This window comes from Cryptomeria japonica, chromosome 7, assembly GCF_030272615.1.
Source record: "Cryptomeria japonica chromosome 7, Sugi_1.0, whole genome shotgun sequence".
In the NCBI taxonomy this organism is placed as follows: Eukaryota; Viridiplantae; Streptophyta; class Pinopsida; order Cupressales; family Cupressaceae; genus Cryptomeria; species Cryptomeria japonica.
Window position 1 is genome coordinate 426,275,297 of NC_081411.1, and position 72,089 is coordinate 426,347,385.

The window sequence follows — 72,089 nt, forward strand, 5'->3', positions numbered from 1 at the left end:
TTGGGGATCCTCACTCTCTGTTTTATTTTATCTTAAAACATTTTAAAGAGAGCCCATAATGCAACATTTTTATTGTCTTGGTTCCCAAGACTATCAAGTCTTTGCTTTATCTGTTGCGCAACTGGTCTGTCATAAGCCCATTGTATCCTGCCAGTTCCGGGGATTTGGAAGTAGAGAGCCAAATAGATAATCAAGATCCAAATTTAAAAACATGCTTCTTATCATGTTTAATCTTTTTCAAATTTATCAGTAATTCCTCCAACAACACACTGCATAGGTCATAGTGACCGTCTTCCTTGACCATTTTATAAGCATCACAAATTGCAGTGTCGAATACCGAATTTAGTTTGTTGGATTGATACACCTTGTAACCAATCACCATTGCAACAAATTTAACATCATCTTCTTTAATTGTGTTGATCTTCATCGATCGCCCATCAAATTTTGCATCGGTTAGCTTGTTTATGGTAGGGTTTGTGACCTTCCACAACCCTGGCTTCTCACTGGTTTGATTCAAACAAGTAACTGCTTTAATAGCATCAACGGTGATCTTGTAAGGTTGTTCTAGCCACATAAATTCAGGGTGGATCCTGCTCAGCACATATCTTACCCACTCCTTCTCATCAAAAGTCAGAAAGTTCACAAAATGGTTGAAACCCTTTTTCTTCAGTTGTGCAAATTCTAGCTTAGGATTGCCAATATCATCCATGATTCTATCTATGTATAGGTCCAAGATGTCTTCTGAGCTGGTTTCTTCGATTTCACAGTGAATATAAGCTCGAACATCATCGAAATGCAAGACTCTGTGTGGAACAAAGGAAAATGCTCCAACCGGGTCGTCTTCCATGGATTTGTAAGGGTGTTTCTTGAATACAGGATGGGTTGGTGCAGGAGCACCTGAGCACCTGAATGCTCAAATCCTAGCAGGTATAACATTTTATTGCAAATTAAGCATGTCTATTTATTTTATGCTTCTGGTAGGTTTAATAGGTTTGTTTTGTGGTGTAATAAGGCTTGGAACTCATCTGTGTTTAAGAGTTTCCAAGATTTTTGTTTTTTTCTCAGTGGGCCAAAAATTGTCAATTTTGGGTCCAAATGAGCATTTTTGAATTTTTGATGTTGTAAAGCCTTGAAAGGCATTGGAGCATGTTTATTTAGTGTTTCTAAATGATGTTGAGTCATTGGTTTGAGTGCCAAGTCACTGGAAGTCAAAATGCAATTTTTGAGCAACAAAAAGTTGTCAAAAAAGTGGTTTTTGGTGGTTTTGGTTAGTTCCAGCCTGTACCTGTCCATACAAGGGCTTCAATAAGTTGGCACATGTATAAAAACTATGTTCCAATCATTGTATGGGTTGTTCGTATTGGAAAATTAAGAAAAATACTTGTTTTGCTCTTGTTTTTTGTGAGTTTTAACTAGTTTTCTGCACTTTTGAGAGTACAGTCCGTACCATGGCTTCATGAGTCCATACTTCTCCTGTTTTTAATTAGTGTGATCTCTGTTGATGTTTGTGTAGTGATTGGGAACAAGTTTTGTTTGAAGTGCTCTTGGGAAAGGCACTGTTTTGTGGTTCCAATGGAAAGACTTTCATGGTCCAACTAGTTTCTTCAAGGTCTTTTCATCCACGGCTTTGAAGAAATTTGTTGGACCCTCTGTACATACTGTATCATACCTCTATTTTCCTTTTCTAACAATGCACAAGTGTTTGTAAACCCATGGCAAGTATGTGGAGTGAGCAACTTGGCTTGGGTATCCTTAAAGTTGTTTGAATGGTACTTTGCTGTTCATAGCACTGTACTTTGATATGTTGAAGAAGAATTAAGTTGGCAAGAGTCTTAATTGTATTTTACCATCCTTGTCTCTCTCATGACTTGGTTGGTTGCAAGAAGCAAAGGTGTAATCAGATTGTAAAAACAGTGTGTCACTATTTCATGGATAAAACCTCATTGCCAACCTCCCTAGTGGATAGTGTGGAATGATGGATTCCTCTTTTATGCATCATGGAAATGTATTTGCAAGTGGTTTCAATGTTAAGATGACAAGTTACACAATTTGATTGTAAAGGACCTAAATAAGGATCCTAGAACAGTGTACTCTTTGTCACAGTCATATAATATTGTCATACTTTGTGGGATCCTTTTGAGTGTTCAAACTTACAAGCTCTTTGGAGAGGTTATATGCATTATTCTATCATGCCATTAACACCTGTTTGCAGGCCATGGTCAGAGTGAGGAAGTAAATCAAACAAAGAAAGAAAGTTGTAATTGTTTTGATACTGTCAAAGTGCAGTAAGGCGGGTAAATGACCAACAGTCATGAAAAGAATCCTTTCCTACTTGTTTGCAGGTTGCTCCAACTATTGTCAAGACATTGTTGCATCCATATGTGGTATACTTCCATTGTATTTGCTTTATTAATGTTAACAAAGTATGCAAAACCTTGAAAACATTGCTATCCTAGTCATCTAGACTGTTATTTCTGAGTAGATGCAGCAGTATGACATTTGTTTGACATAATGACAATATTAGTAGATGAGGTTTGAATCCTTGAAAGTGTTTGGTATATGTTAAAGCAAGGTTTGAACATTTAACTTGGGTCTAGCATCATGGAGGAGACCTTTAATTTGCAAACCCTCACCAAAACTCTAAAAAACCCTTGAAAAGTGCCTATTTTGTGGGACAGTCCTCAAACAGTCCGTACAGTACTTGCCATAGCAAAAATCTTTGATTTTACATCATCAATTGACCACATCTCCAAGGGTTTGTCATGAAGTTTAGCAGGTTGAGCAGGGTGAACAATTTTCATTAAAAACTAGGGCTAATTCTAGTAGCCTTTTTGGAGCAAATTTGACCATTTCATGAAATCGGTAAGGAAGGAGAAACAATTGATTGTTTCAAATCATCAAAATTGATGAGTAAAGACCTAAGACATCCTACTACAAGATCCACAACATTGCATTAAGTCATTTGATCAAAATGACCATTTGAACCTAGAAAGTTGCCTTGAGTATTTCAACGCTCCTTGCATCCAACTTGGAAATTTTCATTCTTGAAAGGTGAAGGAGAGTCATCACACTTTGCAGGCCTATCTAGATGCTCAGTCAACACATTAATATGATTGAAATCCTTAAAGGTGCAAACAAGGTTAGGTAAACCATGGTTCTCCAACAGTTGCCCATTCCTGTAAGAGAGGAGATTCAGCCAGTTGGACAACCAAACTTGTTCATTTTTGGTGACACTCAAGAGGACCTCATTTCAGACTTGAATGCCTTAGCATGGAAGGTAAGGATGAGTTATGTCCAATACAATAAGGTGCAAGCAGTGTTGAATAGAGAGGAGGAGATAGGAGAAAGGTTTAGAAGAATCCCATTTGTGCCTAGGGATTGATTTGGGAAGCACATTGAGAACAAAGCCCACCAACCTCAAAAGAAGACTAACTTCTATTCTACCTCCTCATCATGGGTCTTGTCCTTAAATTCAACCGCCATTTGAGTAGCAATGGAAGATGCAGATGCCATTGTAAAAATATCAGAAAATCAGACTCAGAAAGATGCCCTTCGAAAAATACCTTAACCAACTGTTGGATGCCCTAGATCGATTCGCCAGATTGATTTTAGCTCTTTAATTGTCTAGAAACTCTGATCACCTTGTTCTTTAGCTCAAAATCACTATTCGCAAAGTGAAGAATGATTCTCGTATTTTCCCTTTTAACTTTGCAAACCCCAATTTCACATTGAAATAAATGCACCTGAAATATTCAACCGGATGCCTTGTTTCGCTACTAGATGCCAAAATTAGCCATCTGAGTTCTGGATATCAACTGCCATATGTAATCCATTCACTACAGATCTCATCAAGGGGTACAACAAGATTTTTGCATTTATTTGCCTCCCCCTAAGGCCAAAAGCCCTAGTTACCGGATGAAGATTCTACACTGGATTCAAGTACATATCCATTATCTGTCTTAGATTCATCCTTCTTTACCCACATCTTCTTATGCTAGTCTCTAATCTCATCTAATTTTGCCTTTCCTTTTTCATTTGATTTGTTCTTGTCGACCGGAGCACTGTTTTTGCTTCTAAAGAATTTTACAATGTGACAGGTTTTGTTGCATGCTCTGTAAACAACATTATTCTTCATAGGTCTAAAGTTCATCTGGTTCTGTCTTGTCCTACACCGATTAGAGATATGTCCAAACATTCCACATGCATAGCATCTTTTGTTCTGAAAGTTATTTATTACTGCTCTACACACATTTGACTTGTGTCCAAAATTATTGCATATGAAACACTGATCGGTAAAGGTAGAAACATTATTCATATTGTTCATCATATTGTTATTGTTCATCATTCCATTATTCATCCTATTTCTGCACTAACTTGCCATATGACCAAGTTTGTTGCAAGTAAAACATCTACCATTAAATTTATGAGCATTAGGTTGCCATACTGGAGGATTCTTGCTCTTCTTCTGATTAGGTTTAGCATTGCCTTGTCCAGATCCAGAGGATTCACCTTTCTCAAATCCTATGCCTCGCATATCCTTTCCATGTCTTTAACTTTCCAGCATCTCATCAAGTCTTGTTGAACTAGCTTTAAATTTTTCTTTGTATTCATTGGTAGTAGCAAGTTCATCCCTCAAGGTAACAACCTGTCTTTCAAGTTCTTGACCATTATTCCTTGATTGTGTCAATTCAAGCTTCAATTGATCATTCTCATAAGTAAGCTTGAAGCATTCATTAGCTCTTTCCTTCAATGATTGTGCCAGATTTTCTTCATTCTTCTTCCGGTCCTCAATCTCCTTAGTCAATCTCATCACAATGGATTGCATCTCATTCTTCAAAGCAACATTATCTCTCTCAAGCTTGTTAACCTCATCAGCTTTGTCCTGGTATTCCATGATCTGATCTTCTTTCTCCTTCAACTTGTCCATTAATTCCTTCCTCTTTTCTCTGCAGATACTTGCCTAGTCCTTCAGTTCACTGATGAATTCATCAACAACATTAATATTCTTCTTCAAGGTACAAAACCCACTCCTAGCTGCATCAAGATCCTCAAGTGCCACACTGAGTTGTCTCTGGAAACTGGAATCCATTGAATCAATCTCCCATATCTTCCTCAAGCGGTTAAGCTTCCTTAGAGGAACTAGGATTTGATACCAATTGTTAAAATCAAAGATCACTGAGAGGGGGGGGGAGTGGTGAATCAGTGATCTACACAAAATTGAAACAACAAACTTATTCTTTATCCACTGGTTAATAATGCATAACAAATAAGAACATAAACATGCAATAATAAAAATACAAATCCACAACACCAAAAATTTTACATGGAAACCCGGAAAGGGAAAAACCACGATGGGATTGGAACCCACAATATTCATATACTATGGCCAGGAGTACATAAATATTACATAGATGGGAATGCACTTGCATTCAGGCTCACTACTTAGAGCTCATTGCTCAATAAAGTTGCCCGAAGGGCTACAACCCTCAAGGAAGTCTCATTGACTTACAATTTGTTTATAATGTGTAAATACAATGAAATGAACTCTTAATCAACATCTAACTATGCAAATATGAGTTTCGGTTAGGCTCTGAATCTCTGACTGTCTCTATTCTGCTAAATACTCTATCTCTGTCTCAGTAGCTACCAGTTGGTCTGAGAGAAAATGTGCATGTTAAACTGTGCTCAAACGCACCAAAACAAATCACCACACATATAACACACCTAAAATCAATCGCCAAAGCAATCTTATATATCCAGTCTTACCACAAAAACAATCTCCTTCAAGTCGGCTTCAATCATGAACAAAACATAGCATCATTGATCATGTACTAATTATTCCTCTAATTGATTAAATAATTTTTTAATTATTTAATTAAGTTAATTAATCTTATTCTTCTAATTTCATATTTCCTCATCATCTTACTAATTACTCTATTTTCTATTCTATCATCATTTAATCATTTTTATCATTTTCTAATGTTAACTAAATATTTTATTATTTAATTAATTTTGATTAATTCCACAATTTAAATAATCTTTATTATTTAAATAATTTTGTTCTCAATTTCTATCTCTAATCATCTAATCATTAACCCTTTTCTAAATATTAATTAAATATTTATTATTTAATTAATTGTGATTTAATCCTTTAAATTAAATAATCTTTATTATTTAATTAGGTTCCATTTCTAAAATAATTAAATAGTTTCTTTAAATTATTTAATTAACTAATTAATTCTTCCATTTTAGGTTGCCAGTGCAATATCTGAGAGCCGTCATACCACAGAGAGAAGAAGAACAATGGAAGCCATGATGCACAATAGGGAGTTTCATATTGTTTAATTTAATTCCATTTTGCATCTATTTCATTGGTTTTATGTGTTAATTGCTTAGATAGTTAAGGAATTCATGATCGTCCTTATTTCCTATTTAGCAATGGTGTATTTGAGCATAGCACACAAAACATAGCACCAGACAAAAATATTATAACCACATGCTTCCTAAAGCTCTTCCATATCATCGAGATCACAAAAATAATCACCAAAAACACCGTAATCACCGAAGATCATTCTGGATCAAAGCATTACTAAAATACCCTATTATAACCTGTTTCACCGGTTAACTGTCTACCGGTTACCTCCATCTTCCAGATAAGTTGGATCAAGACTATCGGATCGAATCACCACGAAGAGTTTCCATCAATGACAACCCTAAACAAATAATCAACCACCAGAAGTGTTCTGAAATCAATGGATGAGTGTCAATTGCCAACAAGCTTTATGTACAGGGGATAAGCGTAACAACTCAAGTATAGAAATATGTGTGGAAATTTTCCCTAAATTCTCTATAAGGTTGTATTGCAAAGTTGGTTCACCGGGCCTAGAATTAGGGCCTCTAAGGATAAATGTGCCTCTGCGGGTGGTAGCATTACAATTAGTTTTTTTACCCTTTATGATGAAAGTGTTCACATGATTGTCAGCCTCATTGATGTTATTTATGGTATAATCATATTTAGCATTAGTATAGTTCGTGCCATCACCAGATTTGGGGGCCTTTCCTTTATCTTTGTCATGCTTGGGAAAGGATTCTTGAATATCTCACGATCGGAGTTACTGGAAGGAGTATGTCCATCAATTGAAATCTTTCCCTCATCAAAAAGATCTTGTATCACATGTTGAAGTTTATTACAACTATTAGTCTTGTGACCCTTGTGTCTATGATAGTCACAAAAGTGATCGTCATTCCACCATGGTGATTTGACTTGTGGATTGTATTCTCTAATCTCTAATAATATTATAAGATTGTTTTCAAGGAGTTCTTTCAATGCCAACTCGAGCGATTGTCCCAATGGTGTAAAATTTCGTTTAGGGAAGCTTCTTTGTTTTTCTTTTCCTTAGTCTAAGGATGAACCCTTAAGGTTGTAAATAGGTGATGATGTTTTATCATTTTTTACATCAACTAATCCATCATTAACCATATTCTTGTTCTTAACCCAGAAGGGTGTTTTGTTGTTCGAACTCGATCCTTTGTGATTATTATTATTGTGTATCTTTATAGTACCATCATCAATAAGGGTTTGTTCAATTCAAAATCCCATGTCTATGACCTCATCAAAGGTGTCCAAACACATGAAACAAATTTCTCTTCCAATTTCTTTGTTTAAATTGTGACAAAAGAGGTCAACAAGTTGCTTATCGTTTATGTCATAAGGTGCTCTTTTTGTCAAATGTCTCCATCTTTGCAAAAATGATATGAAGGATTCTCCTTGTTTTTGTTTTGTGTTGAAGAGGTCCATCATGGTCACCTCATGTTTGTAGTTGTAATCATAGTGTGAGATAAACTTATCAGCCAATTCTTGGAAAGAAATGATAGTAAGAGGTAATAAGGAGAACCATTCCATAGTGCTTCCTCCAAGACTGTAAGAAAATAGTCCCATAAGGTATGTTTCATCCACTGCAAATTCTAAGGTGGCAGCGCAAAATTCTCACAAGTGATCTTTAAGGTCCCCTTTTCCTCTATACTTATCCAGTTTTGGTATCTCCCAATGACCAGGAAAAGGTGGCATCAAAATGCTCAGATCAAAAGGATAGGGACACATGTCCTCAATGGAAAACTTGTGTGACAATGCCTTTTTATTCTTGAGAGTGTCGAGTTCTTCTCAATGCTCTTAATTGATTCAAAACATGATCATTGGTAGATATAGGTTTTGATGTTTTCATAGATCTCTTATATCTTGGTTGTAGGTAGAAAGGTCTGTGATATTTTATTATCTCCTCATTATTTGTCCTTCTAGGTTTAGATTCACTATTTCTTGGTTTGTCCTTAACTGTGAGCAATGATATGTCAAAATCAGGTGGTATTTTAATTCCCTCATTAGTAAGGGCTTTGAAGTATGCTCATGGATCACATTTAACCACCTCTTTAAGAAGTTTAATAAATCGGTCATCGTGAAATGCTTCGTCAATGGTAGATTGAGTTATTTCTTCATCGCTTGTTTCACTGGTTTCACTAGTCGCAACACTAATGTGTTCTTCTGAATCAAAATCGATAAGTTTGTCTCCATCTTGAAATAGATGATTTTGAAAATTTTGATTTTTGAGTTAGGAGACATAAGCGATCATTCTGATCTTTGACCTAAGATAATGTATGAGACTCAAGATGGAATACAAACTCTAAAAATGCAGACTTAACTATATGGTAGGATACTAATGATATGAGATTCTAAATGAGGTACTAGCGACCAATGGTGAACCTAGTATGAGAAAATGCAAGGTTTCAAGGCAACTCTAGGTCTGACGAAAATTATGATGCAAGGCAACACTTGTGCTATGATGGATAGACACAAGGACAAGTAAACAAGAGAGGGCATGCTAAGTATGAGTTGATGAACTCCAAGCTGACTACCCAACTCAAAGATGCTAAAATATTCCCTCACTCAAGCATGATGTGCCTCAAGTGATATGGGAGGATTGGTAACCAGAGTTTGTTTCAAGACCTTTAAGAGTGACCTAAATGCAAGGCTAATGTTTTTTTGATCAATGAATGAATGCAAGGACTGAATATGCAATGAGATGCAATGATCTAAAGGATGACAAGACTAAAAATGTGATGCAAGGGCTGAATGTATGATTGAATGGGATGATCAAAATATGCAAGGAATAGGTATGACTAAGTTAGATATGCAAGGATGAAAGGTGCCACTAGATGGAGACTATGCAAGGACCTAAAAGGTGTGGCAAGCTAGAATGATGTGACTATGCAAGGACCTAAAAAGATCAGAACTACCAAATGATGTCTCTATAAGCTTATTGGAGTTAGGAGATAAGATGGTCTAATGTATTGTCCTTTGTTATGCACTTGTGATAAGTCTCTTCTAAAAAAGAAATTTTGTGATCTCAAGGGTTCAAGTTCAAATTATGTTGTAAGACCGTTTTAGAAATATCGATAACGATGTAGAAATGTGCAATGTTTCAACAAAAGTTTATGGTTTTTGTATAAGAAGTGTCTCCTCTTCTGAATGACCTTTGGGTTGGTCTTCTTTTTCCTAGAGTGATGATATATGGACTTCTTCATGAACTCATGGGGCATAGGTGTGCTACTAGATAGACCGTTGAAAGTGTTGATTTAATGTTTCAGTTTCAAGTGTGGTTTTGGTTGTGAAATGTTCTTGTTTGTTTTGCACACACTCAGAAAACATGACAAACAGAATGTTTATTTGATTTTACAATAAAATAAAAAGAACATTAAAGCACAATCCTAAGGTTGGCAAGGACAGTTTACTTGTTGAATCCCCTTTCCCAAAATACCATATTCAGTTGGATAGATAAAAGCTTGGTAGCATTGGCTCCCCTCCACGACACTCACTTCTCGAACATACCAAGCTTCAAATTTCTAATGACCTGAAGATCTCGAGAAATTTTATATCTCAAGTTGAAGGGTACATGAGGGGTATCTTTGACATGTACGTATCACAACTCTTGAGTCAACAAATAGAAGGTTTTTGGCTACTATACCAATGAGTTTCTAGTAAGGGACTCTCTTTTGGGTGTCCATATACGCTCTCTCCCTCGGGAGGTTTCCTTCCTATAGAACACATGTACTGAAAAGTTGGTGTAGGTAGGCAATTAGCACCCATTGTGAAGACTTTCGTCCCACATATTTTATATAGCGTATGAGAGGTGACTTGGCTTTAGCCCATTACCACTTGGGTCGTTCCCTCTCACAAATCGGGAGGCGTGCCCTCTAAGGCTGACAATAGGTTTTCTTGCACCCAAAATCCTTTAGAAGGTGAGGGGAGAGGATACTTCTGTCATCACCTTGGGTTAACACAAAGCATGTACGAAGAAAAACACAGGATGAACATACATAGTTCTTTTTAAGCACCAAAATGAAGTGTTCGCTATACCAAAAAGATAATCGGTTTCAAAATCAAGTCTTCGTCAAACGTCCTACACCAAAGGGCATTAGTAGTTTCAAGATATTGTCTTCAACACATGAGAATAGATGCCCTGCATAAGACAAATTCAAAAGATTGGCCTCCCAAGATTTGAAAGAAACTCAACAAGCAAAACAAACCCTATAGCTAACAAAAAAAGTCTAAACTAATAACAGAAAGATTTAGGCTAAAACAAACTTTCTAAACTAAATAACAAAAAAATATACACAAAAACAAATCTATCTAATCCATTAGCTAGTTATTCTAAGTCAAAATTAGTCTAATTAAAGAAAAATTTAAACTAAAAGTCTAACTAACAAAAAATAAAAAATTAATTGATCTAATTAGAAAATTTAAAATCTAATTTTAATCTAGAATTAAAATCTAATCAAAATTAAAAAATTAAAAATCTAATCTAAAATCAAAATTAATCTAATTAGCAAAATTAAAATCTAAATTAAATCTAATGTAACAAAACTAATTTAAATCTAATCTAAAACTAAATTAAAAAATCAATTTAAAACCAAATTAAAACTAATTTAAAAAAACTAATTTAAAGTTAAATTACAAATCTAGTTAACAAGAACTAATTTAAGGCTTAAAAAATCTAATTAACAAAAATTGAAAAATCTAATTTAAAATCTAAATTAAAATCTAATTAAAAAACAATAATAAAGAACTAATTCTAAAAAAGCTAAATTAAAACTAACTTAAAAAGTCCTAAAATAAAACCAATCCTACAGAAATTAACGTAAAAAGAAAACTAACTTAAAAAAAGCTTAAAACTTAGAAAACCAACTTAAAACTAAAAAATTAAAAGAAGTCTCATAGTGCACACAAAACAAACAAATAAAAAACCCAAGCATTGCACTATTTCAATCTTTTTATTTTTTTAATTTTTTTTTCCTCTTCAGATTTTGAATTTTTTTTTTTTTTAGATTTCTTAAAACATATTTTGCAAATCCTTTTGCAAGCTGTGAGATTTTTTGGCAGACTGCAATAGAAAAAAATAAAATCATGTAATGCGATGATTGCAACATACAAAACATATTTGTTAAAGCGTGAGAAATAATGCAAAGAAAAAAACCATTTAATGTAAAAGACTAGATACGTTGAATTGTTTTAAAATGCCATCAAATATATATTATCACATTATGTAATGATTGAAGGATGTGTGCAAAAAGGAGCTGGAGAAAACGGTTTTGGAAACCTTCAAGCAACATGTAATAGGGATGTTACAAAACCATAACAAAATGATTGCTTTTAGATGAACATGCAAAATGAGGAGCAGGGGTTAGAATTGTTTCAGAAAAAAAAATGCTTTAGACTCCTCTCAAATGCTAAATGCCATGGGACTCGTTTCTAGCAAAATGTGAAACCATAGACAAGGCGTGGTAAACTGTTTGTAGACAAGGCGTATGAAGAAACGTTTTCATTTTGCAAGCATAGATAAGGCTCTTGTCACAAGTGGCTTAGATTGCAAATGTACTGATAATGTATATGCATAACAATGCAACCTATCAAAATTCGAAGATCAACTTGTAGCCTGCAAACAAATTGTCAGAAATCTACACACAAAGATAACAAAATCTCAAAGAAACCTATAAGAAATATATCCAAACTTCTAGCCAATCTGCAATAGAAATCAGTTAACAATCTGGAACTTCTATTAGGTGAAATAAAAAATAATAAAAGGACAAATGCATGTCCCACCGAGCATGCCAAATATGGATGGAGAAATTTTTTTTTGAAATCTTATGAGACAAGATCCAAATTTATTTTAACATCCTCAATAGAGTACCTGCAAAACACACACAATGCAAACCAAAATCTAAACTAGAAACACACATGCATGCTCTAAAAACTACTCTATTGCACTCCCATTCCTCAAGATTTGTGTTTTGTGATAATATTGCTCTCATAAGCATGCACAAGGGCTATGAGAAAATGGAGATTTGAGATATGATGGATGCAAGATAATAATGCTAGAATGCAAAAAGTAAGCTCCAATACTAGATTGTTAGATTGCTAGATAGCTTATTAGAATTGATAAGAATGAGGGAATCCTCTTATATAGATAACACCTTAGAAAATGGAGAGATATGATTAAGAGCTGAAAAAAAAATTACAAAAAAATTAATAATATCTTCCATTTTTCTTGTTGCTTGGGTGTTCAAATGCCCTTATTTTGTTGGTTCAAAGTTATAACATTAAAAGAGTGTAAAGAGAATCCTATGATATTGTACTTGTGATTTTCATCATACACCACTTGTACAAATAACAACCAATGAGATGAATTACAACTATATAAACTATTTTAGTCTAACATTCTTATTGAACATATATTGAAATTCATACATTTTTTCAATATTTTTTTTCTTTCTAAACTATGAAAATATATATAATTTTTTCTATTTGTTAAAGATAAATTAATTAAAAAATAGAAAACATTAGTATCCATGCCTTCAAAGGGGACCAATGCAGCCAAGATTAGGGGGTCTAATCAAACTGCTCAATATTGCAACCTTAATATCCCATCCAAAACACTACATGGAAATAGAATCTAAAACTTATCTTTATTTCAACATCCATATATACATTCATTCAAAAAGAGATAAAATTTAGACATTTTACAATGATTATAGGCACTTCATGCCTACAAGTCTTTAAGGTTTTAAGCCTTCACACCATGTTGGCTTCAATCCTCATTTAAAGTCCAATATTTTTCTTCATCCTACAACTCTCATGGTTGCCTTGAACACCTCCAACACACTTGCAAAACTCTCTTTTTTTCTCCTTCTATTTTTCTCCTCTTTATAAGCTAATTGCCCACACTCTTCCCTATCTAATTCTTTGGAGCAACCTGCAAGTTCTCTCTCCAACCTTACTGCTATCTTTTTAACATGAACAAATGTTGCATTTTATAGACATTTTAACGCTTGTAAGTGTTAGGGATCCCACAGATACTGAGAAAGGGGGGGGGGGGGGGGTGAATCAGTATCTGACCGGTAAATAGAATTTCTTAACTTAAAACATGCTGAACATATTATAATAGTGTACCGGTATGCAAGAAATAATGCAATAAACAGAATCAAGAACATCCACATGAAAAGTACACCATAACACAAGATTTTAACGAGGAAACCCAGTGTGGGAAAAACCTCGGTGGGATTTGTGACCCACAATATTCACTTACTGGCCAATAAGAGAATATTACTTACAATAGGGGCCTGCACATGCAGGAAGGCCAACTGCCTAGAGCTCACTGCTCATTGGGAAGTCTCACTGACTTACAATAAGGATTATACAAATCCAATATCTTGTACTGCTTTACAATAGCATCTTCAATGCCAGATTTAGTATCGGTTCCTACTCTATTCTTTACATATACCCCTTAACCTATATTTCGCACAATAGGTCTGCCTAGTATTTTTCTTTATGCTTACATCTCCTATATCAAATGTATACAATGATCTCTTTTATATATAAGAGTCATTTTACAAATTGCCAAGTCGGCTTATAAAGTTTTACAATAATAAACAAAATATAACATAACAAAAATCCTGTTGGCCTTTGTGCCGGTATACTTCATTTCTTCTGTGCCGGTGCCGGTGTCCTGAGTGCCGGTGTAGAGTGTGATCTGCTGATGCCAGTGCACTAACTTGCCGGTGTAATGCTTTGCCGGTATAATGCCTTGCCGGTGCCATAGGATTGTAAGGTTGCCATCAATGACAAAACCTTCAATCACATACAATGTCTCATTGGAGTGTGCATATGCCAACACTCTCCCCCTTTGGCATTGATGGCAACACTCATGAGAAATTTCAAAAAATGTATCAAAAAATGTGAAGTCCAAAAATGTGTGTGCTCCCCTTGAGCATATGATTCCTGTGATTTGAATTTTCTCATCCTACTACTCCCCCTTTGGCATAAATGACAAAGGTTGTCAAGATGTCAGTAGAGTTTGTAGTTTCAACCTTGTAACTGGGTGGTTACAATTTGAAAAAGATCTCCCAAAATCAAGTTTATACTATCCATAAACTTCTTGCTATCCTTTATTGTTGTCTTTGTTGTCTTCATTGTACCGGTGAGATGCTGCAAATGCTCTGTCGGTGTTTTCTTTCCCTGTATTAGTGCCTTAGATATTTCCTTCCGTAGAGATGCTAGATAGTCCAATCTTGGACTTAGTTTTGATCTCAAATGCTTTGCCTTATTTACTATTCTTTCTTTCTCTCTTTCCAATTTAAGTAGTTCTTCCTCAAAATTTGTTATCTTCTCCTCAAAAACTGATAGTGTATTAGGTGAGTTGACAAAACTATCTGAAAGTTTATTGATCTCATCCTGTACCTTGCTCATCTTCTTGTCTATATCTACAGTCAAAAAGTTTGTTTTACAGGTATCTTTGTACATATTTTTGTACTCTTTTAATAAATTACATAATTCCGGTAGAAGTGTGTCAAAATCTTTGTTACACTTCTTTATTTGCTCATCAAAGAATTTCTATTTTTCAACTTCTACTTTATCTTTTAATGACTCTTCTTTTATTTTCTCAATGTTTTCTGAGATATATTTACACAGTGTATCAAGTTGTCCTAAAGAATCTTTATTGTCTATATTACAGCTGGGAGCAATTACCTTCAAAATTGGTACGGTATCATTAATTGCTTTGTAAGCTTGTGAGCTGCAGTCGGTTATTTTCTTGATAGAATCTAATAGTACCTCAGTCACATTAGTTGATTTGAAGCTTGATGATGAATCAACAATCTGAGTACCGGTGGAAGTAACCAAGCTTGTATTGACCTCTGGTAGGTCTGTTTGTGTCTGCATTTCTTTAAGCAATGGTTTTTCTACTTCACTGGTTGCCGATGGTACCGTTTCCTTATGTACCTGTTGTTGTTGTTGTTCCGGAGCCTTTTTCTCTGTTTGTTCCTCTGTTTGTTGCATTGCCTCAGTCTGAGTCTGAGTCTCTACCTTTTGCTCTTTATCTTCTGTCGGTTTCTCCTATGAGATATCAGTTTCCTCAGCTACCAGAGGCTCACTAGCCATATCAGTCTTATCTGTTGTATCTTTGTCTACCACTATGGTGATCTTCTGAGTATCAACATCCACAGTATATAAGACTTTAGGATTAGGATTATTATCCTCTACATCCATACTCTCAGCTGCCGGTTGATCTTCTGTAGCTTTTGATTTTACTGGTGGAGTAATCAAAGGAGGTGGGGGTAAGTTGTCTCTAACCTTGATGCTAGGTGGTCCACCAACTTTACCTTTCCCCTTGTCTCTATCTTTTTGATAAACTTTTATGGGTTTAGGGTTCCTGTACTCTTCTTGTTTTTCTTTCTCAACTAGGAATATATCCCATCCATTTTTTGTCTCCTCAGTTACCTCATTAACTCTTCCGACCATTAAAGCAATGTGCCGGTGTGCAGTAGAAAATACTGACCAGTTGGCTTGAGCAATTAAATAGTCAATTTCCATGGGTGAGTTTACCAGATATACAACAAGTAGCTTTTCAATCTTTATTTTCTTGTCCAATTCTACTACTGCTTGTCTTCTTGCTTCCAGTCTGTTAAATAGTTCATCAGGAATTTCATTGACTACTTCCATCAAAAACTTCTTGTACATATCCATATGTAATATAACACTATTTTCAACTTGCTCTTTTTCATCAGCTGTTAAGGTGTCATATATTTTCTCTATGTTCTTCAATTTACCTTCCTCTGTGATTTCATTCAGCAGTATATCAAGAGGGGCCAAGTCTTTGTTTGTCCTCTTCTTCTTCTTGGGTGTTAGTTTCTTCTTTGGTGTGGCCTTTCTTACCGGAGATCTCATTGCTTGTTGTTTTTGCCTTGGCCTTCTGGGTGAGGGTGTGGTTGCCAGTGAGGGATCTCTTTTTCTTACAACTCTTTTGAAAGTTGTAGGCATGTCACTTCCTGAAGAAGTACCTACCGGTGATAGGTGAGTTTCAGGTTGTGGAGCTGCCAACTCATCCTCTGTTATACAGGTTTTCTTCAATACATCTTCTTTGATGGCTTTTGCTTGTCTGGAACCTTTCCTTACAACTGCCTCAACCTTTTTCACTCTTTTCTTTGATTGTATTTGGCTTTCTATAGTCTCAGCACTACCAAATACTTCTTCCTTAGGTTCATTGGGGGCTTCCAGAAGTGCTTTGGCATATGTTTCAACTATGTGATCATCTGTTTCATAGCCCATCTTGGTTACCCAAACTGTCCTTGGGATGACTGCTTCCATCCAAATTTCATCTTTCTTGATGACAAAGCATATTTCATCTTTGCATTTGTCAACAATCTTTTGTGATAGCTTGATTCTTTTCTTCATTTTGGCCTTTAATGCTTGAAAAAAGTCATGAATATTGTTTTCCTTGTTTTCACCCATGTTATTGAATAGATCTGTTAGTTGTTTGCCTACCGGTATATCATATCCAAGTTCTTTGCAGCCTATACCGGGAACCTATTTTGTTATGTGTAGCATCAGACATACTAACAGATTTCCAAATCTGAAAGTTCCTTTCTTGTCCTTCTTAATCTTTCCAAGGTTGTCAATTAATTCATCTTTTAACCACTCACATACATCAATTTTTGCATTGTCTGTGACCATGTCATAAGCACTCTCAATGCATAAACTTGAAACTGAATTAAGTCTATTTGCATGAGTAGCTTTATACCCTAATATCATGCTGATGAATCTCACATTGATATCTGTTACATCATTAACTCTTAGGGACCTCTTATCAGATGTTGCACCAGTTAGGTTTGTAACTAGGTCATTTGATACTTTCTTGGTTTTATCTGGTCTTTTACCAGTGGTCGGTAACCCTGTGACAACTTTCACAGCTTCCTTAGTTATCTTGTGGACTGCATCTAGCCAGAAAAACTCACCATGTACCCTACTTAAGACTATCCTAATCACATCCTTGAGGAATTCGGGGATGCTAAGGATCTCTTTAAATCCTAGGGTTTCAATGATCTTGTGTTCATCTTTTACATTGCCGGTTTTATCACATATCACAGTTTTAAACATAGTCTTAATTTCTTCATCTCCTATGTTGCAGTGGATGTACATTCTGGGGTCTTTAGCATAAACAACTCCCTTAGGAATTTGAGAAAAAACACCTAAGGTATCATCTTTCTTTGCTATCTCAGGAATTAACTGAAATACGGGCCTAGGTCTTTTTATCACTTCAATAACAGTAGGGTTTGCTATATATTCAATTGCAGAGGTGGATGCCATGATTAAATACCTTTTACTGCCTTTAGGATGGATGATTGCTTGGAGTGTTCTTGCTTCTTTCTCAAAATACCTTAGCTCAAAATCTTCGCACTCTTCGCAAATTTGAAATCTCGGTGAAATGAAATGGAGCCAAAACCTTAATTTTATAGTGTCTTTTCGCCATCTACCACATTAATTGCATGCCGGTTAAGTATTCACTTAACATTGTTTGCCGGTAACAAGTAATTTTCAACTTCTTATCTCTAATTGAGGGAATAATAGCACATGTGTCAATAGATTGCCAAACCCTCAAGGAAATTTTCTTCAATTTGATGAAGAACTTCCTGCCGGTGGAGCACTGCTCTGTCCTGCCGGTGAAGCATCACTCTGTCCTGCCGGTGGAGTATTGACTGGTTCTACCGGTGGAGAAGTATTTCCAATATTTAGATCAGCTTTTCTAATCCATTGTTTTGAGAATTCTTGCTTAACCTCTTCAACCTTTTCTTTACCTTTCAAGCTAGAACTTTTATTGTCTACCGGTGTTCCTTTACTTCTATGGAATTTAGCAATATGCCCAATCTTGTTACATGCATAACAAGTTACATTATTTTTCTGAATAGCTTTTCCATAACCTATGCCAGTTTGTGTTCTACATTGATTAGATAAATGTCCAAATCTTCCACAAACATAACATCTCACATTCATTCTGCAGTTTTTAGAGTTGTGACCAACTTTGTTGCATTTAGAACATTGACCGGTGGGTGTGTTGATATTCTGATAATTTTTAGATCTACATTCATTTGCTCTATGACCATACTTATCATGGTTAAAACATTTTCCATTGAATTTATAAGCATTAGGTTGTCTTATCAGTTTGCTGTGATCTTGAGTATTTGCAGTACCGGAGCTTTCACCAACTTCAAAGCCAATTCCAGAAGTGTCACCTTTAGGTTTTTGATTCTTCAGCAAGGTGCCAAGTTCCTCTGAGCTTTTCTTGAATTTTTCTTTATATTGATTTGCAGTTTCTAGTTCTCTTTCTAAGATTTCTTTTTGTCTCATTAGTTCATTTGAGTTATTTTGAGTGTGCATCAGATCTGTCTTCAACATGCCATTTTCATAGTTAAGTCTTGTGTTCTCATTTGCTGCATCACCTAGTCTTCTGGTCAATTCTTCTTCATTCTTCTTCCTATCCTCAATCTCTTTGCAAAATCTCATAGTCATATCCTGCATTTCATTCTTTGTTGTCATGTTCTCTTGTTTCAACTTGCTTATCATATCATTAAGTGATTCCTTTTCATCATTCTCATTCTGCAATTTTTCACAAAGTTCTCTTCTCTTATTTCTTGCAATAGTAAAATTTTCTTGAAGTGCCTGAATGATATCCCGAGTTGCCCTTAAATCATCTTCTAGTTTGATATTTTTCAAATTTTCTGCATCATAGTCTGTAAGAGCTCCTTCCAGTTGCTTCATCAGATTTTCCATCTTTACCGGTGTCAAGATCTTCCTCAAGCTGTTAGGCTTCTGAAAATAGAGGACCAAGCTTTGATACCAATTGTTAGGGATCCCACATATACTGAGAGGAGGGGGGGGGGGGGGTGAATCAGTATCTGACCGGTAAATATAATTTATTAACTTAAACATGCAAAACATATTATAACAGTGTACCGGTATGCAAGAAATAATGCAATAAACAGAATCAAGAACATCCACATGAAAAGTACACCATAACACAAGATTTTAACGAGGAACCCGGTGTGGGAAAAACATCGGTGGGATTTGTGACCCACAATATTCACTTACTGGCCAATAAGAGAATATTACTTACAATAGGGGCCTGCACATGCAGGAAGTTCAACTGCCTAGAGCTCACTGCTCAATGGGAAGTCTCATTGACTTACAATAAGGATTATACAAATCCAATATCTTGTACTACTTTACAATAGCATCTTCAATGCCAGATTCAGTACCAGTTCCTGCTCTGTTCTTTACATATACCCCTTAACCTATATTTTGCACAATAGGTCTGCCTAGTATTTTTCTTTATGCTTACATCTCCTATATCAAATGTCTGCAATGATCTCTTTTATATATAAGAGTCATTTTACAAATTGCCAAGTCGGCTTATAAAGTTTTACAATAATAAACAAAATATAACATAACAAAAATCCTGTCGGCCTTTGTGCCGGTATACTTCATTTAATCTATGCCGGTGCTGGTGTCCTGAGTGCCGGTGTAGAGTGTGATCTATTGATGTCGGTGCACTAACTTGCTGGTGTAATGCTTTGCTGGTATAATGCCTTGCCGGTGCCATAGGATTGTAAGGTTGCCATCAATGACAAAACCTTCAATCACATACAATGTCTCATTGGAGTGTGCATATGCCAATAGTAAGGGACCCAAAAGAGACACCCAAATCCGCTCTTTCATTTCCTTCGACTTGACCTTTGAAATTCCTTTGTATATGCTTGAAATTCTTATTAAATGCTTCCAAATACGAAACCCAATCTTGTTGCACCATATCCAACGACTTGCTACTTTTAAAAAATGAATTAAAATATAAACCAAATCGCGCTCCTTTGGAATTTGAAGTCATTAATTATTTTTTCAAAATTCACTTCTTTTTTCCTCCATTTAGGTACCCAAATTGGAAGAATAAGGAAATAATGAAATGCCAAAGGTTGATTTATTCACGCAAACTTCCATGGGCATATAAATTGAGTAAATTAATTTTTTTTCAACTTATGATATTCCAATGAATCCCATCAACCCTTAAAATTTTGAATTTGTATAATATAATACTCTTAAAACTTTATTAATCATCCTATTTGTCTTTGATTTTTGAAATGGAAGCCAAATCTTGATAAAATAAATATTTTATCTTTCTACACTCCAAAATATGCTCTTGAAGCTCCAACCTACATTAAAAATGCAAAAACATGAACATGAAAAATAAAATATTTTTTTGGTGTCTTTGGATGCTCAGGCATTAGGGATTATAAATTGTTTCAGGATATTTATAAACAACTTTGAAATGAAAAAAAAACACAATCTCAATTCTTAGTGCAAATACTAATGCACTATTGGATGTAGTTTCTTTTACTCGTTTAGTCAATCATCATATATCATTAAAAAAAAAGAGCAACAATCTTATAACTATTTGTGAAAATTAAATTTATCTATTTTCTTATTGATTTATGATGAGAATAATCAATGCATAAATAAAATTATGTTTAAATTTTATCACATTTTCAATGCATTAAAATTTTGTGATAAGATTTCAACTATATCAATAATGTAAACCTTATTCAAGCATTAATTCTAGGCTCAAAATTTCAACTTTTATTAATGTTTAGTTGTTGTTTAAATGACATTGAACTCTATTCTAGGCATCATAATAATTCTTTTGTATAGTGAGGTGCCAAAGTAAATTAATAGAAAAATTAATTACACCTTCAATAAAATCCTCTTCTGTAAAATTACATTATTGACTTTTAAATTATTGATTTTTTCAGACTTACTATAAATATAATTATATCCCAAATACACTTAATTATATGCTTGTAAAATTGATTCATACTTATAAAAATATCGAGACACTATTGAATATTGTTAGGAACCGAGAAGGACAACTGAGAGGGGGGGGGGGATTAGTTGTCAATAAATTGCAACCCAAAAACAAATTATTCCAACTTAAAGCTCAGTGACGGTAAAATATATTAACAATTATAGTATTACCGGTACAACTTAATGCATGAAACAGAAAGAGAAACAACATCCACAACACATGACACAAAGTTTTTGACGTGGAAACCCTGTAAGGGGAAAAACCACGGTGGGAAACCTTACCCACAATCAGATGACACTACTGCAGATAGTAAGTAAATACAATAATGGGGTCTGCACATGCAGAAAGGCCAACCGCGTAGAGCTCACTGCTCAATTACAAAATTAGGAGTCACACTGACTACACAGTTGGATGGTTAAATTTAATAATCAATGTACTGCTTCAATTTAGCATCTTCAATGCCAGATTCAGTACCGGTATAAGCTCTACGCATGAGGACCAAACACCTTCATAACCTTTAACAACCTTCCTTCAACCTTCAGATGAAATTTGCTTGATTCACAGATGAAATTTGCGTGATTCGCAAAAGGATCTGCTTGATTTCGCTCTTCACAATGATTTTCAATATACGCACATTCTCACACACACACTTCTTCCAAATAAGATCTTCCAATTATTTATACAAAATCTAAGATCTAATCATTAGGTCGGCTCCCAAAAGATATTACATTTAAATCAATTACAAAATAAGTCTCGGTGCAATACAATATGTCAGCCTCAATACATTTACACATTATCCAATCAATAAATCATTTCCAAATTGTGCCGTGCTGATCTGGAACATGTTTTCCTATGCCGGTTCATAACCTAGATCTATCTGTCGGTTAAGGCAAATATGTGAACCCGATCAGACCAATATGCAAAACACCAAATGCAAACATCCAATCCATGTCTTCAACATAACCAAATGATCTCTAGATGATAACAAGTCATCACCAACTTCCTGAGCTGCCGACGAAACATATACCGGTAACTGTGCATAAACCAATATCCATGCCGAGACCACAATGTGCCGGTTCATCAATAAACCAATATAACCAGAGTGTCAAATCAACAATGTAGACCTCCAAAAAGATAAGTGTTGACATCAATGATAAAACCAATGCAACACATGACGAAGTCATCCACTATACCAACAAATATCACATTATTGCTTGAGTACAAAAAATGACTAGCAAGAATTCAAGTCATCTCAGATGAATGACTCACAAAAATATTATAATAATATACTATTATACAATCTAATAGTCGCTAACCATTACTCCAACTACAATTTCAACTATCATTGATGTGGTTCAAATACAATGTGACCAAACATATTGTTGATCCAAAAATTATGCCACCATGACTTCAATTGAAACTATTTAAATTCACAAATAAATTGAACATGTTTTAATAACTTTGTTATCTTAAAAAAAAAAAGTGATTACTATTTCATAATCTTTATCTTCATTAAATTATACATATTTAAAATTTTTTATTATCCTCCACAAAAACAATTACTATTCCACAATCTTTATCTACAATAAAGAAACTACTAAAAAATACAATCCCAATATCTCTGTTACTAAAGAGAGGACAACAACTAAAAAGTAAACCAAATATCATCAAGGAAATTAATATTTCTCCCAACGGTGGGAAACCCCAAAGACTTTGGAGCACACAATTTTATAGCCTCTGAATTTAGTCTTGTATCATAAAATAGATGAAAAAAAGGCATAAGATTCTTCCAGATGCAAGACAGACTCCCGACATTTTAGGGATTTAACTGCGGCTAGGGTTTAAAGTCAATCCTCACAAATTCATCAGTACCAGATCTTCCAGTATCATTCTGCTGCAGAAAACCCCTTTAAGTATCTCGATCATCTTAAAATTTCACAGGCGCGCATGGTGACGGTTTTGCATACCTAAGTTTGCAGTACGAGTGAGAATAGGGTGGTACGAGTCTCCAAGCCCCTCGGCAATGACATTATCCTTGCAAATCCCATATCCTCAACGCTCCTCCTATTGCGTTTATCGAGTTGAATTTAAGAGGGTTAACTGTCATTCAAACTTCAGTTAAGTTAGTTTAGCTCAAGCTCGTTTTGTAGTGGTTGAAAGAGAAACGAGTGAATTGATTGAGTGAGCATGGCGAAAACAAAGCCCGGAAAGAAGGACTTGGATTCTTACACCATCAAAGGAACTAACAAGGTCGTTAAAGGTATAATACCCTTATCGAGTTTCTATCTCTGTTTCTCTTCTTCAGTTTTGGGGTGCTTTACTCTTGATAAGTAAGCCTGTAAGAGAAAACCCTAACGACCCATTTAGCATTTTTTTTCCCTAGCCAATTCCTGTTTACAGTATTAGCAGTGATGGTTATGTTAAACTAGGCCTATATAATCATGTCCTACGAAACTCGTATGTTTATCTTACAGCAAAATTCAACTTTGATGTTTTTGGGAACACGTTCGACAGCAGTCAGTAATTATTATGTATGCTTGGGTGTGGAGTAACGTGCACACAACCGAATTAGTTTTCTGTTCACGTGAATACTTTACTTAACAGATTGACTGTAGTATTAAGCAGACATTTACTGGGCCGTTTGAGGATAGCGTCGTTGCTTCGATGTCTTAGATTTTAAGCTGCAAATGGTTTTTGTGATGGGTTTTATTTATGTTAAGAGTACAACTTTGGCACTAAAAGACACTTAAAGCTGTAGTACTTCTGTGCTATATAAGTTTCACTACAAGAAATTGATCGGGTTTGGTTTATCGGTTTTTCGTTATTATTTGCTGCATATCTAAACCATAATCCTTACCATGTAAAATAACTCCACTGCCCTTGCCAGATGATATCTGGCACTGTTATTGTGTAGGTGATCATCCTGTGAGGAGTTTGCTTTGACTGTGCCAGCTCAGCGTATGTTCTGTGCACATATCCTGAAACTTAAATAATGTTTGTAGTTTAGTAAACTTTAATCACTTAACATGGTATTACTGATAACCGTTTCTAGTTTCCTTGAGTGCCCATCTCTTATGGACTCTATTCAACTGTATTCTTTACACGGTATCAGGTTCCTGGAACTAGAAATCACTTCAAAATTTAGTGATCATTGTTCCTCTTTTATGTTGTCTTTGGAATACATAGCTGGAACTACAGCCAGAATACAACATTTTATGAATGACTGAGCTTCCATAACAAAATATACTTGACATTCTGTGTATGACTATATTCCACATGGACTTCATATGGGCACGGAATATCCAAAGCTATGCTTGCCAAGGTTGGGATTTTTTACTTTCGTTCATCAATGGAACCTGGATTACCATACTCTGTATACTAAATGTTATGGAAAATGCAATATCGGTTGCATCTTGAATAGTTTGCTCCTCTTGTTTCGTGTAATGATGCTGCAATCCAATGGGTTCTTTGGTACTTAGTATAATTGTGTTTCTTGTTGAATGCAGTTACTCTGCTGATATTCTGTGATTTTTTGGACAAATGTTTCACCAGTATGATTCCATTGATGATGCAGCGGGAGATTGCGTATTGATGCGCAACTCTGACCCAGATAGGCCTCCTTATGTTGCAAGAGTGGAGAAAATAGAGGCTGATAATCGAAACAATGTCAAAGTTCATGTGCGTTGGTATTATCGTCCAGAAGAGTCAATTGGTGGAAGAAGACAATTTCATGGAGCGAAGGAGTTGTTTCTTTCTGATCATTATGATATCCAGAGTGCACATACTATTGAGGGCAAGTGTACTGTACACACATTCAAAAATTACACAAAGCTTGACAATGTTGGTTCTGAGGATTACTTCTGTCGTTTTGAATATAAGGCTGCTACAGGCGGCTTCACACCAGACAGGGTGGCAGTGTGAGTTTTCTAATTGAGCCTTTTAGCTTTTACTAGGACATACTTTTCCCTGAGTATATTTGGTGTCTTATTCCAAATTCCTGAAACTAAACAAAAATAATTACTTTCAGGTACTGCAAGTGTGAGATGCCATATAATCCAGATGATCTTATGGTGCAGTGTGAAGGATGCAAAGATTGGTAAGATTTTTTCTGAATGGTAATCTTTTTTTTTCCTTTTCTTTTTCAATTATGTGATCAGTTTACATTTTGGTACCAATATAAGTTTACTTTTTTTGGTACAACCATCATGAAGTATGCTGAACTGTGTGATCCTAATGGGCTTTTTAAAGTTTTGTCTTTTATATTTAAGGCAGCATTATAGTGTAAGGATCAATTTAGCAAATGAGGAAACTTAAAACTTTTGGTTTGTTTTCCTTAAATAATAAATATTCAAGGTAGGATTAAGGTTTAGGACCCAATTAGCAAATATAGACACTAAGATCGAGTCAAAGAGCATATTTATGCATGCTGTGTTCCTTAGTCACCGGGTTTGCCGAATTTCATGGTTGAAGTTCGAAATTCGGCAAACATAAAAAAAATGTATAAAGTTCGTTGAAATTCGTTGCTAAATTCGTACGGAGCACTTTGTATTAGGTTTTTTCAAAACAAAATTCCTCCTGCTCGCGGCTAGGACACTACATATTTTTTCAAGGCATGACAACAAAGAAACGGTGGGTGAGAGGATATGTTTTACTCGACATGCCACCACGGGATCAGTCTGCTTGAAATCGTGATGGCTGTCGGGCAATAGATTTGGTAGAGTTCGTTCTTGGCTTAGCTTTCATTCATTCCACGACTGCTCTCTCTCTCTCTCCCGTCATTTTCATTCATTCCCACTGCTCTCTCCCGTCACGTTCCCATTGCTCTCTCCCGTTGTGACTTCTTTTGAAGAATTTAAATTTTCTTATATAGTTATATGTAGTTGATTTAAAACTTTTTAATGGTTTATAATTTTTTATAACATATATTTATTAAAAAATTAATATTATTTTATTTATATTAACATTTAATATATTTAAACTTAACATTATTTTACTTGTTTATTTTTTATTTTTAAATATTAATATTTAATAATAACTAAACATATTTAATTTGTCTATCTTAAAAAATTACATATGGCGAATTTAATTCGAATTTTATACATTTCGAATTTTTTCCTTGTCAAACTTCATTCAAATTTCAGAGCTGTTGAACTTTGAATTCAAATTCGAACCTGGTGACTTAGCTGTGTTCTATGTGTTCAATATAGAGCATAGCTGTCTGAGGCAGCTTCAAATTTGAGATTCAATAACCTTTCCCTGCATTATGTTAAGAGTCTGTGTGAGACTTTGATATAATGTGTCTGTGGAGGGAAATGTGAAATTTATTATCTGCACATGCTTGTTTCAGGATGAGTTGTGTGCAGGGGAAGGTTTTGTTTCACAGTATCGTGTATGTTTAGTATTGTGTTGGTTTCACGTTCTATAGCTGTCCGAGGCAGTTTCAAATATGAGATTTTATAACCTTTTCCTACATTATGTTGAGAGTCTGTGTGAGACTTTGATATAATGTGTCTGTGGAGGGACATGTGAAATTCATTATCTGCACATGCTTGTTTCAGGATGAGTTGTGTGCAGGGGTAGGATTTGTTTCACAGTAGCGTGTATGTTTAGTTTTGTGTTGGTTTCATGTTCTATAGCTGTCCGAGGCAGCTTCAAATTTAAGATTTTATAACCTTTTCCTGTATTATGTTGTGAGTCTCTGTGAGACTTTGATGTAATGTGTCTGTGGAGGGACATGTGAAATTCATTATCTACACATGCTTGTTTCAGGATGAGTTGTGTGCAGGGGAAGGTTTCATTTCACAGTAGCATGTATGTTTAGTTTTGTGTTGGTTTTATGTTCTATCCGTCTGTGCAAGGCAGCTATAAGGATACACTTAGCAAATATAGGATTATCAATGGCAGAATTGAAACTACTCTTCACAGAGCATGCTCATTCTTCCTGCATAGCTTTCCAAGGAAGCATTATTGAACTTTCATTTTCACTATCTTAGATTGTCTTTGCTTAGGCATATGCATTTTTAGTGAGTAGTATACCTAGGATCAGATGCCTCAAAGCTTGTTTGTGATCTGTGTGAGATTGGTTGTGAATTGAGATTTATTGAAATAACTTTATGAAATATGATAATGCTTTTCTCCCTTTGATCTGTGTTGGGGAGATCAAGATGAATTTTCGCACAACAAGCAGGTATCCAATTTTGAAACTAACTTCTAGCTTAAAAAATTCAAGGAATGTAAGACAATATTTTACAATTGCAAGCAGACTTTGTAGAACTATAAAGTAAGAGAAGACACTGATGTCTAAACTCAATTCAATGGGCATTTCCTCTCGCTATAACCTATTGTTCAGTTTATCGTTTGTTATTGAGTTAATGAGCTTGGGTACTATTGTTTGTTTTGATCTATTGGATTTTTTTCCCCTTTTAAGAGAGAATCGAGTTCTCACAGATTTTAGCTCTGTAGGATAATGAAGCCTTGAAGCTAAACAAGATTTCCATTTAGCATAAATTTCCTTTTGTTGTTGATTTGTTAGGGGATCATTTGTCTTATGGATTTCCCATTTCCTATGTTTGCACCTAAGAATATGTAGCTGTTGAGTGAAGCTTTTGTTTGCACTTCATGTAATTGGTCTCATTCATATATTGTATATTTTTTGATGTCTGTGTTGTATTCCTTTCCCTGTTCTTTTGTGCTTCATAATATTGGCTATCTCAGTGGATGGTAGATGAAAGATGGATTATATATACAATACTTTCAATGGCTATTCTTGGTTTTGTTACTCGTAGCATGTCAGGTAATTTTGATCATTTAAATGCATTCTCAGATGGAATTGGTCCCATTTTATTTCTTTTAAGTCATCTGAGCGCATTAAAGTGGGATTTGAAGAGGTGAGCTTGCTCTTTTTATTCATGATGTTGAATTAGGAAAACAAAAAATAGACAGGGTTATGCATATCATGAATACTCACTCAGCTATAGTGTATTGTGTTTATGTATCTAGTGGAGTTTTTTAACATTGCAAGAATGGAAGTGTCAGACGCCTTTGGATGGAAAGTTAATTTCACCACGAATATATTTAAAATTTATTTCTCCCCTTTTTATTTTTTTTCTTTCTCCAAGTTCTGTTAAGAAGTTTCAATTTTGGCTTGTGGACAATGATTTCTAGGCATGCCTTAGTCACATTTACTGAAATATCTGTAATTTATCGGAAAAACTGTTTTGTTTTGTACATTTTGCTCGGGTTTTTTTGTTTTTCTAGCTTTGGGATTTTTTGCTTTACGAGATATTCAATCCTATTTAAATGGGGGTAAATTACAGGATAATTTATCTAGCTTTCATTGTTAAGCGTTGTTCCAAGTTTAATCTATATGAACCTTTGGATAGGAGCATAAACAATCAAATGTGGGAATGAGCTCATAAAAAACAATGAAGTATCTAATGATGTGGTTGGTGCCAGGTGCAAGGTCAACTTATAATAGAAACTACTTTACCAAGGGCAATCTTTTTTTTTTTTTGGTTGAAAAAAAGTATATTAATGTCTATGAATGGCCAAAAAGGTCAGTCAATAAGCTCAAAAGCACATCCAATTACAATAGAGTGTTATGTGTCAGAGAAAGAACCCTTCTAAAAGTGTGAATAAGTCTAAAGCTAAAATTGCAAATAATTAAGACAAATTGCAGAATTTCTTTACTTGAAGATTTGTAAATATACATAACAAAAGGAACCCAAGGAGTAAGTAATCAGTCTGTATAAGTTACTTCAAAAAAGCTTAAACTACGAGCAACAATTTTTGCATCAGAGCAATCTAGTGTCTAGTAAGGATAATTTCTGGGTTGCCTACCATAATTTACTATAGTTCTTTGCAATTGATTTCCATATGCTAGTGGGTTATATAGAAATAAATCAAATAGTAAGTGACAGCTGGAACAATTCTAAAAGGTGGATAGCAATGAATTAGGAGAAGGTGGACTGCTGGAACAGTTGGAAGTTGAAGATACCATTGAATCGTAACTAGGAGTGTCTCTTCATCAAATCACTTGTCAGAATAATCTCGGTTGTAGCCCATATGCCGCTCAAGTGTTTGATTGTTTGTAAGAGGCTCTTTTCCATTTGAGCTTGAAACCTATGCTTCTTGATGTGCCATAAGCACAATAATAAGCAAGAAAGACTATAATAGTGTCATATCATCTGAGCTATTTATACAAGTCAAGTTCAGTTGTAGTGACGCTTACAAGGTTATTCTACACCTTCGTCCAAGTTCTCAAGCAATCATATCACCGTCTTCTTTTTAAGGAAGTAATTATGCATACTAATCATCAGCCATTTTAGTTCTTGAAATCTTATTCTAAGATCTGACATCATTGGTATTTGGAGTGGGCATCTTGGATTCAACAATTTCATTGGGTGATAAATCTGCAGATCTTCTTGGCCATCTTTCTCAAGTGATGATCTGGGTACTTGGTGGAAAATCTATGATGAGTGGGAATATTTGACATTTGATAGTGGCAAACCAAAATGCTCTCACTTTATTTTATGGGTTGAGTGATTGTATTAGTTCACTAAAATTAATGTTTCCATGGGCTAGCTTTGCCAACTTTCACTAGAGGAATCTCTCTCATCTTCCAATGGTGGATATTTTGGCATTAAGAAGACCTCGCAATGCCTTCAATGGTACTTTTTTGGTTTCTATTGGTGATAATTCGAGTTTTTGGGATGGGGGATAAGGAGATGTTGGGATGGGTTTCTAGGGATTGCAATTTTTTCCAAAATTGTGGGGATGGTGAGGTGATGACAATATATATTAATATGCTTGTGATCCTATCACAAATCATTATCGAGATGGGTTTAAAATTGAAAATATAGGTGTATTTTTTAACATTGGTTTAAATGTTGAAAAAACAATTTATGTAAATACTTTAATACGTTGGGTTTAGTATTAATGATGGGTTTATTTATTAATAAATTAAAAAAGTTATCTAAATACCTTCTATCATGACTCCATACACAATTTTTTAACAATAATAAATGTTGTGTGTATATTGCATACAATCGTGGCTTTGTAAAAAATCAAAGTTTGTGTGTATATTGCATACAATCGTGGCTTTGTAAAAAATCAAAGTCATTTTCCTTCAAACTATAAAATATTTTTCCTTTGTAAATGATTGAGGAAATAATTAGGTATGTCCACAACTAAGTTGCTAGTCTTGTTATGGGGACAAGTATGGGATCAGGTTTTGGGTATTCTTGTATGATAGTTTTTTCCTTGGGTACAAGTACAGGTATACTTTTAAGTCCAATGGTGGCTGTTTTTCTAAATCACCTAGCACTGAAACTTTCTGAACCTTACAACATCAATTTAATTGTGTTGTAAACTTGTTATGCAATCTTCACTGTTACTAGAAGTATAAGATATGAGTATGCGAGAAAGATGATCCCCTATATTCTTTGAGTCATATCTACTTACCCCTCTATACATCTGCTTAATAGGGCATTATAATGGCTAGTTTTGTGTTTTTTTAGTCACCTAGCAAAGTAAATTTCATCTAGGTTAGCTGTTGCCTTCCATGAAGAAAGCCAAAATGTGAGTATCTTTATTGTTGTTTAAAGTGTAGGGCATGTGTATTTTAGAAAGATGATCTCTTGTAACCCTTTGGGCATATCTATATACTCCTTTACAAATTTGCTGAAAGAACAATTGAAGTCCAATTGTTGTGTTTTAAATGTAAGAAAAATGTTTTTTTTGCTTTTTTGATTGGGATGATTGGCTTCACTTAGGGTTTGCCTTAGGCACCTTGGGTGAACATTAGGCCACCCCTCGAACTAGACCCATATGGGTACAAGGAGTTCTACTAAGCCTTGTAACATAGGTCCTAAAGCAATAAAAAATATTGTTATCCTACATTTAGATACTTGCAATTTGGACATACTATAAAAATGATTGCTAACTCATGTTTAGATGCCCGCGGTTAGGGCACACTATAAAATTGATTGCTATCTCACATTCAAAGGCATATGATCCTTTGTTGCCCTTGTGACATTTTTCTTTTGTCCTCGTGGTTTCGCAAATTGTTGCTTCAAAAAATCCTCTTTGCACTTTTAGACTATTGCATGCTATGTGTGCACGTCCTCAATTGTGACTTTAACATGACTCGTAGTGGATGGATGTTTTGCCCTCAATTAATCATCTTGGGAATGTCCTCATCTTGGAAATTTTACCATTGAGAATTACAGTTTTTGGTGTTGTCTTTGTATTAACAAACCTTCCTATTAACATCTTGGATTATATGAGCTATTACAAATACCACCTTGCTGAGAGGAACCCATTTTTGAGAACTTAGATATTGGCATGCCGTTTTGGACCAACATGATTGCATCTTTGTTGTTGTAAGATGGTTTTCTAAAATTTGAAGGTCCACAAGCCATTAATTTGTTCACTCTTAAGTGTTTTGAACAATTTCAAGTTGCCACTTAATATTATTTCAGATCACATGACTAGCGCTTTTTGGGTCATTTTTGGCAATCATTTTGGTTTATTGGTTGTTGTGCTTTTCACTTCATTTTATGTGCAAATTGATGTCGAGATTGAAATTTTTAAGTGCACTATAAGATTAGGTAACGAGACAACTATCTACATGTCATTTAACTTAGCTATAATCAAGCTCAAGTTGTACTGGCCATCTCCCTTGGAGGAGGAGGTTTATATTAGTATCTTTAGGCTACCATACCTAAGTTCTGTTAACCATTGGTTGAAGATACTTTGCTTGATGTTTTCATTCACATCACTCGCCAGGGGAAAATTACAGCATACCTTATCAGTCATAAAATGAAGTCTATTGACGCAGGTGAAATGGTTCTTTGAGTCATCTTTTCTAGTGAAGTTCCCAAATCTCATTGTCATGCCCCTAAATCAAATCACAAGCACTATTAATAACAAACTGAGGGATTAATAACATAGAGGGCAAACTAGGATAAATATTAATAATTTCTGAGCAGCGAATTCCCAAAAAAGGGCTGACTCAAAATAAAGATGAATAAAGTCAGACCAATCCGTATTATGGCCAACCTGTTTGAACTAAATTAAAATTTATATATATTACTTCAGGGCCGACTCCATTATGAATAAGGACTTAGGATGTCTATTTAAGAGGTAGAAAGGTTTGATTACCTCCAAGGCAGTGATTAAGATAGGGCAGTGATTGGGAGAAACAAACAACAATTAATGGCTGACCTCCTTAATATAAAAACAAATTGTATATATGGGCAATGGTCAGATGGTTGAGAGACACCACCTTTAGGAAGGAACATGACATGGAAAAGACATAACCCTCCACCACCGGTTGATGATATATATAATACTTGCCTGAGTGCTGGTCAGCAATAAATATTGCTGACCGGCACTTAGGGTAGGGAATCAAGCAAGTAAATCAAATTAGAACATCTGTATCTACCGAAGGAAGGAATCGATCAGATTGGAAAAACATTTTATTTATTTGATCCAGATAAGATAATTCAAGAAGAGGGTTTCTTAGAGTCATATAAAACTGAGTATAAGCAGTCGATCAGGCTGTAATAAGATAAACATCAGAATTATACACCATCAAGTATTTGGAATGCAATAGGGGCAATAATATCATGCATCTATAATCTTTAATGTAGAATTTGTATCAATTTATTAATAAACTTTGTAAATCTAGTATGTTTCTTCAAGTTTGTCCATTCTGTATTTCTATAAACAATCATTACAGGAATGGTGGGAAATATATTAGGGAAGAGGTGGTAGACAGGGTTCCCCCAAATTAAGTAGGCCACCCCAAGGGATGGAATCATTAAGGATGGATGTTCTTGTCGCTTGTGGGCCAAGGGGCGAGTTGTCTTGGTTAGATGTTGCGTGCTCTTGGGCTTAATTGGACTGAACAGTCTTCCTCAATGACTTGGGTTCCCTTGAATTAAGCAGGCCACCCCAAGGGATGGAATCATCAAGCTGGATGTTCCTGCCGCTTATGGGCCAAGGGGCGAGTTGTCTTGGTTAGACATTGTGTGCTCTGGGGCTTAATTGGGCTAAACAGTAATTGGGTACCCTTTATGGCTTTCCTCTCCAAACCCTACTATAGTTGATTAAGGGGATGTTATGGTAAATCGATGTATTAAACAAAGGAGACAAAAGGCTCCTTAAATAGATTTACAAAGACAATGTTTCTAAATGAAACAATTGTGAACTAAGGACATAATAAGAAACTTCCTAAAGCAACTAAGCTGACCATTAAAGAAACATTACAATATTTTAATACCCTCCCTTAATGGTCATCGTTCTTACTACCCTACAAAGACAATCTGCAGGTCTTTTGGTCACAAATGCATAGAAGGCTGCCCTCTTCTAGTCACAAATGCAAAGAAGGCTGCTCCCTTCTAGTCACAAAGGCATAGAGAAAGCTGCCCCCTTCTCTGCAGAATGCTCTGCAAAATGAGCCTGCTGTTGAGACCTCCTTGATTCTACAAATCTTTTGGAAATGACCAAGATAACCAAAACAAATTGAGATTCGTCCAACCTGATGTTGGGAAGCAAAATTGTCCCCCTCCCTGTAGCCAGAGATATTGAGAACAATTTCTCAAACTAAAACCATGATTTTGAGGAGAAAATCGCCAAACCTGAACTGCTTTAGAAAAACAACCACGATTTTGTGGAAAAAATCGGCAAACCCTTGTGTAGATTGTTGCCCTAGCAAACTCTAGGTGCGATCCAAAATAGTTGCAAGAAACCACGATTATTTGTGGAAAAAATCGAGCAAAACCCTCTATACAAGGAAAATTACGATTTTTGGGAGAAAATCGCACAAAACCCAGACATAATTTTTGAGGAGAAAATCGAAAAAACGAGATGATTTTTGAGGTGAAAAATTGATCAAAACCAAACACAATTTTTGAGAAGAAAAATCGATCAAAACCTATAAACGAGTTTTAAGGAGAAAATTTAAAAAACCTAGAATAGTTTTTGTAAGGAAAAAATTATAAAACTCAAATATAATTTTTGAGGATAAATTATTAAACCCACCACTAATTTTTTATGGACTAAAATTAGAAAACCCACCACTGATTTTTAACGGAGAAAAATTAGAAAAACCAAACAGTAATTTTTCATGGACAAAATTTAGAAAACCTAAAAAAAAGAGAGCCCTCTCGAACTACGAAAACCCTAACCAGGGCAAACACAAGCAAACCCTTCTCACGTGCTACAAATTCTAGACACGATTTGGCTGAATGGAGAAAACACGGGCAATGACCATAAAGAAATCACGCAAGTGAAGAATGAACTAGATGCATTTTTTCAGACAAAATGGCCGTCGCAATTTCTAGTGCTAGTGAGCTAAAAACGGGCACCAAAAACCAGTCGATGCAAAAAAAGGGCAGAAAATCTTTGCACACAGAGATGTCGACGTTTCTCAGTCTCACGTGAAGGTCATGAGCACTAAAAGTCGCTTGCGGCCTTGCATCGCCCAAAAACGACAAATAATGAAAAATGCGGGCCAGTAAACAGATTCGATTTTTAAAATCGCCCAGAACAGTGAAAACCGTCACAAAAACGGCATTGAAACCCCACAAATTTGAGAAACGTGAGCACATGCCAATTAACACTTCAAAAATGGGATAAATTGTAGGCACAAAGACGTGTGGGCTTTGTGAGGGCCGAAAAACATAGAATGTGCCGCCGAATAGGAGAAAAGCGCAACAAAAGAGATCTCTCAGGTTGAAAAAACAACTCCTGATGCAACGAAAAAACGGCCCCCAGATTTTTACACAAACCCTTGAACATGCAAAAATACGATTTTGCAATAGACAAAAACCCATGAAAATCAGAAGAAAGCTCCAATGATTTCAAAAAACCTCGAACGACTTTTTTTTGTAAAAAATCGAAAAACAAATTTCTGAAAAAAAAAATTTCCAGATAAGAAGAGGCTGCAAATTTTTAATTTAAAAATTTGCTAAATTCTGAAAAACCCCATCGATCAGCTCTGATACCATGTTATGGTAGATCAATGTATTAAACAAAGGAGACAAAGGCTCCTTAAAAAGATTTACAAAGACGATGTTTCTAAATGAAACAATCGTGATCCGAAGACAGAAAAGGAAACTTCCTAAAGCAACTAAGATGACCATTAAAGAAACATTACAATATTTTAATAGGGGAATGGATTATTGATGCTTGATTTCTAAGATCAACAAGTTGCATGGTTTATCTAAGTAGGTTAAGATGATTATTGACATATATATGCATTTGTATTTGTTGTTGGATTCCTAATCCCTAATAGAAATGAATTATGAATTATATATCAAATTTTAACTAACATGGTTGTAGGACCTAAACCAGAATTTATGTTGATAACTATATTTGCATTTCGTATTTCAATTGAATTTGTGATTTTAGGGCAAGGTCTAGGATCATCCCAAAAGGGGACATTACACTTATTTAGAAATGCAAGGCAATATCCTCTTAGTAGGGAGGAAATGACAAGGGCATCTAACATGGTCAACAATTTACTATAACCACATTCATATGCAAGTGGGTTATATAAAAGTAAATCAAATAGTAGGTGAACAACTAAATTGTAAAGGATACATAGTGATAAATTTAAAGTAGATAAACATTTGAACAACTAGAAAGGGTAGATAGGATTAATATCATAAATAAAAAGTAGGTGGATAGCTGGAACAACAAAAAAATTAAAAATAAATTAAAAGTGGGTAGATAGATGGGAATGTTAAATGTCATTGTAAGCTTTTTAGCCTATGTATAGGCTTTTACTATGTATACAAACACTCAAAAATGATATACCTATCCCACTAGAAAGCCTTCTGGCAAGGTAAATGTTTGCCAAACCTCCACAATCCCTAGCTATTGCTCTAAATCACTTACAAAGTTGATTAGGATAGATAAAGGGTATTTTGGGCATTTTAGATAGGGATCTAGAACAAAATTGACAATGCTTTGCCTTTGTCATCTCATGGCATCCAAGTGGCATTTACAAAAAGTCATATAGAGAATGACTTGTGGGGTTCAAATAATTTGGTATTTTTTTTGAGATCTTAAGGCAATCAATGCTATTTAGAAAGCATCGACAATATAAAATTTGTGCAACCAATAAAAAAAAATATTGGGAGTCCTTAGTGTGAGTTCTAGGGCACAATATTGTAAATCTCTATTCATATAGCATATGGATCACATTGTAATGGGTGTAAAATTGATGGAATCCAACACACCATTGGCATTGATTTATGTTGATTTACACATGGGTGCACTTGTTATGTTCTATATGTTGCTTGTTGCTTGTTGCTAATATGTTAAAGAACTTTTCTATTGGAGAATTTGATGGTTCTATTGGAGTTATTGATATTGCATTAGGCAGATAGGATCTAAGGGGGTCAAAGAGGAGGTTTGAGGTACTCCATAGGAGTACGGAGTACCTTAACCATCTCAAATTAGCATTTTGCTCATGAAATGTGTACATTGCTTTAGAGGCACTAGATCTTCATATTGTCTTCCCTTTGGATCAACCTTTATTCATTTGAGGAAAAATATGTTATTTTGATTTGCATCTATAGAGGTGGAGTATATCTCAATTAAGTAATCGAGTATTGTACCATTGGATGTGGAGTATGTCTCAATTCACAAGTAGAGTGTTGCATTGTGGATGGTGTGCATGTCTCAAGTCAAATGTAGAGTGTTGGTGCTTGTGGATAGAAGTATGTCTTGATTCACAATTATTAGTGGATAATAAGGTCTTGTTTCACAAGTATCGATGGATAGTAAGTGTATTACCACTTATATGTTTAATAAGATATGTGGAGCATGCCGCCTAAATATGTTTTAAGTTTCCCCAACTATAGGTTATTTTAGAATATTAATTAGGTTAGTAGAATAATGATGAGTTTTGTGTTAGACCCATCTAAAGAATTGGTTGTAGCCTTGTAGGTTGTTATATAAATGAACTCCACTATGTTGTATAAAAACATCCTATAGAAGCAATGGTGGAAGGGAAAGAGATCAATGGTTCGATTTAGTTGGATGACATTGATCTATGTTTGGATTGAATTGCTAAGGATGTGTAGCCTCATGTTTTACTAGTAGAAAGTTGCTAATTTTGAATGGGAAGTAGCAAAAGAGGCAATAGAAGCAAGAGTTGAAGCAATTAGTATGGGTTGGACTAGATGATCATGTGCTTGAGGATGTATTTGTTCTCAAGGAGAAATCTCTTCCATTGAGTATGTGTGTGCAATCAATGAGGAGGCTTAGTTGGAGGAGAAATTTTTCAATTATTTTATGGATTTGTAATTTTGTATTATAATTGTCAATCATCATATGATATTTTTATGTGCATTATACCGCTTTTTGGTCTAAAACTAATAGAAAATATTCCTGTGTTCTCAAAATTCTCATTTTCTGCTTTTAAATTGTATTTTGCATATTTCTCATGTTCAGTTTGTGATTTATGTATTTTTAAATTATGCCTTGTCCTATTTCAAAATCAAAATATTGAGTTAAGTCCATGATCCAGAACTATGCTTTGAGCTATTGATGGACAGGGTCATGAAGTAGAGGGATTCAACAAGAAAGCCAACCTTGCATGAATTTTATGACATTGTGGCTTACAAGAGAGTTAAGACATGGACCACAGTCCTTGCTTTTGAGGTCATCCATGGGCTTGCTTTCACATGTATGCTGCAAAAGCTACGAGGGTGTTCAATCTAAGTGGCACACATTGCAAAAGGTAATGGTTGAGGATATGAAGTGGACCTTGGAAAGTCCTCAACAATATGGTCAAGTAGGTTAACATGCATAAAGAGATTACTGCTTGCTTGATCCTAGATGTCAATACAAGTTAGAGGGCTCACCCTATTGAAAAGTATGGGGGGCTCAAGACTTATTTCAAATTAGTCAACAACCACCCCTCATGTAGAGTGGGCCAATCCTAGCCTTGGGTCCACAGAAGTGATAAATGGCTTAAGTATTATGTTTTTAAAGATACAGGATGTACTAATTTAGTTAGAGCAGAAACCTGGGACAACTAGGACCACAAGTTTAGGGTTGTGGATGTGAGCTTTCAAATGTGTTGCTTGTTTGTTGTTCTCCTACAGCTGGGTTCAAGAAAGCAACTTTTGTTTTATTTATTACTTTTAGTCAAACACTGATCTCTTCTATCTTTTTGTGTATTCAGAAGGATTCTAAATTTATGAAGACAAATTGTTTTCGTTTCTGGAATATAGTGCTTTGTCTTTTGTTTTGTTTGGCTTTCTGCTTTACTTTTTATTAGAAGCCCAGAAGATTTTTAAGTCTACGAAAATAAATCTTGGGTGCATAACTTAGTAGCAGAAAAAATATAGAACACAGAAGAGCAGTTTGAGTGTAATTTAATTTCAGCTTTGTAAAACAACAATTTCTATTCGTAGTTGCAGCAGTGTGTGTTTTCAGGTTATTGTACTTGTGTCTGCTGTTTTGATTGAAGTTTTATTTTGTAATTAAGATTACTTTTGAAGTATAGAACCTGCCTATCTTGGTCTGAATTTTAACATGGTACAATAGCACAATATTTGAAATCTTCTATGTACCTGAATGGAATTTGCTGCTGCCTGTGAGAGGGAGTTGTTTGGAGATTTCAGTGCCTTTACTTTATGATTGAAGTAACTTGGAATTATCAGAGGTTGTAGGGTGTATTACTCTATTTGCTCTATAGGTTGGAGTGTTGATCTGCCCCTGTGATAGGTTGTTGATCTGATTTATTGAAGCATCTTCTAGGCAGTCACACTCTCTAAGACCAACACTAAGCGTGTTTGCAGCTGTTGGAACACACTACAAGGTGAAGCATGAAGCAAACAGGAATATAAAAAAGTTTAAGGCTAGATTTGTTGCATAATTGTTCTCTCAGAAAGAGGAAGTTGACCATTGTTTGGCTTTTGCTCCAGTTACATGATACACCTAATCCTTGTTTTAGTCTTTGTTATTTGTTTGATAAATCTTATTTTCTAGTTTTAGTCGTGTATGCACATTGTAGATGACCGAATCCTTACAAGAAGCAGTGAGAAGCTCATAACATAGTTCAAGAGGGAGTTGGCATCCAAGTTTGATATGAATGATACCAGCTTTATGTATTAATTTTTGGGTTTTGAGGCTGGCAGGGCAAAAGAGAAGTTGTCCTAAGTTGAGGAAAGCATATGATAGCGATTCTAAAGAAATTTTTGATAATGCTACTCCATTGGCTCCAAATTGAAGTTCATTGTAGAGTCAAAATCAGATTTAGTGGAGCTTTTGTGGATAAACACTCGATAGGTTTCCTCTTGTATCTGGTAAATACTATACTTGATATTTGCATTGCAGTGAATGCGTTGAGCCAAGGCAAATTTACTGAACTGTTGCAACTCATTTGTGTCAATACTTAAGGGTACATTTCATTATAGATTGAGGTATGTTGGAGATGAAGATTTAATGGTGAATGTAGTAGCATTAAGCTCAGTTAAAGTAGAGTACATAGTAGCTTCTTCTACTAGTTGTGAGGCTATCTGGCTCCTCACATTTATAGCAGGAATACTGATCAGATGTTTGAGCTGACAATAGTTTATTGTGATAATCAGAGTTGCACCAAGCTTTATGAGAATTTAGTGTTTCATGATCACTCCAAGCATACAGATATTAGGCATCATTTCCATAGAGACAAAGCTCAAAAGGGAGTAGTAGATCTCAGTACGTTTCCTTTTATGGGCAGGTTGCAAACATTTTTACAAAAGCCCCTAGCCAAAGGAAAATCTGAAATATTGAGAGAGAGATTGCATTTGATGGAGAACACTTTCCTTGCAAAGGGTGAGTGTTAGCTTTTTTAATGTTTTGCTTGGCCAATTGTTATTCTACACATTGGTGCAAGAAAACAGTTTTAACTTTAATATATTTATTTATTATTATTGTTTTTCTTTCAATTCTATTTTTATTTAAGTGCTAGACTCTTCTAGCTTTTGTAGCTTTTCATATATTTACAGGGATTCTAAATTCATCAAGTTGTTTTTGTTCCTAGTTAAAGCACTTGCACTCCTATTTCATTTAGCTTTTTGCTTTAGTTTTCTGTAAAACCCTAGAAGATTCTCTTAGTCTATAAAAGAGATCTTGGGAACATAACTTAGTAGGGGAAAAATATAGAATACAGAAGCACAATTTTGAGTGTAATTCAGTTTCATTTAGTAAATGGCAATTTGTTGTTCATATTCTCAGCAGTTTGTATTTGCAGGTTATTGTCAGTCCTTTTTTTCCAAGTATGTGTAGATGATGGGATTGGGGTTTTATTGTTTGCAAATGATGAGGTTTAGTGATTCATTTATGGAGGATTCCCCTTTCAAGTTAGTAGTTGGAGAGTTCCTTGGGTTAGGAGGTTCAAATTCATTTTGGGTGTGACCATTCTGGTAGCATACATTGGGGTGGTAATTTGTGGTGTGTGACCAAGGTTTGAATTGGGTGATTTTAAGAAGTGCACATAAGCATTTGAGCCCTATGAGCTCAAAATAAAAAATCAACAGAGGTTTTTTAGAAAGCAATATATATTTTTTTTGATAGGGTTAACTCCTTGATTTTCTACTTCAAATATTTGACAACAATTTCATCTGCAACTATCACTATTTTTTATAAGTTCTTATAAAAAAACAAGCCCACTTTATGAAACTTTTTGACTTTATGACAATGATTATGATGAATACTTTTAATTCTCTTTAAGGTCAAGCTAGTTTGAGGGATCGGTTTGAATGTATCATTCAAGCATACAAATATTATCTGTCTTCAATTTGGCTGAGTAATACACAATTGAAGCTCTAATTGTTGTTGTCATTGCGATCCTCTTTGTTTTCTGATTTCAAAGTGTCTGATTATAAGGCACCTTACAAGAGAAAAAGGGAAACAAAATACTACTAGAAGCCATTCATAAACACAAGGATGAAACATAAATTCTCTTATAATATCTTTTCTATGTTTGAAGATGTTGGGAGTGAAGGGTATGCAGACTCTTATAATTATTGTAAGCTAAATTATTTTGAAGAGCAATTGAGTTATGAAATTGGGTGATGAAATATTTTTGCATTGTTAAGATGGGGCATGTTAAAAGAAAATAGTTTCATCTTCTACTTCATTAGTGTCATAAATTTTATGAGAATGGCTACCCATGGTGTATTAGGGTTAGTCCAACAACCACTTTCAAAGTGTTATTTCTTATGTTAGCAAATACTCATTTGTTCTCTTGGCCGATTCCATCATGTTTATTTTAGCAATAATCTCTTGAGTGAAAATTCAGGTTGATATTTGTTTATTTAAAGTTCAGGGGTATTTTCAGCTATAAAGCATTGCACTCTACAATGCACAATTGTAACATTTAAAAAATATAGGCTTGATAAGTGTGTACTACAATAAGTGAATCATTCCACATAAATCTTAAGATTATCATGCAACAATTTAATAGAATATGCATCGTTAATTGGATCCTGGACCTATAATTGGGAAAACCTAAAATGCATCTTTCTAGATTAAGATTGTAACAATTTCTATTTTCTTACACTTATGCTGCAGCAGTACTCTTCGTATAGTATTGTAACTGTACTAGATTAAAGAATAAACTTTAGGCTTTTTTTGGGAGGAATCTTAATTCAAATTGTTCTATACGTTATTATTAGATGCATTTTCAATTTTCATATCTTAAGAAATAACATATTGGGTGTCCATACATACAGGTTAGATATAATATTTTTTTTATTAGCATATTTAGTTTTGGAAACTTCTGCTGTCAATTATGTATGGACTGTGATTTTTCTCGACTTTCTAAAACCTTTCATATTATTCTCATCCAGGTTTCACCCATCATGTGTGGATATGACTATAGAGCAAGCGAAAAAATTAGAACATTTTGTCTGTTCTGACTGTTCATCTGAGGATGATGATAAAAAGTCACGCAACTCTCATCCAATTTCACCACCCAATGAAGTAAAGGTGAGACTAAATTTTTCTCAGCAGAAATAAATAATAATGTAATGTACTGTTGATGTATTTTTTTAACTTTTTTATTTTGAATTTTAAAGATGACAAATTTTACTGATAAATTCATCAGTCACATTAGCACATAATAAGACTGATTATGAAATAATTAGATTGAACACCAAAAAGTGGGAGATAATGAATTCCCAAGGTTGACAAGCTATAATTTATTTATGAAATTTTTTTCTTATCTGTTTTAAAAATCTTTTATGACTTCACTTATCATTTTTAAGTTTAGAAGATTCACAAAGTTGATGTGTAATATTAGTAACTAGTGTACTAATGCAGCAAACTATGAGGGAACACGATATCCTAATAGTGTACAAGCTAAAATTTCTGTTTTGTGATTAATAATTATAGATTCTCATTGAAATTTATCAGACAGAATTTAGAGCTCTTTGTAGTGAAAGTTGTAAAGCACACAGCCTACCTATTAGAACCGAACTCTTCTGGTTTAGACAATTGAAGATTTTACTTTAGGAAAGCTTAAAGATATGACGTGTAATTATGACACACTAAGTTGCTGAATCGTGGGATTTTTCGGGCGATTCCAGGTATGAAATGTACTGGAATTGGATTTTGAAACGAATCTCCTGTGGGTGCGTCCGGGGTTCGTGTTTTTAAATGTCAAAATGTTTTCAAAATGTTTAGTGATTCTAGTTTGATCTTTTTGATATTCTTAACACCTACAGTGCTGATTAGTGAACTCAGAACTTGTCTATCATGAGATTCTAGTTTGATCTTTTTGATGTTGAAAACTGAGTTTAAATTAGTATGTCATGATGCAAAATTTAAAAACTGTAATGGTTTTGTTTAGCATATGTATTGGTATATGACATTCTAAACTTAGTTCTATTGTATACAATATATATATTATTTTTGTATGGATGTATCGAAAACATACCCAACCCCCTAAAAAATTTCTGCTGTACCAGCGTTTTGTACCCATGTACCCGTTCCCGTTACCATACCCAATTTGGCAATTTAGATGACACATTCTTGGGTAAATATATCCAACAAATTTGAAGTCTGTCGAAGGAAATTTCTTAAGAAATTCAGGTTATTATAGATTGGCATTTTCTGTAAGTATAGGGTTTTACGAATTCTGTGGTCCATATGTAATTTTAAGGGTGAATTCAAGATCACAATCTGTGGTGTTGAATAGATATTTCAAATTGATACTATGCAATGGAGGTAATGAACCCTTTAAATGCTATTGATATCACTGGGAGTGTAGCTTTTGGACTGCTCAGTACTTTTTTTTCTAATTAAGTGAACTTGTTTCTAGTCGTTGATCTATGGAATATTTGCCTCTTACCTGTGATAGGAGTTGTAGGTCTCCGTCGATCCATAGACCACTGGGTTACTAACCCTAGTGATGCATTAGCAATGAATTCCTAAACTAGCTTGTGCATTCTACTCTTAGCATACCCCGCCTTATTGATCTATCAACTTGCAGCAAGAAGTATTCAAAATATAGAAAGGAAAATGCAGTAAATAAAACAGAAAACACAATACATAATACCAGTTTCCTCTGGAGAAAACTTAATTGTATTTTGAGCCTTAGAAGAGAGTTGTGACCTCCAAAATAACATTCTGAAGTGGTTTCTTTGGCAGCTCTAGAATCTTAAAACCAGAATGCAAGACATTCAAACTGCTTAAGTAAAGGATAATATCATAATACTGAAGGAGGCAATAACAATGGGGCTTTTGACTAGGATTTTTGGGAGGAAGTAAACAAGTTCTTCACTATGCTTCATAATTGGGGAAACCTTGATTAAAGGATGTCTACGCTTCAGAAAAATCAGGATAATTTGAATAGCAATCTTGCAGATGTTGTGGGATTTAGCAAAAACACAATTAAGAATTCAACAACTAGCCTATTTGTCTTTCAGACTAAACTACAGAAGAGGAAAAGAAAGACATTTGGAGTTCTGGCTAATAGAACTAAAGTTGAATTTTCTGCCCACAGGTCCGGTATCATTTAGCTGGATGAAGAACCTCTAGAAAGTTCATTTGAGGACCAGGTCAATTTTTATTACCAACTAGTGGCATGCAACTTCAGGCCTTAAGAAGCTAAACTATGGTTGTGTTCTGTTTTGGTTTCTCTATCATTTGTCTATATATTTATTGTTTTTCAGTTGTTTCTTCTTTTGGTTGCTGTTCCCGTTGGCAATAGGGCTTTTTTTGTAAGTTCCAGATCTTGTGGAGTCTGTCTCTTTTGCTTGATAATAATAGGAGAGGGTAAACCTATAGTAAATGTATTACATTGGTTTAATAACTCTAATCCCAACTCATTCACTCTTGCATAACTTGATCTAACTTAACGCCATGCATGCTACATGTGGACCACTCAATAACAATCCTCATACACTATGAACAAAATAATATGAATAATTACATGCTCTCCCTCTTCAATAATTTCTCACTTTGGAGTAGAACCTCATGCTACATGAGTAGTTCATATTCCCATGTATCATCTTTTGTGGGAAATTGTTTCTACCTGAGGTGTCCAGTAAGAAATATACAACTTATACGATCTCTGTGGTGGGTGATAACTGCATAAAGCTCAAAAATCAATTTGATCTCCTTGTCCAATTCTAGGATCCTAATTCTCAGTGGAATGGATAGTTTGATTGGCTACTTGAGGCAAGAGACATGGAGGACATTGTGAATTGCAAGGATGATGGAAATTTAAACACATAAGTCACTCTAGTAATCTTGTGAAATACATTGTAGGGAAAATAAACTTGAAGACCTTTTTTTTGGTTCAAGTGTGGATTGCTTGTAGTGCTAAAGCTGAAGATGGACGTAGTCACTCGCAAGAATTGATGTTTGGTATAGTATTGGTTTAAACTTTATTTGTTGCTTGATCCTATTTTGGGTTATTAAAGGGTTTCGTAGGTTTTCATATGGTTTTTTGAGTGTCATGTTAGAAAACCTTTGATACCATGTTAGAAAGGGGACATGGGATTTCATGCCATGTGAGAAGTGCAAGAAATGACTCATAATTTGCTTAAATAACAGCCAGGATTATATCTTATGAAAGAGTTCACCATAAACATAAACATGATGTTATTAATCTGAAATCAGAGGTTCGAAATGAACACATAGAGACTAGTAGACTCTAATAAATTCCATGCATGGAGTTTATCTCTATTATTCATATTTGCCTTTCCCTATTCCACTTTTGTGAGGAAAGAAGCTCTAGTCTATAGATTTTTTAATTTAAAAAATGATTCTATTGTCCATATCGTCTCATTCAGTTTTGATTGACCAAATTACATGGTAAAATTTTATTGGTTTGTTTGCATAGTAAATTCTTTTTTCTAATTTTCAAATTGCTTAATATAGAAAATAAATAAAGTTTTTAACAAGGATAAAACACCCTACCTAAGTAAACTTAAGTAATATAGTGTGTAAGTGTTTAAACCAACACCCGTCTTAAGTGCAACTTTAATATATACCTAGGGCTTTACAGAATGTTTAACCAGCTCATATCATTGAATTGTTGCTGAAACTCACATCATAAGCAAATTATCAAAGTAACAGCAGCACTTTAACCCTCCAATGAAATCACAACGTATATAGTAACAGACAGTGGAGAAGTATCCTCTTATTTTCACAAATATGCATTCTACCCTGCATCAACACTGTCCATATGCAGGGATGTGTGCTATTTCTCAAGTGCATTCCGGGGTTTGCACTGGCAGAGGGCTTGATTGGCTGCGGGACTTCATAAAAAATGGTAATGGGAATTGAACTATGATAGTATGTATGGCAGTTAGGGTAGTAGATATATGTATGCTAATGGTGGATAGGCTTATATAAACAATGTAAATGTCTGTATTTGACAGTAGGAATCATGCTCCATTTTGTTTTTAGGAGCATGTAGGAATGGAAGATAGAATAGTTACTATCACCCCATTTTGCTTACTGTTATGGGGTGGCAAAAAAATCTCTGTAAAAGCTTTTTGAATCAATGTAATGTGAGCAGATCCCTTGTCTGCACTTTACTGATAAAAATTTAATTATTAAAATTTAAATATTGATAATTTAGTAAAGAATAGACAATTAAATATATATTAATAAATTTTATTTATATTTAAAGAATAAATTTTATTTTTTTAAAAATCTCTAACACTTAAACAACATAATATAAATATAAAATTATAAGAAACCTAGAAAAATGGGTTGCTGAAATAGAAAAACCTTTCATTTGTCTTCCTCCTTTGGTGTAGATTTTGTTTACCAAAAAAAAAATTTGCATGATTGAAGTTTTAAAAAAAAAATTAACTTAAGAAGATTTATATTAGATTTTTTAAAATCAAACCACACAATATTCAGCCTAGTTGGAAAGTCAAGATGTTTTTGTCATATGTGGGTTTGGGATCAAATGTGCCTGATACGGGGATACATGCACTTGGGGAGTGGTAGAGGTGTATTTGGTTGCTCTGGTCCTCATGCTTAGCATCTTCATCATCTTCATCATTAGAATCATTAGTATTGTCAGATGTGAAAAGTGTATCATTAAGGAAACATCAGGCAGTGATAAGTTTTCACTTCTGTTGCACCATGTTTTTGGGACAAGGATGGAAGGGGATATGGGGATATGTATTTGGGACAGAATTTTTGGAGGCCGTTTGGGGTACAACAAAGAGATGGCTATATAAAATTGTTCCGTAATACACAACAGTAGAGTTGAATTGAGAGTTCAGAAGAGAGTTGAACAAATTAATAAACGCCAAAACTCAAATTTGATTGCTTTCATGATTCATCGTGAATTGTATATGATATAAAATTAAAAAAATACAACAAAATGCCCAAAGGCTGCAAGTTTGAACTACAAAATGACAAACTCACAAAAACATAGAAAATATGCTGATGCTTTTAATGGACATTTGCCAGCACTGCATGAAAATGGAATATTGACTTCAAGTCACTAACACTACAAGGAATTGCCTCATCTAATGGAACGCCAACCAATCTTTTCTGTGTCTCCTCATCTATCTAGGTGGCATCTTTAACATCAACATCTGATTGTAAAATTGGAGTCTATCAATAGTCTAATGTTTAACAATATTGACGCCGCAAAGCACTATGCACCGCCACCAATCTTTTCTGTGTCTCCTCATCTATCTAGGTGGCATCTTTAACATCAACATCTGATTGTAAAATTGGAGTCTATCAATAGTCTAATGTTTAACAATATTGAAGCCGCAAAGCACTATGCATGACCAACTTCTCTGCTCATCTAAAGGTAATCCTATTCCTTTTGATAGAGTGGATGAAGTTGTATGTAGAACAATTGCTTTCTACAGAAGAATTGACAACTTGTGAAAGTAGGCAAATAGCAAGCATCTTTAACTTTGGTGTATCCTTGTTATGTTATGTCTGCCTTACAATAGGATTAGTTTGAGCTAATGTAGCTCTATCTATCTTCACATTTGGTTTGCTGAAACTTGGATCAGTAAGATTAGTAAAGGCAAGCTATTGTGTGCAAAGTATAGTTGATTCTTCACTAAAATACATTTTCAAAGGGCCTTTGTCATCACAAGGAGGCAACCTCTCAGTCTTGGGTGTATACTATTTGGGATCTAGAACAAAGGCTGCCATATGAAGTGGAATCTTCCTAGTGATCCAATTCCACAAACAATGGACTTAATATGCTGCTTATATAATCCCAATTTAAGATTTATGTTACCAATTGCTTGTTTTATCCTCCCAAGCATGTTGTCAAATGTCTCATAAATATCTCCAAGATTAGGAGGGTTTGCATTAGTATATCTAATGACATCTACAACGAGTGAGATGGAGCAAATTTATCTACAAACAAATAATTAAAAAAAGACAAGTTAGAAAATTATAATTTGAAATCTAATAATAAAATTGGCAATTTCTTATCTCACAGTGGACCGCCAATTATAATCAAGGATCTTGTGTTTGATACTTTTTCCTTCAACAGTGTTTGCAACAGGCCATTAAGTCTACTTTGAATTAAGCATCATGAACTATAGAGCCTTGCACCTCAAGCATCTACTCTAAGAAAATTAAACAATTGGCTTACGTAGTCTCCATAGGTTTGAAGAATTATTTCTTTGAAAAGGTCCTAAAGTGAGCAAGTGAAGTGTGGTGGTTGCAAATGAATATTTGAATATCTCTAGCTTCTGCCACCACTTGTTGCACTCAATCCATCTTCCTTATGTTTTTCATTGTTTTGTTCAACACATGAACAAAACACAGGGTCCAAAAGATGTGCTTATAAGCACCCTCCATCATCATGCCATCTATTTTGCATGCACATGCTGAATTAGTGACCACCTAAACAACATTTGAGATCTCAATCTCCTGTATGGTCTCTCTCAATATATGAAATTGGAAATCTGCATCCTTGCATTTCCTAGAACAATCCATAGCTTTAAGAAAATAAGATCTAGTTGAACATGACACTATGATATTGATGAGTGGCTGATGTCTAATATCGCTCTACCCATCTATGACAATATGGCAGCCTATTCTAATCCAAGTTTGCATCATGTCCTCCATCACCAAACTCGCCTCAGAATATTATTTGTCAAGGAGAATAGTGCATAGGTACGTTCTCCAGTGGGGTGAACGAGGGACAGACAAAAGCTACATCCTTGAACATTTGTTTGAAGTAAGGAGAATTTGCTAAATGGAATGGGATGGCATGGGCATAGAAAAAACTGGCATTGGAAGACTTTGTCACATTTCATGCTTGTAAATTAAATATACTTGCAACTGTCCCCGCCTTCTTATAGTCTTTCTCTTTCCTTTTGTAGAAACATCACCACTACCACTACCAACTATAGAGAGCATAAGCATAGCTGATCATGCAAATTTTGTTGGCATTGGCACATTGTTAAACTTGGCTTCTACCTCTATATGCAATCTATGAGCATGAACCTCTACCTCCTCATTACCTTTATATTTGGACACACCTTAATCTCATGCCTTCTTATAAGGCCCAAGAGATGAAAATCTACTTGTGTAGCTCCCTATATATTTTGATTCTTAAATGTGACACAACCACACTTTGCTACCCTTTGAATTTTCTTCCTATCTTTGTCTAGGGCTGCGACAAATCAGAGAAGAGGTTTTTTGGAATTAAAAGGGCACTTTGCATAAGGTTTTAAAATGGTGGAAAGGCACTCAAATGGATTTTGTGGTTGTTCCCTTCACCCACACTTGCCCATCTTGATGAATTCCACACTGAGTTTGAAACTCTTAACATTTTGATTTCTTTCTCCTATCTCATGTTTATTACTCTCACTTTTGCTGCTCATGTTATTTGAAATAACAATGCAAGTGCAAATTGAAAGTAGAAAAAGAAAAACATATCATATGCTTCTTTCTTTAAACTTTGAAAAAAAATAAAAAATGGAAGAATCACTTACCTCTTCCACTTCTTTTATCTCACTTCTCACTCCTCACTAATGCTGATTTCTCCAGCTTCAAACTTACTCAAGAAGATTTGTTTTGCTCAAGTTGGGCTCTCCCTCGGATGGTCTTGGAGTGTTTGAGACATCCCCAACAATCCCCTTATTGTAGCCCCCTGTCTTGGAAATGTTTCTAGGACAGTTAGGGCAATAAATGAAAAAGAGGAGATGGCTAGGGTATGCCCCCAATCTTTCCCCACAAGAGACGATGTTTCTAAAGAAACAATTGTAAACTGAAGCTGAAAATAGAAACTAACTAAAGACGACTAAGATGACTAAGATGACCATTAAAGAAACATTATGATATTTTAATACCCTCCCTGAATGGTCATCGTTCTAACTACCTAGAAAAAAACAAAGAAGGCTGCCCCCTTCTTTTCAGAACGTTCTACGACATGAGCCTGCCATTGACCCTTCCCAAAATCTAGAGAACTTTTGGATAACACAAATCATCCACAAACTTTTGCAGATGAGCATGACGCCCCAAAACAGACTTCAAGAAGCCACAATTTTTGAAGAAAAAATTGCCAAACCCAGAAACTGAAGTTTACAAAGCATTGTTTTTTTTCGGAAAGAATGGTAAAAACCCTAAGATAGGAACACCTGTACCCATGATTTTTGAGGATAAAATCAGGCAAAACCCAACATGATTTTTGAGGCAAAAATTGAAAAACCCTTACATTAATTTATTGAGAAAATTATAAACCAAACAGAATAATTTTTGTACGATAAAAATTATAAAAGCCCAAAAAATAATTTTTTTAGAATAAAAATTATTAAAATTCCCCCAGAATTTGTTAAGGGAAAAAATTATTAAAACCCATCAAATTTTTTTATTAAAACCCATTAGAACATCTCCAAGCGACCAAACAAGGAGGCAGATTGCGTGCCCTAGTCGCATTGCTGCAAGGAGATGAAGACATCGAACAAGGCCCGACTCCACGAAGCCCTAGACCGTAGGTACAAAGGATTTGAAACCCTAGGTCGCAGGATGCAGAATACAAATGCGGGTTGCAGATCTGAAACACCATAATTGCGAAACAGAAACCAGGTGGGCATGAAAAAGCAGAATAAAACCTCCACGATCTTCAAGCGCAACACCCAAACTGCCCGCAAACACAGGTCCACAAAGCCACAATTTTTTTTCGAATTATAGCTCCAAAAGAGCCCACAAAATTCTGCAAAGATTTCAACAAAACCTCCAACAATTTATAAAAAATTAAAAAAAAAAATTTCTAGAAAAAAATTCCAGATAAGAAGAGGTAATGAATTTTTTGAGAAAAAATTCGCCAAAATTTTATGAAATCCCATTGGCCTGCTTTGATACTATGTTAAAATATTTGATGTTATTAAACAATAGAGTGAGCTCTATATAAAGAATTTACAAGAGACAATGTTTCTAAAAGAAACAATTGTAAACTGAAGCTGAAAATAGAAACTAACTAAAGATGACTAAGATGACTAAGATGACCATTAAAGAAACATTACAATATTCTAATAAGTATGGCTGAGAAAACCTTGGGAATGATCATAGGAAATATCCCCTTCACATTGGCATGCTTGATGCAAATAATGGAGACTTTGATCAAGACAATTTCATTCTTCACTTATGTGTGTGCACCTCATAAAGTTGAACTACAAATTTGAATTTGAGTCTGGTCTCCTCTGTATACTAATGCACTTTTGATCTTTTAACAAATTTTTTTATCTTTCCCTTGTTTGGTGTGCATCCATACATGGGCCTGCTGTTTTAATGCATTGGTATCTTTCACCTCTTCTATACTGTTTCGCTTGATAGTTCTGTCTGTCAATTCTGGAAAGGTATTTACAAAAACGACTAAGACCACATAGACAAACAAGTTGAAAGTTTAATACATGACCTTTGATTGTCGAAACATAAAGGTTTGGCTGAAAATTTGAACACAATACAAAAAAATTGCTGTACAGATTTTTCCCAGATATCTTTATCAGGATCTGGGATATCAGTATATCAATGAAATGCCACTTGAAATGTGGCTGGAAAGCATCTCAATCAATTTCTCTTGTCTATCTACCCATTGATAATCCATATCACAATACATGTCCTGCAAGATCTTCAAATCCATCACTTGTAAATTTTGGTAATATTTGCTCTTTAGGAGTAAATTGTGGGAACTTAACTTTGCATGAGTAGACTTGATGGGTTACCCATGGTGTTTTTTTGAGGTAGCCTTCCAAATTTGATCCTCCTATGGAAGGTTTGTGATGGACATTCCTCTTCATTGCCTGACATGTTCCCATGCTTGATCCTTCCTCCAGCAGCAATATGTACATTGTCTTGATCAACTTAAGGTTCCTTGTTTGTGCTACTACTAATTGCTCAACCTGCCTTGGTGTTACTGGTTGTGGATCTGCAATTGACAAATCCTTAATCCCACATATATTTGTCTTGTATGGAGCTCGTTCTTCTTTTGTTAAGGAATCAATGTCAAACTGTGCTCCATTAGATCTTCTATGGAGCCTGTAGACTCTACCAGTCTTGCCAACCCTACTTGCTAGTTTTACAATCTCTACGCACTCAACAGTTGTGTGTGGTGTATGGTGTCCCAGTACTAGTGACACCTTCCTGGGTTTTGGCATTGGCTTTTACTTGTGCTTCAACTTAAGTTTTGGCTTTTACTTGTGGTAATATCCTGTACTAATGGCCTTGGTTTTTTTGATGAGCCACGTCTTGCAGCTCCTTTCTGCTTTCTTGATGTTCCAATAATCAGTTAGAGTGTCAAATATTTTGGTCACTTTGCTCGTTAATGTATCTCATTCCCACTTTTGTTCAGTATCAATGGCATTTAATTCCTTTGGGTTCAATGTTGATCCTCTTATTTTTCTTCTTCCTCATAATGATACCTTTCCTTGTCTGTTGGGAAGATTTATTATCATTGTACCACACATTCAGCATGGTCATGTGATACAATGTAGTGCCTGCCATGTAGTTGAGGTAAAAGTGATGAAACAGTTGGTCAACTTCTTCTCTTACTGCAAAATTGTTCCATATTGAATCTTGTGGTTCTTGTTTTTTTTTTCCCAAATTCTTCTTTAACATTTTCATGTACAAACGAGGCCCACAAATACCTGAAGTCTCTTCTGAGATTGTCTTCTTGTTCTTGTTTGGTTTCAACTGCTTCTTCAATAGGTTGGCCCATTTATGTTGTCATGATTTCAGTGTCATTGTCAGTAGATATTGTCGAACAACATTTTTTTATACCAATTTTGATGACCCATATTTACAAAGGCAACCCAACCAAAATGTTTCTTGATCAAATATTTATACACTACACAGAATAATAATTGCAGTAATAACAAAGTAATTGTACAATGCAAGGAATACATACTAATCAATGTTTTCATATATTGGTAGTGTTAGGTACATTTTGTTCGGTACATGGAGTACCACCAATACAACACTTACCTTACATAAGACCTGCTGTTTGAATGACTAAGACGTAACAGTTATCGGTTACACAACAGCCAACAACTGAACCTCAAACTGTTACTCAACAACTTAATGCTGACATGTTTAAACATAACAAGTTGGCTTACAAACAAATAATTATTTACTTCAATGGTCTATAATCCACAGTTTCACTTCTTAGGAAAATACTTATAAAGAGGGTTTAAGGCATATTATAGTCTCTTGTAGATCACAATAGCTTCAACTAAATTGTTAGAGTCAGGGTCTTTAAAACATTTAATGACCTTGTCTCTTGTTTCTCTAATAGGTTTCTTAGATCTGGCTTAACACATGCAAAATTTCATTGCATGGAGAATTATGTTTGCTGCTTGTCAGTGTCTATGCAAATACATTGCAATACGTGAAGAACCAAGGATATGATGCTACAAAGCAAGGGTAGATATAAATGTACATCAAAGCACAAAGCCATGATGTTTTAGTATTACAAAAGCTTCTTTAATGTTGATAGCAGCAATGTTGATATGGGTGCTTTCGGTGATAATGGATAGACAGATTCTGTTAACATCCATTCGACCAAAATGGTCTAGTTGATCAATTGATGCAGCCTTATCATTACAATGCATAAAGGTCACATGGGTCTAATATTGGTGAATAATCTCTAAGTGAGCTAAAGTTTTGATCTGAATGATATGTTGTCTCTTTTGTAGGTTTTGTCATCTCCTTTTACTTCTTATCAGAAAGTTATTTGTTTTCTTCAATCCTCACCTCTTCAGAGAGGGTAGATATAGAATCAACCTCCAAGGCATCTCGATAACTAATGGTAAGGTGGTAACCCAAATACCATTATAGTCTATGGATTCCATTAAGAATACCACCATCTCCATTGCCCAAAGGTACAAAATATACGCCATCTCTCCTCCCTTTCTTTCAGGGATGACCATTCATTGGTCTCATAGCTAAGATGGTGTATATTGGTCTTTACACAGGTTATTTGAATCCTCATTCTCCATATGATTCTTGCATCAATGCAGGCTTTTTTATCATGCTCATGTAGGGGATCGTATTCTGTAATGTAGTGTTGCCTCTTCCTCCACTTGTTTAACCTGAAATTTTGACTTTCATAATTTATAATTTGCTGTTTACTATTTAAGGACTATTGAGCTTTGATGTTCTCCCAGTTCATCCACCTTGTTTTCTGTTTTATCCATGTTCCCATTCTTTTCTTCATCTCATTTTCCCTACCTGTTTAGGACGTCTATATGTGCCCGTCTCTTCTATGTTCTTTAGATAACTAACATATCATAGCTGCTACCTCTAATGAAAATCAATTGGTTTCTGCTATTGTGGTCCTGTAAGGAGCTGAAGCTTTGATTTTGAAGTTACCTGTGATTAAACACTTCTAGTTTTCTTGATTTGTTTTGATTTCAATTGTGATGTATTATTGATGGCCCATATAAAAATACTAGTACGGCTAGAAATGTGACTGACTCATTTGTGATTTTCCAATCCCACAGTTCTGCTTCTCTACATCTGTTGTATAAAAGGTATGATGCTCTCTGAACTCCTTGGATAATGCTACTATCTCCAGTGGCTTCCCTCACATGATGTCTTTTTGTTTGCTTTCACTCCAAAGAGAGAATACCTGGATCTTTCTTTGTCTTGCTGATATGCTTGCTTGCATCCTTACAGAATAGTTTTTCAGTTTCCAACTGCTCTCTTATGACAAAACACTAGAAGGAAAGTGATGTAGTCCTTATGAAGCTGGAAGGTATCAGGATTCAGAATTGACAAAATCAAGAATGTATTTATTATACATGGTAGTTATATAGTTATAACACATACTTATTATCTATCAATCTCTGGTCGCCCATTAAAAATTGACTATATGCAAAAGACTATAATCATTAACTAGGGGCATGAGGTATTAGAACAAATAATACCTATGGATTCGAAGGCATTGCAGCAAAAGAATGTGGCTTCATTCTCAGTCACAAGCGAAAGGGTTAATTTTAGCACAAGAAATTTGGTCATTTGAAGAAATTTGGTCATTTGAATTGTTACCGTATAGTCTTGTGAACAAGAAAGGTATGGTTCAACACTTGCTGGAGATTGATGAAGACTGAGGAATATGCGAAGCATGTCTTGCAAGAAAGTATTGCCAATCAATCTTTGATGATGGTGATGATGGTGCCTTTCAAGATCATCAGGTGCTTGATTTTGTGCTGCCTGATTACCTTTATTTTTATGGTAAACTAAACACTATAGATATTGACATTTAAAGGCATGTCACATCTTAATATTGCTAGTTCTATACTTATTAGGCAGCGAGCTTTGTTGCCTTCAGAGATATATGATGATTGATAAATAGCTCCCATGAGTAATTGATGCTTAAGAACGCTTTAGGGGTGTAAATCTTATTCGTTAATGCAAGGTTGGGAGAACATTCAAGCTACATCATATGCCATCTTTGTTGGATAATTTAGCTTAAAAGAATATATTTTGAATTTCATAGATTCAGCTGACTAATGTCGGGCATGTAGATGAAAGGTTTCTTCGACTTTATTTGTGTTTGTCATAAACATGCAGGGAACATGACAATCTTAAATGATTGTGATGCTTTTCAACAACATTTTTCTCCAAGATTTTTTGATGGTCTTCTGGCTGACAAATGTTCCATATTATCAGTTGCAATCTCACCATTTCTTTGATGTCATTGGGACTTAATCTACCACATATTAAGAACTACTGCTAAACTCGCTCTTGATTTCAGTTTTAATTGTTATTTTTATTTTTTAAAAACAAAATTCAATGATCCTTCAGTCTTTTTACATGTTTGTTGGCATGTTTTTTTTCCACTTGGCCATTGAAAATTTGTGATAGCTGCACGCTCACACACTCATTGCTTATATTAGTGCAAGTGATATGTAGAATGTTTCTTACTACTGTATTGCTTCTTTTGTCAATTCAGGTGGAACCTAAACGTCGGAAGAAATAATTCTTTATGAAGTTGAAGCAACTTTTTGGATAATGGATGAGGTTCAATTATTTTGTTGTGAAGGCGGCATGGTTACTGCAAAAGCTTGTTGGGGAAATATAAACTATCAACTTGGTATTTATTAACAATTTAACAGATTGCAAGTCTCAAGAATTGGCTGGGTTGTACATTTATATTTGCATCGATATGAATGCATTATATTACTCATTTTAGATTTGATTGAAAGTGACGAGGCACTATAAAACCTCAAATGTGTAATCTTAGATTGTTTATTTGCATAGCAGCTCAGACATTAATGTGATTCTATTGATGCCTGTAATTTTTTAAACATTGATTTCAGATGGTTGAAACAAGGAGAAAGTTGTTTTGTTTTGGTGAAATCTGAAATTAAAAGTTCTGTTGGCTTGCTTGATCATATCTTGCAGGGTGATATTTTACTTTCGTAATGAGCCACTGGCTTCTCACTGCATGATAGGATCTATAGTTTATTGGCGCTGATATCCTGGCAGATAAATCTCCCAAAGATAAGATGAAGCCTCTTCAACCGTTTAATGTGATTTTCATGACATCCCAAAATACCGTAGGATTTTCAGCATTTGCCACTGATCACCAGCATCTTTTCTACCTACTTTGTATTGTCTTTTGCAAACAGTAGACTTTGCCAAGGGACTAACTCATCGGTTGTAAATAGAACATGTTTTGATTTTTCCTTTCATAGTGCGAATAGTGCCATATGTTCTACATTTAATGTCAGTATCTTTGGCTGTTATCAGTTTGTTATCTACCTTGCAAAAAAATGAATAAAATTTGGTAGAAGGTAGGAGGGCAATTAAGGCATTGCCAAGCACTGTTACATGCTACTAGCAACAATTAAATCCTTAAATGTAAAGTTCAACAAGTTTCTGGTTGGTCCTTCATTGTATTTGTATTTGTATTTTGATGCTTTCAATTTGCTGGCTTGTCCTATTAATATACTCATGAATGAAATTTCTATAATTGTCACATGATTGCATCATACTAGTAATATTAACTCCCAAGATAAAACTTTTTGGTAAGTTTACAATCAGTAGAGGGACTTGCTTGTCTTAGTGTTTCTTGTCATGGTTCTCATCCTATACGCTAATCAACAAATTTTGAGAATTTGCAGGCGTGGTGTTCCATATTCTGGCTATTGTCTTTTTTGAATGTAGAATCATTGATTTCTTTCTAGTAAAAATTTCCATATATACGAGCCATCCTTGTATCCACTGTTGTTTTGGGAAATTACAGACGTCAATGTCTTAATGAAATGCACTGTAGGTAAAACATATGGTTGTTTGTTAGCTCCAACGTAGCTGGACAATCATTGATTGATTCTTCATTAAAATTTTGAATATTCGTGAGTTAATATCTGGCGTTGTCTAGGAGAAGTATGGGCTTCAAAATATGTATACCTCAGAGAAAACTTGAATATTTTTTAGGCTGCAATTACAGCTCGACAGAAAATATAGCATAGCTCCTTTATGGCATCAATGGTCTTCATATGTGTGAAGGATAAGCAAAGAGATGTGAAAGAGATTCTAATTGCGAGGGTGCATTTACTGGCGACTAACCGAAAAGTTATTTACTTATATTATTAAAAATCTTTGTAAAATTCGGCATCATCTGCTTTGTTTCTGTAATAATTTATTGCCCATATTCGTGCATAACTTTTAAGGTTAGGGTTAGAGGCATTGTAAAAGTTTTTTAAGTGATGTCTTGTATTGGGGTGCAAATAAACTTGTTAACAAATTGCATCCTTAACATAATGACAAAATGGGAGTTAGACTTGAGAACATACTTCCAAATAAGATTGGTGTTTTTTTAGAACTAAGACCAACTAACTATACTCAACTTTCGCTAGTGTAAAGAGATATAAAGAAAATAAAATAAAATAAAGATAAAATGTTTGTGTTGATGCACCAAAAGTTGGATGATCGTTGGATCAGTTTATTTGACACATTATCTCAAAAGCTGCGATGTACTTGCCAAAAGTGATAAAGATCTATCTCCACATAGGCTGGCAGAAGAAACATATTTTCAGGAGGGACCACTCTTAACAGGAGCGAAAACATGAATCTTGAAAAAACCAATGATTGTAGTATTTTAGAAGTTAAAAAGTATGCAATTTTATTGAAAGAAAAGGTTTGAAGCCATTGATTACAATTCAGAAAAAAATCCAATCTATTATCATCATCCAAATTCATAGATATTTGTTTGTATATAATACATATCTAGGAGAGTGCAAAAAAATATCTTGATAGAATATAGGAGGCGTGTTAGAAGAAACATCTTTCTAGAGTTTCTCTTTTAAAATTTCTATGATGATGTAACTTTCCCTTTTGGGATATCCCTAATTTTTACCCAAAAACTACAAATCCCATTAAAAATAAGAAAATCCAATATATTTGAGGATATATATTTAACATCTGAAATGCTTTTTAAGAGAATTCTTGGTTTAGATCCTACACAAAATATTAGTCACTAAAAATTGACATTAAACCATAAACCATGATAACATCTATTTTGACTAAGTATTAGTATGCATCATGATATTCTATAAAAATTATACACAATAAAATCCAATCTAGGCAATAACCATTCAGACTGGATTCTTATAATAATCTCATTAAGGATTTGTTCAAATGTTTGTAAGCTGCAATCTCAAGGGTGGTTGCCCTTGTTTCACAAGAGTATGGAAGGTGGGTTGCCCTTCCATCCCTCAGTTCACCTTGGAGGTTGGCCGTCCTCCTTCATCAACTTCAAGAGCATGGAAGGCCGGCTTTCCATTCCACCTCTTGGTCCACAAGCATGGAATGCTAGCTGTTGATTCCAACTCAAGGTGGTGTACTTAATAAGAGCACGAAGGTCAATCTTCTTTCACCTCTAGTGAACTTGGAAGGCTAGCCGTCTTTCCTATTTGCAACCCCTTTCTTTAAATTCAAATTGGATTATTATACAAATCCACTATTACATTTTCCTAACAAAGAGCACCACTTAGATTACTTACAAAGATCAATAATTTTTGCAAGTATCATTATGGCACACACACACACACACACACACACACACACACACACACACATGTTCTTTTTGATCATTCAATGCCTTCCTATCATTGAATGTCCTCCCCTTTATATCTTGTTTTTAAAGAAGTGACCTTTCTCATGCTGCTTTTGGAGGAGACAACTTTTCCTCATGCAAACCTTGCCCTTTTATTTAATTAATTTTAATTTAAGTATGCTTTTTCTAAAATGAAACTAGCACTCCTTTCCCTTTAGTATTCTCTCCTATTTCTTCTAATCATCCTTAGTGATTATCTCATGTGATTTCTTAATTGCTGTACTTTCCTAAATCACTCCTTTTATTAATATAGGTTGTTGGTGGTGATAATTAAATTCAATGTTTTGAGGACAACACACTTTTTTTTAAAGTTATTCTTGATCCCTATTATGAGGCCTTCATTCATGAGTATAATTGTTGATTAATTTTTCTTATATGTTTATTCATGATTGCGATTTCCTTCTCTTCTGAGATTGCTTGTTTTCAAGCAATTCTAAATTGTTTAAGATGACCTTGAATAGGAAAAGGGCTTGGTCAACTTCTAATTTGTCTTTATGGAGATTTATTTCTAAATTTACTTTCCACTATGCTACTTTGATAATTTCACTAATTGCAAATTTGAATCAAGAAATATTTTTGCCTTTAATTCAAATGTGAGTTATACCAACAACATACCCAATAATTGGAAACTTGCAGGGTTTGTAACTTTAAAACAAGTTTTCTCTCATCTTTCTGAGAGGAGGAACATGACCATCTTTTAATAGCATCAATTGTATGACATGGGTATCTCTGTGAGTCCAAGCAAGGGTGAACTTTCTATATATTAAGATGAGGATTAGAAGCATGCCACACATATCTATGCAATGTTCTTTGTTAGGAAGGTTTTGGGAATTGTCTTTTTTTGTTTCACATTCTTGCCTTATTTATAGTAGGAACTAAAGTTGGACTGACAATAGGTACCTTGATAACTGATAATTTACATTTAGGATAGATCTTGTATTATGTTATCTTAGACAAGTTACCGTGGTATGGTAATCTGAATTATAAAGTTGTGATCTATTTGCTGGTACAATCATTTTATTAAGTTGAAAATTTCAAAGGGCAATTTGAAAGTTTTGATCTGTTTGTCGGTGCAATCATTTTATTAAGTTGAAAATTCCAAAGGGCAATTTGATTGAAACTTCTCAAAAGTTCATCCCCTAATTATATCATTATACAAACTATAATTTATTTACACGTGGGGTGAGTTTGAGTTATTGGTTTGGCATTTGTATTTTAGACTCTTTTTCTTCTAGGGGGTTCTATGAGGAGGTTTTTACTTCATGTGGTAGAGGTACCTTAGGAGTGAGATTTCAAGTTGACACATTTCAAATTTTGTTGTTGAGATCAGTCCTTATTGATTGGATACAATGTCTAAATATTGAGGATATGAGTGAACAATTTGTGGATATCTTTTGTAGTATATAGCATTTGGACATGTCAGTTTCTAATTCGGCTATTGGATACAAATTTTGGGGACACTCTAAAGTTGCGTTTAAGTATATCCGATGTTATCAGTTTGGTGATGGATTTGATTACTGTTTTATTTGGCATATAAGCATCTATGTTTTATGGATTCACAAGATTCAAGTGATTGAGTCTAGAAGTCTATATGCATCTTCTTGACATGTTTAAAAATCTCAATATTTTCTTAGAGTTTGCAGTTTTTGTGACCTTTCACGATTTGTGATTTAGAAACATGATGTTTCCTACATTAGAGAATTTGGGCTTTGTTGATTGGATTGTTGACAATGGTGTTAAATATGACTACTTTATAAGAATGACGTCCTTGTATAAACAAATGAAGTCATTCATTTCAGTAGTGTAAAGGGTGACTGTTTACTCATTAACAATACACACCTTTAGCAAATTGTTGAACACTTCTGGATGCTGAGAGGGGTGGGCGGGGGTGAATCAACATATATTAAACTTAACCTACTTTAACCATTCATTCCAATTACCACATATGTAGAATACAATAATTGAAAAACAAAAGAACAATCACACATGAACACCAAGATATTACATGGAAAACCCAATGAGGAAAAAACCATGGCGAGAACTACCCCACTATATGAAAACATATTGCAAAGTTTTAGGCTCAAGGCCAAGGAAGCTCACTACTCTTGAGTTGGACTTGCAAGACTAAGCTAGACACACAACTAGGCCAAGATACAAAGGACTTGCAAACACCGAAGATCACTTCTTCAGGGAAAGATACAAAAGATATAAATACAAAGAGTAATAATTATTGAACTGAGTAGAAGCGCATCATCTGAAATGTTGATTACAACTTACTGCTATACACATCTAAAACTAATTTCATCATTGCACCTTTGCACAACTTCTCATTCAACACACACCATCACATATCATCCTCCAAAAGATATCTTCCTTTATATCACTTGTACAAAGAAAATACATCAATTAGGTCGGCCTAATTAGATGTAACATGTAGAGTATAAATTATTGGCCCAACTAATTAGATGTAACATGTAGAGTATAAACCATCGGCCCAAAAAAATTCTCCAAAGAAATGTGGAAGGGAAAGTAAGATGTGTGAAGCATCACAACATGTTGGCATACCTTCCTAACAATCCTAAATTATTGCCTTCAACTCTGCATAGAATCGCACAAACCAAAAATACCCAAGTCAACTCTAGAGAACATAATCGATAAAGCAACCCAATCAAACATACTCAAAATATGACGCGGATTGCCAAAAATCTTGCAGATGAACAACATAGCATCACCTGACACCAACATATCTAAATCATTGAGTGGCACCACCAAAACAATTGAAGGCGGAGGAATGCAACACACTCCTTGCAAATTGTCACACTGTCACTATACTTAGACCATAAAAAATTCAATTGTAGATCAAATGAGAACATATAAATAGGGATATATCAATAATTTTCATCCATTGACATCATATTACAATCACAAGCAACGGTGAATCAATGTGCCATAATGCAAACCATTAAACTATACCTAGTCTGAAAATTCACCGAGACAGTCACATTTAGCTAACTTCAATTGTAGACTGCAAAGTACACCTCTAAAGTTCCAAAAAATTCATAAGACAATCGGATATACCATCTAAATCAACCACAATCAATATCCATACATCCACATGAACTCATAACCAATCCTTTGATACTGCATTACTCTAGAACACAACTGATCAACTTCCCAGACCAAGTTATCATCAATGAAAACAAGTTTGACATCAGACAACATAAACTCATATTTGCAACAATCTCACCCTTTTAATTGATGGAAACACTTGTGCCAACTCTAAACTATTATCACATCACTCCATTGAAACAATTATCTTTCCACAATTAATTCTCTCCCCCTTTGATATCAAGGACAAAGGGCATCACTAGAACACAACAAAAACTCAATAAATGTATACAACTCCCCCCACCAACACGAACTCCCCCTTAGGGTATGTACAACATTAAAACCCAAAAATATATCTCACCAACCTTCTACTTATCCACATATGTACGTATAGGAGCAAAATTGTCTTACCGACAAAAAATAACGTCTGCATAGCTAGGGGTATAATACCCTTATGAACAAACCTGAGTTGAGACTGAGTGGTCTTCCAATGATTCTCCGTAGAGGTCAAAATGTTGTGCTAATTTTTCATCTTCAAAAGAAGATCCCCACCTTATTGCAACAACCTAGAGCCTTTACTGCCTGATCCAACTTCTGAGAGTCTGCATGAAGTCTCACCATGCTGAGCTGCATATCTATAATGTCTCTCATATGACCAAACCATGTCTTAATCTTGTCCTTCTGATCAGTTAACAAATTTAACTGAATGCACATATTCTAAATCTGAAGCCTTCTATTACCATCGACATCCTTCTTCAAGTCCATAGTATTGGATAATTGTAGAATTTGTGATTCTATAATATCTATTTGTCCCTTAATGTCTTTAGTAGATTAAGGACATTGATAAAAAAAACCTATATGCCATCACTACATCCTTTACATTCTTTTCAAAAACTTTAATACTATCTTGTAGCCTGATATGTGCTATTGCACATCTATCTACTATCTCCTCTAATATTTTCTTTTCTGCCTTTTTCTCTACATCCTTCAAAAATTTGTCTTCCAATTTGGAACCATGTTCCTTGAAGCCCTTAAGCAATAACTGAAGCTACTCCTCACTAGATAACTCTCATCCATTTTTTGGAAGTCCTTCATGAAGGAATTTCACTGCATCATCAATAAATCCTAAGCTTTGTATCCGCGCTTTAATGTATTTCTTGCGTGTATAATGGTGAAGTATATCACCAAAATGAAGCATTTGTAGGGGAGATAACCAGTTAAGATCCATCTTACCTTGACATATAGGAACCTGGAGTATCTCAGAAGTGATTACTAGTTTAAATTGCATATGTAGGCTCAACAAATCTAAAATAGAATCTTTGAAAGGTCTGAAAGATTCTCCACCAGGCTCCATATTCTTCTCTTCCTCTATCACCTTCTCCTTTTCTTGTTCCTTCTTCAGACTCTTCTCCTTCTCCAAAATATTCTTTGTAATTGTCTCCACACCCTTGTCTACCTCCATCAGATTGTCCAAACTAGTTTTCGGACCTACATTACCATCTTTGTGTTCATTAATCTTCTTCTTCACATCATCTTCAACATTACCACCACTAAGAGCACCAACTTCAGTCACCATTGGTCTAGTACTAGTAATTGTCTTCTTCGCAAGAGAAGACACACTCTTCTGCAACATTTGGTGATACCTCTTTCGCCTGTCTAACTACACTCTAATAGTCATTCAAATCCTCACCATGAGGAGGTTAATTCTCTCTTTAGTTCTGAACATTGTGTTAAGAGTTTGAATGATATTTGTCTTGTGGTCTCGAGATAAGGGACTAAATACCATAACTAATGCATGAGTCTAGATGTTGGACTCCTTCATCACTGCTTCCTTTCTTCTTTTTGTTAAGGCCTCCAACAACTCCCTTGTTAATTTATTTGCAATATTAGTAACATTCTTGTTGAATGCGATCAAATACCAAACAATGACCTTCTCAATTGTCACTTTGTCTGCCAGACGAGCATCCTTATACAAATATGTAGGCACCTCCAAATAATCATGCTGATAGATGGTATTTACTAAGATATTAAGATCAAGGGGCTGATAATTAGGATCAATCGGAGGGGTACTAGACTTATTCTTCCTTCCCTTTATTGTTTTCTTTTCTTTCTTCTTCTCTAGTACTGTTTCCTTCTTCTTAGTTGGGGTCTTTGCCGGGGAGACCAATTTTCTCTTTCTTCAGATGAGAAGGACATCATCCTCTTCAACCACATCATCCTTCTTTTTATCTTTTTATCTTCTTAGATCTCTTTCTTATTACAAACTTATCCTTTTGTTCTTCCCCATCTATACTATTATTTCCAACTCCTCAACAACAATCTCTGGACTGGATTTCTCTCTTGTTGCCTTTCGCTTAAGTCTTTGATCCTTATTCTAACTTGTTACAGCTCTCACAAGGGTTCTAGAGGAACAAATTTTTATCAGAGGAGAGGCAGATGCAAACCTAGTTCTCCTTGTAGCTTACTTCCCAAAAGATTCAACAATGGTGGACAGGTTAATCTTCTTGTATAGGTTCTCCAATGTCTTTGCATGATTCTACTTAGACTTCTTCAGTATCATCCTGATTAAAATTTTAGTAGCTGTCCCAAACCTATTTTCATTTGGATCTATTGACAACTTCATCAAAGTCTCAATATTTTTCTCTACATACTCCTCAGATATTTCATATGGTAGCTCCAACAACCATGTAGTCCTTAGCTCAACAACTTCAATGTAACAATGGTCCTTGCTAACCAGGAATGTGACTTCATTCATGTATTTCTAGACCAATCTACTAGGGATTATTTCTCTTTTTTGGATCTTATCTTGAATTTTTTTGGAACCAACTAGAATATGCAGTATTGTATGCCTTTGTATTGTTATTAAAATTTCTAATATGATAGTTTATTTTCACTGCTGTAGGAGTATATTTATCCTACACTTTACTTCTAACACTCAAGAGCTAATTCATAAACATAAAAGCTAAGAAAATTATTAGGGACCCATACCTGAACGGATACTTGCTTTTCTTTGTCCTATCCAAATTATTCAAAAGTAGTCATCTCATAAGCTCACACAGATCAAACTTCTCTCCTTCAACAACCATTTGATAAGTAGAGTGTATTGCGGTGACATTGACGAATCCCTCATGGTTTTGATAGTAAATTTTGTACGCTAAACCCTTGGCTACATAGTGGACTCTCGGATCAATAATGTCCTCCATAATCATATCCCTTCCGTCAGATTTCGTAGTAGTAAGTTTAGACATTGTATCATTCTTCACCAAATTTAGAACAAAAAGTGTTGCAGAGGTACACAACCTTGTCAAAGCCTTAATAGCATCCTTCGTGATCTTATGTGGAAGGTTAAAAAATATAACATCTCTATGAATCTGATTAAAGATGTTCCGAATCCATTCATGCTCATAGTTGAAATTAGGGAACTCCTTCCAAACCTTCAACCCTAACGTCATAATACGCTTTTCTACTTGAAGGTTCTTAGGTCATCTTCCACTAGCTTCATCCACAAATAATTGAACTTCACATGACTCACTTCATTTAGGGGTACATAAAACCTAACATCCTCTATATATACTACATCCAATTACAACTTTAGAAAAACACCTTTCTTATCTTTCTTCATCGCCACAAATGGGTAAGGCTTGAGCTAGAGTCGTGGCTTCAAGAGCAAATCAACAACAAGAGGAGTAGCCATTGAATCAACAAGTGAAATTGATAACACAAGATTTACAAAATACCTTGATTGCATTGTCACTAGGGTTTGATCAAGATGTCTTCTTTCGCACATAATAGCTCTTGAATTTGCAAGATCAAAAGCGATAAACATGAATTCAAAAACCTAATTTAATAGTTAAATTCAACCACATAGGTTTAGAATTGAATACACTTGACCGTTGGACACCAAAAAGATGCTACTCTGTATTGACGAAGATCACAAATGCTTTGAGATGTGACCGCAAAAACTTGCAAAGCTCTGGAAAATCCTTCATGACATTTGCCATGATGAAACCAATCTAGTATCCTATTGAACACTACCAGATGTTGAGAGGGGGGTGAATCAATTTACACTTAAAAACTTGATCAATTTTTTAACTCCTTTTCTTAGCATTCATTCTATCTACCATATGCATGAATGTAAATAAATGAAATCATAAAAAAAACTATGCATACATCAATATTTTTATGTGGAAAATCTAAAGACAAAAAATCCACGGTGAGGATCAAACTCATAATATATAAGAAACTATTTACAATGTTTATGCTAACTGCCAAGGAGCTCACTGCCCTTGAGAGGACTTGCTAAACTAAGGCACACAACCTTAGGGAAAGATACAAGAAGGAATTGCACAATTGAAGATCACTTCTTCAATGCAAGATACATAAACTCATTCAAATAAAACGATGTCAAAAGATTGAACTGTAAGAGGACTGCATCAAAATATGGATTACAACTTAAAACTCATATGAAACAACCTTCACTACTGCTCTGTAATACATCTAAACTTTTGAGTTGCTTCAATTGATATTCACATATAACTGATTCCTCATATATTATTTACACAATGATTCCGACATACATAGATCAATCACAACACCTAGAATGTTCATTTGGTTGGCCAAAAAGATGTAGCATGTGTAAGCATAATTGTCGTCCTCAAAAAAAAAATCTCCAATGCAAATGCGGAGGGCAAGTGAAACGTGTGAAGGTTTACACTATGTCAACACACCTTCCATATATCTCCAAAATAGCTCTACACCATCCACATGAAACCACTTGGACAAAGAACACTTACATCATCTCCAAAGGATAAAACAGTTAACTTATTCTACAATACTTACTTTCAATTTTCAATCTGAATCAAAATAAAAGCTTGCAAATGACCATAGAAGCATCATAAATCATAAGGGATTACAAAAGAACCATCCACAATGTTTTTCCAACTAGCAATATGAGGAATGCAATACGTTCCTCCATATTACTTCTCAAAACTACACTATCTAGAGCACGAACATAAATATCTTCAATTATAGATAACCTAGATGTGTTTGTGAAAAAGTGGTCTGTAGCTGCAAGCACAACACTTCAATTAAGTCATTATATGCATGGTTAGTAATCAATAACCAATAAGTAATAAACCATAACAAAGCGACTAATTGCCTTCTAAAAGATGTGAGTATAAAATTGCTCTCAGATTGTTATAAGCAATACCAGTGACTAGACTACACCAAGACGAAGGATTTAATCTATATGATATTAACTATATAGATGCAAAATGGATGAATAATTCAAGCAAATAATGAATTCAAGTAATAATGGATATAAAATGGATGCAAATAATCTAAAAAACACAATAATCTTCAATGACTCCAGAGTGAAATTAGCGTGATAATAATCTCCAAGCATGTCCTCAGAAATCTCTGGGGTAAGTTGGAATGAGAGCTGAAGACTGAATTTATAGAGAATTACCAAAAGAAAAAGCTCAATTTAGACTTAATTGAAAATAATTGAGAAATCAGGTTTAGTTAACCTTGAGATAGATTTCAATTATAGTTTAATTGAAATGCATTCAAATTAGAAGTCCAAGTTGCATTGGGAATAATAATAAATTAATTCCATGCATTTGTGATAAAAATAGATAATTCTTTTATTTATTCAAGAAAAGAGTCTTTTCAATGCAACTGAACTTCTTTTTCTGAAAAACTTTGAGTTCCAATTTTAGAGAATAATTCAATAATTCAATTTAATTGCTTTTTTGATTTCAAATTCTAAATTTAGAAAAAGAAATAATATCTCAAGTTTGATTTCTCTCTCAATTCAATTCTTTTATTTGTTTAATTTCAATTCAACTCTTGCTTTGTAATTAATTCCTCTTTTGTAATAAATTAATTCCTTTTGCATGATTAAATGGCAATTTTATTAATTAATTAAATATGCAAGGATATTTAATGAATTAAAATGGGATAATTGATCAAAATGATATTCTTGGAAATGATTCAATTAATTAAATAAATATTTAATTAATATTGAGTAATTGATTTGCCATGTGATATTTGATGATTAAAAAATTAATAATATGCTCAAGACTGATTTAATTGCCTTTGGTTAGGACCTTGGTGATGTTGTCGAGATTAGGGGCCCATGGTTTAGATGACCATTTTTAGGGTATTACATTTGCCCCTCTTTGAATTAATGTGCGAGCAACGCGTTGGTTCAAAGAATGTGTGATGTCTAGGAGATGCCAGTTTTGAACTTGAATGATCACAAACTAGATGAAGAGCAAGGTATTTAGCTTGATTCGAAGCGACAAAGCTGAATGAAGTTTGATTAAAGTGATACCGTTCCAAAACTTGATTGAACTGAGGAACGATAGAAAACAAAAGATACCGAACTTGAACTTGATTGATCAAGAAGCGGATCATACTGATCTAGAACTTGATTGAACTTAGATGCAGTGAGTGATGATAAAAATTGATCTTGAACTTGATTGATCAAGACACGATGAAGATAAACTGTCTAGCTTGATCAAGAAACGAATACCGAACACTTGCTTAGATTGAGTGTGATCAAAGATACTCTTTAAAATTTTGATTGATTTTAAACGAATAATCAGTTTGATGTAAAGAGATGAAACTGATTAACGTTAAGAGATTGATTCAGATGAAAGACTAATATCAGCTTGATTTGAAGCGATGAAACTGATATGCCCCTAGCGATTGATTCGATTCAGATAATCGAGAGATCTCAACTTGAGGTGAAGCGATGAAGATGAGATGCCCCTTAGCAATGAGAATTGATTTTCTTTAGTTAAAAAAAGGATTTTGCTCGACTTTTAATGAAGATTTGAAAAAAAATGTTCTCGACATTGAAGATGTGAGGTCATAAGATCGTGAGTATGCCCCCTCAGTAGCGAAATCAAAAAATAGCGAGGGTACTTGATAGGCAATTGTGTTGCGAAAATAAGTTATTTGAGCGCAAATTGATTTTGAGGAATCTTTGAAAAATTCAGCATTGATTGATGAGTTAAGCGCAGAGTTGATGGTAAAGTTGGTGTGTAGAATTGAAATTGATATTCAGCATTGAAATTGAGTGCAATTGAAAGAAAAAAATGAACTTTTGACGAAAAGAGCTCTAAGTGGTCCAAATTGTGAAATTGACTAGCAAAATGATCTCGAATTTCGATTTCGATCCCGAAAATGGAATCAGAGCGGTCAAATTAGCTAAGAGTTCAAATTAGAGCACTAGGCAATTCCTTATTCTCAGTATATGGCACGTTCCGAGGGAGCTCAGGCACCTCGACAGGATCCCGATCATCAGGCTCCTCCTCCACCAGGTGATGAGGGAGAGACTCAAAGCTAGATATTCTTCTTGTAGCTCAGATATATTTTTTTGTAGACACACCCATTTTTTTGTAGCCTATACGATTCTTGCTCCGATGGGAGTTTGTATATATCATTCAACATCATTTTGTACCTTTAGACTTGACATGATATATATATATATATATATATATATATATATATATATATATATATATATGAGATCCGATTTGACTTCATCGTACTTGTGTTGATTCGTTTATGAGATGTCTTTTATATGCTTTATTCTATATGTATGCATTTCTTTTCAATATGAATGTATGTAATGCAAATGATTATGGATGTCTATTTTTGGTTCTTTTCATATGCAAATGAATGAATGAGCAATGAGTAATATGAGTAATGCAATGTTTTCATTTTTATATGCAATAAGATGACTGCACATGAGTAAATAATGAAATGTATGAAGCTATATTAAATGTTATGTATACAACTAACATCTGTAAACACAAGTACTCGATCGAAGAAATGATGATAAATAGACCAGTTAGCGTAAGAAATGATGATGCTTTCAACTCTCATTCAGAAGATAAAGAGATTATTACCATACCGAAATCACTCTAAATTCACAAAAATGCAGAATGATATGCAAAACGATATGCGAAATGATATGCGAAATGATATGCAAAATGCATCCTAAACCTAGTCACTAGATTTAAAATACTTAAGATTCATCACTGAGCATAACAAACACAACATGTAGGTTAGAGTTCCTTTCTTTTTCAATGTGCAATATTAATTATCTTGTCCACAATGACCTTTTTTTCGTTCATATCCTTGGACAAATATTGTAGGGACCCAAATTACACCATTAAGAAATTCCCTCAAAACAGACAAAGAAATGATATGGACCTCCCTGTAGCATACAAATAAGTGGAGTCGAGGTATGTGAGGTGATTTCACCTTGTTGTGAAGGCTCTTATCACAGACACCCAGCTAATTTATATGTTTCCAGATCATTGGGATCATTCTTACAAGCAGAAAACAAAGAAAATATTATACCCCCAATCCTTGCTCCTCTTAGCCACAATAGACTTCCTAGAGTTACTCAGAGGGATAATAATCGAAAACCAATATAAAAGACAACACACAAATAAAATTTTCATTCATAGCTCAAACTGTTTAGTGATTGTTTTCCATTATGTTGTTTTGCTTGTTTACTCAGTGATAAAAACTCTTTGGTAGTTAGGAGACAAGTGACTGACTCAGAGTGGATGGCTAGGTTTCACTGATGGAAAGATGACTTGGTTGACACTGCTTAGGATATGTAATGTGCTCTGTCAAGTAACCTAAGACTAGGCGTTGATCAGTTTCAAGTCATGAGGGTTCCAATGAACCAGGATGTCACGAAAGTGACTGAAAAATATGTACAAGCAAAAGCAAAGATGCATGAAAGCGGGAAATGCCAATGTTGTGTTGATAGATGGAGCGCTTGAGTACAAGAGGCGCCTGTTTGCTAGGTTTTCACCTGCTTGGCAGAGATTCAAATTTTTTTTTTTTACCAAGGTGCCTGTTTACTAGGTTTTCACCAGGGCATTTTCTTTCTTTTTTTTTTTTGATGATTTTTCTGATTTTTTTGATTTTTTTCAGTACTTTTTCTAGTTGTACAAGTTGGTGGCACAGAGAATGCTAAGCGAAGAATTTATTCAAGTGGATGGTGTTAATCGGTTCACGAAGCTGTTCTCCTTCCGAGTTCGAGAGTTGATAGGCACCAGAGCCGAATACTGCAGTAACAATGTAGGGACCCAACCAGTTGGGTTCAAACTTCCCTTTATTGTCGCAAAACTGTTGATTTTTTGGATTTTCTCTCAGAACTAGGTCACCAACCTAAAATTATCTTTGTCTAACTTTCTTGTTATATCCCCTGGACATTCTCTTCTGATACACTCTGAGATGATCAAACACCACTTGCCGATGCTCATCCAACAATTCAAGTTCTTGCAATCTAGATATTCTATGATCTTCATCAGTAACAAGACCTTGCAAAGAAACTCTTAGAGATGGTATTTCTACTTCAAAGGTAGTACCGCTTCAGACCCATACACCAAAGAGAAAGGTGTAGCCCCAATAGGTGTTCTAATACTTGTTCTGTAAGCCCATTGTGCAGGATTGAGCTGCAGATGCCAATCCTTCCTGGATTTGTTCACTGTTCTATGCAAAATAGTCAGTAGGTTTTTGTTAGACGCCTCAGCTTGTCCATTACCTTGAGGTTAATATACCGATGACCAGTGTTGCTTTATTTTGAATTTCTCACAAAGCTTGTCCAGATCTTTATTCTTAAA

At 34.7% G+C, this 72,089-nt stretch overlaps 1 protein-coding gene across 2 annotated transcripts; it reads left to right on the forward strand.

The window, feature by feature from the left end:
• Positions 1–22,926: 22,926 nt before the first annotated feature.
• LOC131030403 (chromatin remodeling protein EBS) lies at positions 22,927–56,596 on the forward strand. Of its 2 annotated transcripts, none has more exons than XM_057961228.2 (5): positions 22,927–23,493; positions 24,808–25,150; positions 25,261–25,329; positions 42,095–42,233; positions 56,155–56,596. In XM_057961228.2, the coding sequence occupies exons 1-5, from the start codon at positions 23,421–23,423 to the stop codon at positions 56,179–56,181; spliced, it is 651 nt and encodes a 216-aa protein (XP_057817211.2). In that variant the 5' UTR covers positions 22,927–23,420; the 3' UTR covers positions 56,182–56,596. The 2 variants fall into 2 exon arrangements, with proteins under 2 accessions (XP_057817211.2, XP_057817212.2); XM_057961229.2 differs by having other exon boundaries at positions 23,355–23,493; positions 24,740–25,150.
• The last annotated feature ends 15,493 nt before the right edge of the window (positions 56,597–72,089 follow it).

What these genes read in the sequence shown, in the direction of transcription:
- LOC131030403 (XM_057961228.2), top strand. Translation starts at nt 23,421, where the DNA reads ATGGCGAAAACAAAGCCCGGAAAGAAGGACTTGGATTCTTACACCATC. An exon ending in TGTGAAGGATGCAAAGATTG is followed by an intron (nt 25,330 to 42,094) that starts GTAAGATTTTTT and finishes ATTCTCATCCAG; the next exon opens with GTTTCACCCATCATGTGTGG. An exon ending in CACCACCCAATGAAGTAAAG is followed by an intron (nt 42,234 to 56,154) that starts GTGAGACTAAAT and finishes TTGTCAATTCAG; the next exon opens with GTGGAACCTAAACGTCGGAA.